At 46.1% G+C, this 66,135-nt stretch overlaps 1 protein-coding gene across 1 annotated transcript; it reads left to right on the forward strand.

Annotated features, from left to right (window-relative positions):
• The first annotated feature begins 19,870 nt into the window (after positions 1-19,870).
• On the forward strand, positions 19,871-58,720 carry LOC144145395 (uncharacterized). The gene is made up of 5 exons (XM_077676983.1): positions 19,871-20,029; positions 42,411-42,562; positions 45,942-46,009; positions 53,516-53,596; positions 58,399-58,720. The coding sequence occupies exons 1-5, from the start codon at positions 19,913-19,915 to the stop codon at positions 58,548-58,550; spliced, it is 570 nt and encodes a 189-aa protein (XP_077533109.1). The 5' UTR covers positions 19,871-19,912; the 3' UTR covers positions 58,551-58,720.
• The last annotated feature ends 7,415 nt before the right edge of the window (positions 58,721-66,135 follow it).

Genomic DNA, 66,135 nt, shown 5'->3' on the forward strand with positions numbered 1-66,135 from the left:
GGGTCGACGAACAGCCACGGAGTAGGTCATCGCCTGTGGCTCGCGGGGTGCCTCGGATGGCATAGAAGTGCCCAAAGTGCGTTGAACCTCTTCGCGGATGACATCAATCAGGGAAGCCACTTGAGGTTGCGGCGTCGTCGGAAAAAGCTTCCGAAGCTCCTCCCTGACCAATGCTCAGATGGTCTCACGCAGTGTGTCGGAGCTTGTAGCCCCGGCACCGATCGTCTCAGAAACCAGCACGTTGACCGGGCGATCGTACTGCCTCGTTCGAACTTACAGCGTCTTTTCCATCGCGGCCGCCTCAGACGCGAATTCGGCCACTGTCTTGGGAGGATTGCGGACAAGGCAAGCAAAAAGCTCCTGTTTTACCCCTGGCATGAGAAACCTTAGTTTCTTTTCTTCTGTCATCTCCGGATCCGCACGTCGAAACAACCTCTTCATCTCCTCAACAAAGATCACTACCCCTTCTTTGGGGTGCTGCGTTCGAGTTTCAAGTAAAAGCGCTGCGCGTTCTTTTCTGACCACGGTAGTGAAGGTCTTAGTGAACTCGCTTTTGAAAAGAGCCCCGTTTGTCAAGAAGCTCTCGTGGTTCTCGAACCAAGTGCGAGCCGAATCTTTCAAGTAAAAGAAAACGTGCCGGAACGTTTCTGCGTCGTCCCACCTGTTGAATTTCCGGACGCGCTCCAGTTTCTCCAACCATTCTTCTGGGTCTTCTGCGGGGGCTCCACGGAATGATGGCGGTTCCCGTGGCTGCTGCAGAACGACAGGAGGATTGGCTTGGTTGAGCATGGTGCTGGTTGCGACGTCTTTCTTCTTCGTCTTCTCCGGTAGTAGACCGAACTTGGGTGGTAAATCTTGCAGGCGGAGACTGGCTCTTGTTGGACTGGCTTGGCGGCTTCCAGAGGTTGTAGTGGGCATGAAGGGTGCGTACCCAGCACCTCTACCAGATGTCACGAAGACAAGGACGATGCAGTTGTCTTGAATCAGAAACACGTTTATTGGAGCGAACTTGTGCTCCCCTAACAACTCAAAAGAATACAGAGGCGGCGAAGCAGCGGTCAACAAAGTGACTTGCACAGGCGAGTATCGTCGAATCGAATGCTCCGGCGTCCGCACTGCAGGCTTTTTATCTTTCGGCGCGCGTGGTTCTCGAAACGTCGATTCACATGAGAACATAGTAGATCCAAGAAGATTATTCTGGGCTGTTCACGTTCCCTCCCTATCACCACCCTCTCTCCTCTATCAATTCCCTCCCTATCACCACAGATAACACATGTGGCACAGAAAGAAAGAATGGGACACGCGCTTCCCTTGGCGCAGAGATAACACAGACCGGCGCAGCCGGGCGGTAAAAGCAAAACACAAATAAACAAACCCAATGTATGGTTCGCGGCAATATTCATCATGCCCTGCATACCTATCTGGTTGTCCGCCATTAACAATATGTCGTCTGCATATGTTAATACTGGGATTCGCTGTTCCACCACGTGTCCGTTTTTATTGTATGATAAACCGAAACTCAGCCTCCTGCCCCTCTGGCTTCCATTCGAAACCCGTCATGCTTATCATGAACAGCAGTGCAGAGAGAGAGGACATTCTTGTTTGAAACAATTGTGGATGTATATAGGCCTATTGTGTGTTATCCCCTCCCACCCTATTAGCAGTGGTCTCCCCCAGTGTAGCTCCCTGAGTAAGATAATAAAATCTGCCCGCCCCCCTACCTCGTCCTCCATGATACTCCATAGAAGTTTCGTGACTACATAATCATACGCCGCTTCAATGACCAGAAAAGGTAGTCACAAAGGTCGGTTTCGCATCTAGTCTTCCCTACTTTTGTAACCCATTTTGAAGTTCCCCTAGCACTCTAGTCTTTTCTACCCACTGCTCTATTGCAAATGTCACTGCCTCCATTCCCAACCTGTATAGCACGGACGTGACGGTGACTGGCCTATACGAGCTCGGTTTATTCTAGCCTCCTTCGCCCTTATAGATTAAGCTCATCCTGTGAGTATATCCTGTGTCCGGTATTGCCTTCTTTTCTATCTTGTTGCTGATGGATTGTAGTAGCCTTCCCTTGCTCTTTGGTCCTAACTGGTAGATCAACTCTATCGGTGTCCCATCCGTGCCCACCGCGGTAATTTTGCAAACCTTTTCGTCTGCTTTTCCCTTCTTGAGCTTGTCCACACCAATCTCCAGACCTATCTCCAGACCTTTTGGCCAATGTCTTCTCTCCCTTCAGCCACTGCCCCGCTTCGTTTTCTAAAGTACTACCTTCTCTGTGCCCCCTGCATTTCCTAATACCCGCAGATGGTTTCAATACTTTTTCGGCGCCACTCTGCGCTTTCCTTGCATTTGCACCACCCTTCACTCGCTGTCTTCCTTTATCTTCGCCTGCTTGAACAGTTCAACTTGCACTTTTTATTGCTTATATGGCGCCTATTTTATGTCCACCCCTTCCTGCTGCCTCCCTGCCATCTTGGCCTGCGTGTATTCTCTAGACGCCTGTTTACGCCGCTCTATAGCCTCCTTGATTTATGCGTTCCAGCAGTTTCTGGGCGCTTTCGTTTCTTTCTATTGATTCGGCGTTTCTGGCTTGACTATTTTTCCGGCATTGTTTCAGGAGCTCGTCATAATCCAATATTTCTCCAGGATTTCTTTCTATGTATGTCGGCCTATATAGTTTTGGCTATAGCCGCAATTTTTTTACTGCTGAACTTTGCGTACTGCTCCGGTCCGTCCTGTTTTCCGCCCTCCGTTTCCCAACCTTCAGCTGTATACGCTTGTGGTCACTGACCAGGCTGCGGCCACCTTCCTCCTCTATGCTCATTCCATTCAACCATGCATAAATCCCCACTGCGAGGAGGCAGTCGTCGATGCTCGACTGTCTCCTGCCACAATCCCACGTGTTTTGGCTATCGCGTTTTTGTTCTCTAGTTGCTATGATCACTTTCTCTTCCGTACATATATCCAGAATTAGAATTCCGTTGTTGTCTCTCTACCCGTCTAGATATTTATTGTGGGCGTTCATGTCCTCTACCGAATGTCCCCCCCGGAGCATTTCAAATCTTCAATGTTAATTTTTTGGCACGCCACCAAGTTTTTACTTTCTTCCTTACTCTCTTTACCCGCCCACAGGTACGACACTACTAAAAAAACCGCCCTGCCCCTAACACCCCTTTCACCCACACATGCTCTTTACAGTCTTCTTTCACTCTTTTCCAATTTGCCCGTGACGTTTAGGCATACCTATTCGTCCGCCTTTTCTCGACCCAGCTGTTCTATTGCAACCTTCCCAAATATACTCTCCAATTACCGGAGGTTCTTCCAGGTTCCTTAGATGCGTCTCGGTCACTGCATATGCTCGGATGTCTCCCTTCTCTAGCTGTTTACGAATTCCCACCCATTTCTTTTGTTTCCTGCCACCCTGCACGTTTATGTACAGGATCTTCAGCTTTCGCCGTCTCTTATTTACACACCGGCGGCTCCCCTTTCTCTGTCCTGCACCATCCTGTACTGACCTAGATCTTTTTGCTGCCGTTAATTCCCTCTTCATAAATGCCTGGGCCCCCCGTAAAAAAGCCACTGCCCACGCCGCGTGTCGCCGCCCGATGGCTTCTCCCATCTGCCCGCTGAAGTGGACTTGGTCCCACTAGAACGCCCTCTTCCAGCCCACTCGTCGGATATCCGTGTTGATTTCGATGACTGCCAAAAACATCGCCTTAACTGGCACTCGTATCTCTCTGTTCATAGCCATCACCTCAACCTCCATATGCACCCCTCTCCGAATGATTTCGGGCATTACGCTCACGACAAGCTGCCCGTTTGGGCACAGGGTCCTATGCTCCCTAACTCCCTTCTCCAGCTGTTTTCTCACACCCGCCCCACTTCCCTGCAGAACGTCGTTAGTCCCTCCGGCTGTAGCTACGAGGTTCTGCCACTGCATGTTGTCCCAAGTTTTGTCCTTCGGATTTCACAGAACGAACCTGACCATCTTACGAGGGAACACGCCCACCTCCACTCTTTTGTCTCCCCTCACCTGTCCTCTAATCTTCCCCTCGGAGTAGCCAATGTTCGAACCGCCTGCCACGATCACCATGCGCCCCTTTCCTTTCTTTTGGATGCCCCCCGGTGCAGCCACTTGCTCCGGCTGCGTCTTAGTCAGCCTGACCTCCTTATCACTCGGGCCTTTTTCGGCCTCGTTTCCGGCTTCACTACCCCCTTTATTATGACCGCACTGGCACTACCTCGGTGACCACCGCTTCCCTGTCCGCCACCGTTTTCCTTGGGGTCAAGCACACTCGGCGCACCTGTATTGCTACGTACGCCATTCTTGTCCCTAAAGGCGTCTCTCGTCACTAGCTTGTCCACCATTTCCGTTAACTTCTGTTTGAGCGGTTCCCGCTGCCCCCGTTCACCTTTCAGCTCCTCTTCTAACTCTCCAACGTGCACCCACAGCGGTTGCTTTTATACCTCTAGCCGGTGGAGTGGCGACGCCAGCACACCTACTCTGCGCCTAAAATATTGCTCTTCCGCTTCCTCGACCGACTTGAACCGTGTATCTTCGAGCGGGTATTCGTGCCGGCACCCAGTGCACACCACACCGGGCTTCTTCTTTGGTGAGATGGAAGTTTACGTGCCCAGTAGTGCTGAACTTGAACCTATTCACTGCTGCGTTCTCCCGCGCAGAACGCGTTATTCATAAACCAAATCCACGTGTAACAACCCCTTGTCACATTTGGTTAGAGCGTTTCCCTACGCTACCCACTCCTGGAGCGATATCCTCGTGGATTGTCCGTCTTGTGTCCGTTTCAAAAGCATCCGTTTTGAGCAAGCCCTGATTGGCTAAAAGCGAACCGGATATGACGCAATGCAAGCACGGCGGAGCTATGAATGGAGCCTTCTAGGAGGAGACGAGGTTTTGTCTCCAGGCTGCTGGTTCGCTTGCGGAGCAACAAACATATAAAACATAGTTTAAACTAGTTTCGTAGTTTAGAATGTGTTTAAAAGAATTTGCGCAAAATATATTCAAAGTCAACCTACGACTAGAAGTACGTCCCAGTAAAACGGACGCAAAACGGACGTTTTGAAAACTGACAAACACGACAATACCGCCCCTGATCCCTTCCACAAACCCGTAACGACTAAACCTACATATATTTCTTCTAACGCTTTACCAACCTGAAAATAGAATAACAGAATTCAAATACCCACTTTCACCGTACGTGTCTCAGCTGTGCTCCGCACATCCGTACCGTGAGCCGTCGAGGCGGCGGTGTCATGATAATGATGGTGATGATAATTAGAGGCCCTCCCTTTGCATTGGGACGTCCGTCTTCACCAACCGATTTGCTTGTGTTATTCTACTTATCTCCCCTACACTCCATCAACTAATGGGCTAGCCCCCTTCTACTGCGGTTTTAAACTCCCATGGTTCCCCCTCTTCCTGCGTTTGCACACCCGTTACCTCCCCCCTTCAGTTCTAAATTATACTTCGTTATATTATTGTTCCTACGTCCCACTGTCTTCCCTACTTTTCTTCAACCACCACTCTACCCCCCCCTCGTCACCTCTTTGGATCTGAAGTTGAGGCCCCCCTCACACCAAATCCGAAATCCTTTATCAATGTCGCTTCTCCACCGTGCCGCCGCTGTCGTATAGGTCCGCAGTCTACAACGCCAAAGGAGGCATAGGGGTGTGGTTCTATTTTTTACTACGGTTAATGAAGCTAAGATTTCTTTAAATATAAGGATGAAAGAAAGAAAGAAAAACACGCGCCCAGAGTGGGGACCGAACCCACGCCTTTCTATTAGATCTCGAATGCCTTACGAATTCGGCTATCTGGGCGACTGTGTTCTCCTTCAGTTTCTGGGCTATTTATATTTATTAGAAGTGTATCTGATGCACGAGGGTGGTAGCCAGCGCCACTCTGACTACACGGGGAGAAGAGGACTTTCTTTCCAACCCCCGGGGCGTGACTCAAACGTCTACAGCCTGTCATGAGTGGGTAACTGGCGGGAAGCCCTCTTATGCTACCTAGGCATCAAGGCTGCCAGAACCGAGACCCTCGCTAGGCTTTCGCAGAATAATATAGTAAGGAAATGAGGGGCTCGTTGAGGAAATACAGAAACATAGGTCCGCAGTCTTAACTGAAATCTTAACTTCATTAACCGTAGTAAAAAATAGAGCCTAACCACACCCCTATGCCTCCTTTGGCGTTGTAGACTGCGGACCTATGTTTCTGAATATATATATATATATATATATATATATATATATATATATATATATATATATATATATATATATATATATATATATATATTTTCGTGGTGAACAGACGAATGAGAGGAACAGCGGATGCCTGCGAAACAATATATTTCAATGATGTCGGCCATCATAGCACACAGCAACGTCACGCACCATGCACACAGCGTAGTTGTCGTTGTCTTTTTTTAGTGACGATATATATTCAGCACGTGATAAAATTAGCATTAATGTATATTTTTTATCCTGTCCTACGATAGCTGTAGAAGGGCTGGAGAATTATTCAACAGAAGTAGATTGAAAGTGCGTTGCAACTGAATTGTGTCTTTGGAGTCATACGCGTTAACATAATGTTGATCAGAAAAAATATTTCAAGACTGGCATTGGCGATGGTGTATTGCACAACGTTCTCTTATTCGCCGTTACTGATTAGCTGGGGCGTTTTTTGAGAAAATGTTCTATGTGCAGTGCCGCAAACAAAAGGCATAAGCTTGCGTACTATTGCTTTTTTTTTGACTGGTTCTAGTTAGAGAACATCACATACGTCACAGGTACCATCCGTAAGTACATGTTGACATCAAAATGCCCTATGATTGCCTTTACATGTGAAATAATTATTCGCTTTTATTTCTTACAGGATGCTCAGTGACGTAACTCGGCAGTTTAAAACTTTTTCTGCTGCCCACGAGGATAAACCAGTGACGACAAATAATGCGTACAGATAATGGCACTTTCCACGTCAGTTTTACCAATTGCAGGAAGGATAATCTTTGTAGCCTATATGACTCCCTTGATGTCATTTGAGCCGGTATTCCGTATCTACACCAATCAACACTTCACTATTCTTGATAAAACCAAATTTCGCAATACAGAGCATTCTTGTGTTGAATATTATGTCTTTCCTATAGAGAAGAAAACCGCTAGACGTTACTCAAGCAGCTGCAAGATTTACCAAAGATAATCTGCGCCTACAAAGGGCCTATTTTTTTGTAGTAAACAATGTGAGCCTAAAAAACCTCTCTCTGAGTAACATATCCCAAGTACATAGATGCAAACAGGATCCTCAGCAATAATGCCTGTGCTACGATTCCTTCCAGCCTTCATCCTTCAGCAGGAAAAAAAATCTTGAGTGCATTTGAGAAAAGCACAATCAATGAGCTTTTCTTTTTCTTTTCACACAGGTTACATTATTCAAAAATCAGCTACATATAGGAGGCCTTAGAGGGTTCATGAAAACAAAGTTAAAGTTTGTTATAGTAGAAAAATTTTTTTTTTCAGTGCCCCGACCGCTTGTCAGGCAGCAAACTATGCTTTATTGAATGACAAATTAAACAATGAAAGGCAAAACTTTGAATATTCTGCTAAATAGTACGTTTCGTGGCGTCTGCAATGACGTATCCTTGAGCAGGTGTTGAATAAAGCGCTACTGCGGGACTTAGTCTGCAACAAACTGCGAAACGCGTTCTTTGCTGCCAGTCCGCCTAGACGGCGCCAACATACCGCGGTTCCCACTCGCTTTGTTTCTCACCGGATTTCCACCTGGGTTGCTTCTGTTACAGTTGGTAGCAATCATTTCGTAAAGCGTTGGGTATGTTCGATAAACACGGACACGTAACACAAGGTTGCTTACACCAATCTTCAAGTGGCGTGTGAGACAATCTCAAAGCGCCGTACTGCTGCAGATCTTTAAAAGCATAGGGCACGCAGTACCGACAACAGTACACACGGGTCCTTCTTTGTTTACACGTGCATTCGTCACTTCCATTTTTACCTCTCAGTGATTACTGCTGTAAAAAATATGGGTTAAATTTAGCCGCAAATGACCCGTTCTGAAAGCGCACAAGCCCTACCTATCTCAGGTTTGCTTTTGCCGGCCTCCGCCAATCGCACAGCTGCCTATAACACGTAATCGCTTCTTGTACAGGCAATGCGCTAAGAGGTTGCATGACCATGCTCTTTCTTTTATAGGTATATAGCCTTTTTGATTAGAATTTGCGTTAACAGTGGAGTCAGTGTTATTCTAACAAGGCAATCTTTCGAATCAACCAAAGTTGCATTTCGTCTGCATTGTCACTTTAGCAATCTTGCAGCCAGGAGAGCGTTCATGATGGAGTCCGACCTTTTGTGAGTACATACCTCTTTCTGGCTCTGTTGTTTCGATTGAATACCGACCCTGGTTTAATTGCTACAAAAACAAAACTAAATATTCGCATGTGGGGGAAAATTGTGCCGAAAATGATAATACTCAGAAAACAAGACCAGTCACTGCTACGCCCAGTAAATATTAGGGCACTGCGTAAGCGTAGCCGCGCAAAGCTGAAGCACCAAAAAAAATTCAGCCACCATCACTGTTGAGATGGGAAATCTGAAAAAAAAATTACACCATCTTCCCGTAGGTGAGCCCTGCGTAGGGCTCACCTACGCCCGTCTCGGTTTGTAGCGCAGTGGGAAGAGCGCCGCGTACCTCCCGTTGCGGCGAGATTGTCGTGGGGTCGAAACCGGGCGCCGCCTAACTATTTCTTCATATAATGGACTGCGCTGACCTCAGCCCAAACGCTGACGGCGCTGAAGAGACGCGCACACGCAGTAGAGTGCGGACGACGGACGACAAGAGAGGGAGGGACACAGCCCCGAGCATGAGATGCTCCGAATCCAAAAAACAGCGGAGCTGGTGGCCTTCAATAGCTTTACTTCAGTTTTTCCAAGGACCGCGGCAGACCTTGGAAAAACAAAACCGAGGTAAAGCTATTGACGGCGTGCTAAAGACGGCTTGCTCATGTACCCATACGGTGGGCAGACCATCTACCCACCTTATGGGTAGATGAGCACGCCGTCTCTCTTAACTAGGATACTACCTTCCCGTCAGAGATAACATCCTCACCAGGCGCTGTCATTCCCCGACCTCGCCTCCCGACACCACCATCCGCCCACTTCAAGCCATACAAACTCCAATTACAATGACCGCGCTACGAACCTTAACCACATGGTAAGCGCCCCGAATGCGATCATTGCGGGACAGGATAGACATCGTTTCATAACGCGAGGTAACCGCGATTCCTTTAGACCAACGGAATAGTTTTTTAAAGACGATAGTCGTTCTTGGGCTACTTGAACTTGAAACTTTTGGCGTGTCTGTATGCATGCATGCCTCTCTGTCTGTCTGTCTGTCTGTCTGTCTGTCTGTCTGTCTGCCTGTCTGTCTGTCTGTCACTCGATTCAGCCGACCGGCCAAAGTGAAACATTATTTGCCTAATAGTCTTATATACTCACAGCCAAATCTAAACGTCTAAGTCCGGTGTTTATCTTCATACTTGGCAACAAGACAATACGCAAATATTATTAGATAGGTTCCGCGTTCCGCGCGGAACGCTCGTGAAGTGGGGCAACGTGTTTCTGTAAACAATGTAATCGGTTGCCTCGATTCACACGCGTCTCTGCACTACGGCAGTGCTGGCATCGAGACACCCGACTGGGAGCAGTGGAACGCGGCAAATTTAAATTGACTGAGCAAACCTCTAGCGTGTTTTCTTGGAACGAACGAGACGGGAGAAGAACATCATGGGTGGTGAGTGGGAAAAAGAAGGGATGCACTTACTTGCCAGGGGCATGAGTCGACTATCGTCTTGGTCGACATTTGCAACGAAAGGAGCAGGTACGCGGCCAATTCTTTTTGAGAGGCCCGCACTCTCACCACTCCTAGTCGGCTGCTTTCCTTCTCGTCGTTTTCCCTCACACTTCTTGGCCCAGCCTTTGCCTCCCCGCTACTTTGCTGCAGCAAGTTTGTAGCGAAGACAGGCATAGATGGAAGTCAATCTCACACAAATGCAGCTGCTGAGCAACCATCCAGATGCTATCCCGGGAAACTAACCCACGGGGGTACCGACGTACGGCGCCGCAGGGCGTAGCACCCTTAAATGCTAGAAATATTGAACTTCTATGTAAATACAAAGCATACTTGGGTACGCTTTCCGACTTCAAAAGCTAGCAACTTACGTTTTCTGGCCTATTTCGGCAGTTCGAATGAACGCGGATGAGCTGTTGTTAACATAGGAAGCATAACGCTCATGCGGATATACACAATCACGCACACAAACGCACCCGTAACTACGCACAAAAAGTCTGCACTCGTTGTTCGTTCAATAACAAAGAAATCTGCCCTTTTGAAGGCGGTTAGATGGGTGCAGCAGTTATTTTTACTGACACTTTAATTCTCTGGTAAATATTTTGGCATGCGATTTTCGACGGGTGTTGGTTTGGACGAGATGGTGTTCGTCTTCCTGCGTAGAAGATGAATAAAGAGGAGCGAAGACACGACACAAGCGTGTGTAATGACCTCTGTCTTCACCTTTTGGACAAGTAATGATGATGATTGGATTTTTATGGCGCAAGGCCGACTGACGGCAAAGAGTGCCAACGGATGGTTAGTTCATTTGAGTGACATGAAAGTAAGCCATTTGGCTAAAAATAAACGAAGTAAAACACAAGGTAACGAAGATCACTGGTGTACAGGGCGAGGTTGTCATTATGCATGATAAGAAATCAGGTGTAAAAACTTGACAATGGAGAGAAACATAAAAACACACTTGCTGAAAAACTTGGGCTCGTCTCCTAAAAAATATGATGGGCGAACCGGGATTTCTTGTCTGTATAGTTGTGGGAAATGTTTGCGTCGTGTTTTGTCAAGTGCCTTGCATTGAAGTAGCACTTGGAAAACGGATAGGGCTTCTACTCTGCCCCCCCCTCTGCACATGGGTCGTGGAGATCCCGTGAGCAGGCGGGAGTGTGTGGCATGTGTGTGGCCTATCCGTAATCGAGCCAGGGTTACTTCATTGTGTCTGTTGTGTGTGTCAGTGGTGTACGCTCCCAACAGTGGCTTTATAGCATGTTGTTTGTTTGTCTGTCTGTTCATTCCACTGTGCTTGCCATGTTGTGGGAATGTTTTGTCTGATGTGTGACTTGAGGTCAGTTTAGGGTATTGTCAGCTGTATTTGTAAATGCAGCAGCGGCCGCCATTTAGTCTGCTGTCTCATTACCTGCCATCCCAGAGTGCCATGGCACCCATCACACGGTCACTTCAAGGTTTAACGCATATACAGACATCATAGTATTAATGAGAGCACTGACCACAAGGTTTTTAGACTTTTCTGATGGCAATGTACGCACAACACTTGAGTAATCCGTATAAATTTAGGGATTTGGGAATTTGATTTAGAGGAATATGATTAGCTACGAGAAGTATGCCGTATGCCTCTTCAGTAAAAGTGCTTGTATTTATATTCATAGTCTTACAGACATTAAAATGCCACCATGCGCAGCACAGGAAACAGTTGGGGCAATTTTTTGAAGCGTCAGTGTAAAATTCAGCGCACTTATTATTGTGTTGCAGAGAGAAGAAATGTTGCAGGATCGCGCTTCTGGGCACTCTGTTCTCGACACTTGTGAAAGATACATCACATGAGATCAGGCGATGCTGCCATGGTACTAGAATTTTATTAACGGAGGTTTTCATGGTGTCTGAAAACATGGCATCACGTTATGACGCTTCTTCTCTTACTCTGGAAGGGAAGATAAGCAGAGAATTATGGACGTTTAAAAAAGAGTTGAGATACGGACGTATCATAAAAAAAGGTGACGTAAAAGGATGGTGAGGCATGAGATTTTAAAAGCATAAAGCAGGTCCGTGTATGCTCGCTGACGTCCTAGGGTCCACTTGTTGAACTTCACATAGAGGCTATCAACTGGACTAGTCCGGAAGGCACCACACACCAAGAGGAGCGCTAGATGAATCACATGGTCCAGAATTCTGAGGGATGTTTCAGTGGCTAACCCATGAAAATGCTACCATACTCCAGTCGTGAACCTGTTAGGCTGGTAAAAACACGAAAATGAGTTGTTTGTCAGCACCAAAATAAATTTGCGAGAACACCTTCAAGATGGTCATTGTTTTTAAGCATTTATTTTAGTTGTTTTATGAATGGGATGAATATGAGCTTTTCGTCAAAGATAACACCTAAAAACTTGTGTTCATTTTTCATAGGAATTGAGACACCGCTGGATACCACGCCTCTTGGAAAACAAAACACAAGTGCACTTTCCTGGATTACACTTAAAATCATTGCTATCTGCCCAGGCGGCTAGCTTGTTAACACCAAGCTGGAATTGGCGCTCACAGATAGACAAGCTACAGGATTTAAAGGATAGTTGAACGTCGTCTTCATAGCTTGAACAGGAACTCGATGGTGGAAACGCCTTCCTAAGAAAATTAATTTTCTCAATTAAAAGCGTGCAGCTATAAACTCCACCTTGTGGCATGCCATCATCTTGCACATAACCCCTAGAGAGTGCAGGTCGAACTCGCACGCGAAACGTTCTTTCAGACAAGTCACTGGCAAGCGTGTTCTTCATGATACTCGACATGCCAAAGGACTTCGTATCGCTGAGGATACCATACCGCCAAGTAGTGTCATACGACTTTCCTAGATCAAAAAATACTGTCATACAGTACTGCCTGTGGAGGAAGCCGTCATTTATATACCACTCTAATGCAACGAGTTGACTGTTGGTAGATCTCCCTGCCCTGAAGCCTGCCTGGCAGCTCTCGAGAACACCATTGTACTCTAAGAAGTACACGAGTCTCCTGTTTATCATCTTCTCGAAGAGCTTACACAGGCAGTTTGTCAGTGCAATGGGAATATAATATGCGGGAGAGGAAGGGTCCTTCTCTTCCTCCAAAAAAGCCTTTATTATGGCCTCCCTCAAAGGCCCTGGAAGGCGCCCCGAAAAAAATATTTGATTGTAGAAGTGAAGCAGTGTTTTAAGTGTGTCTGCATGTAAGAGTTGTATTATACGGTACGTAATCTTGTCTGCGCCTGGAGCTGAAGGCTTACAAGTACTGAGTGCGACCTTCAGCTCAGGAGGTGAAAAGAGTGCGTTTTAAGAAGAGGTGAACTTATTTTTGCCTCGCAAGGACTTCTTACAGGATGTCTTGTGTTTCATAAAAGTGTTGGTGTAGTGTGCTAAACTGGCTACGTCTTTGTAGTGTGCTAGTGTGTTAGCCTGGCCTTCCAGTGTGTCCACTGTTGTACTAACCAGTGGCAGGCTGTGTGCCTGATTTCCTTTGAATTTATGCCTTCATGTCCAAACTTTGTGTGTATTCGTGTACGAGTTTATGGATATAATGAAAACGCGCTAACTCTCCCTCTTTGCCTCACGGTGAACGCGCCTCCCCGGCCTTCACTCGTTTGAAAAATATCAGGTTTTCTAAAGTGGGGTATCAGGGAAGGATACCCCCGCCTTGTTCTGGGACTCTCCAGCCTGCCTACAGTCCTAGTTCAGCCATGGCCACCATTGATTGCGCGGGGTACCACAGACCTGGGGAATAAACTTTTCGGCTGTGTCAACAATGTGCGCCGTGACCAGTTGGGTTGCCTCCTCTACGTGTAAATGTGTTATGAATGTATGATGTAGTTTAGATCTTTCTGTAAATAAGTTTCAATTAGCTCTGGCTTCATTGAACTTGTGCGAAGGGGAACTGTTTCAACTTATATATGATAGTCAGGTAGGGAAGTGGTCACTACCGTATGGGTTCGTGTCCACCTCCCATTTTAGAGATCGGAAGAGAAGTGCTGAGCCAATAGCTAAGTCTACGTGTAAGTGTTGTGTGCTATGTTATGGCAAGTACGCTGTTTCTTGTTACCTAGGCATGCTCCTGATGAAGTTAAGATACTTTCAATGAGGTGACCCCGCGCATCAGTGCGAGAAGAGCCCCAGAGTAAGTTGTGTGCGTTCAGGTGACCTCATAATATGTATGGTTCAGGTAACTGATCTATCAGTGCTTCAAAATAAAAACTTGTTAGCCGATAATCTGGAGGGAAGTATATGGAGCATATTGTTACTAGCCTGTTAAAGATCATCGTTCGGATTGCAACAGCCTCAAGGACAGTGCTGCGAGTGAATGGATGACAGGCTCAGGATTTTTGGGCAATATTGGCCACACCACCAGAAGAAGTTGTGCAGCCAACCCTGTCCCTTCTGAAAACCAGATAATTGTTGAGTAAGTTGTTATGTTTTCTATTTATATGTGTTTATTCCAAGCACATAACACTTAACAACGTGAGGGTTCGAGCTAGATGGTACTCCATAGTGAAAATATAAAGCGCAACAAATTTAGACAAAAGACGAATGACACAAGGACAAGCGCTTGCCTTGTCCTTGTGTCATTTGTCTTTTGTCTAATTTTGTTGCGCTTTAATTTTTCACATAACACTTGTTTGGCTGGAATGCTGTAACTCCTATACATCATAAATATTTTTAAGGAGGCTTCTGCAGTTCTATTGGATGACATTTTGTTTTCCCATTATAGCCATTTTGGAGGTACTGCATTGCGTGTGTGCGTACTCATGTTTTCTGTGTCGGGGCTTGTACTCTGAGAGGGGGCTTTTGGGCCTTTCTGTTGGCCACGTGTAGTCATGGCTTGGTGTAGTTGGCTTGGTGCGCAAAGAACCTCGGAGGCCCTTCCCTGCGCTGCGATGCAGGCAGGTACGGCCCGAAATCTATCTAATCTCCAGATGTCCTGTGGGTGCCCGACAGACTGAGCTCCCTCGACCTAGATGTAATACCCTTTTGGGCGCCCTTCGCTTCAGCCACCACTGCCAAGGGCGTCGCAGGCGCCATGGGCAAGACAGGTGGTGGGGCAAGGGTTGGATATGACGCGGTTCCCCCTGTGTCCGTTTCCTCAAGGCTCTCGGGTGTGCTCGAGGCCTGTGAGGCAGGAGCGAGAGTGACTACACTCCCACCCATGTGGGTGGCCACCTCAACCACTGCCGGTCAGGCAAGTGGCGTGGTGAGTGGTGCGGCTGCGAACGTCAGGCTCGTGGTGGGCGAAGGTGGGAGAAAGTCAGCTGAGGTGTATTGCATCTCCTCCAAAACCAGGCGCCGCTCCACCCACCTGCGAGCAGCGTCGGCGTACCTTCCAAAGCTGAAGAGTTCGAACATCTTCCGGGCTTCGGGAAAACTGAGGTTTTCATTGTTCTTCAAAGTGATATTTGTTTTTCCTAATTGAACTTTTCGCATGATCGCGAAAACACGTCGTGAGGTCCATGGCCACTGGGACAAGTGAAGCTGTTAGCATCGCAGTTGGCTCTATTATGGTCAATTTGCCCACACTTTGCACATGTTAATCTACTGCGGCAGGAGTTCCTGCCATGCCCATACCGCTGGCATTTGAAGTAGCGACGTGGGTTTGGCACATACGGGCACGTGAGACATCGCATGAAACCTTCCGTCACGGCTTCTGCTGTTGAGGTTCTATCAAAAGTGGGGAATATGTGCTTTTTTTTATTTCCTTATTGTCTCGCCCTATTGTGATGCGCCGGACTCCTGCGACCCCTTATTCACGCAGTCCTTCTAGGATATCGGTTTCTGTTTCATTGATGAGCTTGAGTTCGGAGATGACGCCTTGAAAAGAGTTTAGGGTTCTACGAGGAGTGACTGGTATTTCTAGATCATGGATTCTGGTTTATTGCAGAAGCTTATTTGCCTGCTCTTTTTGGCTAACTTTAATGAGCACATCTCCAGACATAAGTTTTTTTGCCTTGTAGTACTTTCATGCAACACTCACAATTAACCTTGCTACAAGGAAGACGGGTTTTTCATTTACGGGGGTTTCTTTGTCCACAGATTGCATCACGAGGAAGCAAGGCAAGTTGTCGTTGCTTCGGAGGTCAATGGTCGATTGCGGTTTGAGAGGTACATCGGGGCGGGCTATTTTCAGAACCTGATCGTTTGGATGGAGGGGAGGAGGAGGTTGAAAATACCATGTAGCGTAGTATACGTCTCGAGCGCTGCCTGTAGGGGCGGAACTGAAATCCCCCTAGCGGCGCGTTTCGAAAGCAAACGCGGAGTCGCCGGCCCGCTCACCACTGTCGCCATTGCTTTTGAGGCACGTTCGCGACCGATATTTTCCGTTTGTATGCGTTGGAAATACATATTTATGTGGAGCAATCACTCTGTTCACAAATGTGGTGTATTTACGAGAGTGTAAATGCTTCTGACGCGATCTTACCGTGGTACATTTTGTCCGCATAAGCGCCAGGTGTGTGTCACAGCCCGGCATCGCGAAACCAGCCTATGCATGGAGCTGATTGTAATTCCACTGCCCTAAAATTTACTAACAGTACCACCGTAAGCAGTGTTCGTTCAGATGCTCATGCTACGGCTATACTGGCTATACACAACGATGTAAATCGGTTTCGTGTGCTTTCATAATCTAGCGGAGCACTCATACCTGACGGCCCGACAGTTACGCTTCATATCTCGGGTATTGATCACTACCCCAAACAAGCCAATGTGGCATACATTTCACGGAAATTCTACGCAATAAGTACGATGGATAATGCAAAATTACATCCGGGAGTCAGCACAAATAATTTACGGCTGGGTAATCTTGTCGCGAGGTGAGCTTACCCAAACAGTCATCGGTTACATATATCCCCCGCTTATATCCGAGGCCGTGACTAAACGCTAGCTTCTTCGAAACAGGGAGCCTGCAGAATTTAGCACAAAAGTGAAATCAGAGGGCCTTGTCAGATACCACACTCTTCCAACGACACCTTTAATCACTTGTAAACTTCCCTACTGTGTACTTCAAAAAATGTGTCCGCCGAGTGATCAGCTGTTCATTAAAGTCGAAAAACCAAATAAAGGTGAACGCTCAGCTTGTGTGTGATTACTAAAGCGGTCATTCCTTGATTTCGCTCCGCATTTGTACACAACGACAGTTAAGCGCTCCCCTCCTCGCCCTCCCTGTTTTGGAAAATATCAGTGCATTTCGCATGTAGTTGGTCCAGTGAGTTTAACCTTGCTTAAGGTAAGACTAACGTCTGTAGGATTTCCGAAACTGTGCTGGTTTTTTTTTTCATTCCCGCACGAGCTATTACATTGCTCCCGGACTTGGCAGACCATTTATTTTTCCGTGGTTTGATTAACTCTCTTGGTCCATGCTATCAGGCGGGAGTGGGCCCATATTTAACGACCAACAGACTTGGAATATACTTAACATTATCGCGTGGCTTCTATTTCTAGAAGGGCACAAGCTATTGTCAGGTATTAGGTAATCACCTCCCCGAATGATATTTTTCTACGACGTATACATTCAAAACAAGGACGAATTCGTTGTCCGCGCTGCAAAACAACACCAACCTCTCACTGTGCCAATATTAGGACTAAACGAGGCCTCAATAGCATTCACTTGCGCCTGAGATATTCGAATGTGACAGTGGTGATATGCCGATGCCGTCGGTGACGGCCGTAAGAAGCGTGCAGTACCGCCTCCCCGGTTAGCTCTTGTTGGCGTTCGAGCACTCTAATCAGGACGCAGCTGCTTTTCTGAAGTGCCCTAAACGTACTATTTGCTTACAGACATCACCATAACAAGATGTTCAGTGCGAAGAAAGGCAAAAAGAAGCGAAAGAGAACCAAAACATTGCTTGAGCCGCTATCAGCTGCGCAGCGGACATCCCGTAAGCGCCGCGGAGAAGCGGCGGCAGGCGGCGCAGCGATCACGAAGCTTTAGGCGTATAGAAACAGGGGACGGGTGTACTTCCTTAGTCAGCCTTACTTTGATAGCTGAGGAGGTCCCCGAGCTCCCTGACCTGCGTGGTTTACAGAAAGGGTGCCCATCTGGCAGAGCTTGACCTGGGCTCCCACGGCCACCGTTTGTGATTTCTGCCCTTCACCTTACAACACATCGCCACGGTTGGTTCCAACTTATGTTTGGGGGCTCGGGGTCAGCGGTGTCGCCAATAACGTCACCAAGATTGCTCATCTGCCCCGATGGGGGTTTTCGGGCAAGTAAGCGTACTGCATGGTTTTAGTAGTATATGCAGTAAGCAAGATTAAAAAAGTCGTATAATGCATTAGTCTCCCACCAGTAGTGTTTTGTATTTTCATGTGTAAATTTTACCGCATAATGGTTTTAAGTACTGCAAGACAAAGGCTCTTTTTCAAATGAAATACGCATATCCAAAAATTATAAGGATGAAAATACTTTCAGAAGATTCAAGTAGTTTCCAGTTATATCTCTTCACTGGCCGCTGAAGGAAAAAAGGTACTTTGCAGAGATCTCCAGGAACTTTTAAGGTGTTCTGAAACATCATCGGGCACTAATGAAGGGGTTAAGATTATGGATACGACATACCTGCTTGTGACAGTTCGGAGTCACCGCATCTGTTTGCGCGCCCCGAACGGTAACGCCAGCAGCTGTCACGTGCTTCAAAAGACCATGAAACCTAAGATTTTTGAAATGTTTGCAATAGGCTGTATTTCTCGAATAATAAAAAGCGCGGTAAGATAACATGTTTCAGGAGGCCTGCGCATGTTCGTTTTGCTACTGTGCGCGTGAGCGCATGACTACGCGTGTGTCAGTTGATGTGCTTGTGTGGACATTTAGGCAGGAATAAGCCGTAGCTCTCTATTATTAAGAAGCGCGTCAAGATAACATCTTTGAGGAGGCCTCCGCATGCCCGTTTTGCTACTGTGCGGGTGAGCGCATGTCTACGCGTGTGTCAGTAGAGGTGCTTGTGTGGACATTTAGCGACGCAAGCAGTTGACTGTGTTAGCCCTTTACGCTAACATCAGCAGTTATGGCGTGTTCCAATACGCTTTTTATGGAAGGCCAGTGCAAATGCCAGGACATTAGCCCGCTAGTAAAAAATGCAGAATATTTCTGGTTTCAGACAAACTCCTATACCCACGGCAATCACCTCCATATTATGCAGCCCACCCCCTACTTCCCTACCTATACAGTGACTGACCAATTTTTCGGACCTGGAGGAGAACGAAAATACTACGAATAAGAGAACAGTCCGAAACATGTGTGAGCCGTTGCTCCTATGGGATCCCTGGGGGTTCCTAAGTAAAGTCCGTAATATCCCCGGAAGTCCAAATTTTCGGACTCCGAAAAAACTGTCGGCTACTGTAAGTTCTGCACCCAACCTAGGCATCTGTACCACAAGGTATACGAGTGTGAGAAACTCTCTTCCCTTACCGCCAATTCTACCCCAACCTAGTAGCCGTGAGCAGGCCAGCTCGCCAGGACCGTCCTCTCAATCTAGCGCAGCTTGGTAGAGAGGGACTGGGAAGCCAGCCCCGACCAGGGTTTCTGGGGATAGGGATGGCCTCACTCACTCACTCACTCACTCACTCACTCACTCACTCACTCACTCACTCACTCACTCACTCACTCACTCACTCACTCACTCACTCACTCAGTTCTGACCTCGAACGCACATTTAAGGTCGTGCGGTCAGGAATATTGCCGTGACAGCCTGGCTGACAGCCGTATACACAGTACTACATGGGGTCGGTGCATCAAAGCTAAAATGTACTTTGGCTGTCACAACTTGGCATGTCCTCGAGCGTGTTCAGCGACCTAAAAAGAAACAATCCGTAATTTCTGCGGCCATTCAGCTTTTCAGAATGTTGTTTTTTTCTTTTTTCTGTAGGCGAACTGGTAATTGTGTTGCAAACTAGTCAGCTGCTCGGGAAGGATGAAACTCAATTAGGTAGGATTGCAATACCATATATTGCGCGATGAACCTATCCTGAGTCAGTTGCGGCTGATACCAGAACGCCACAAACGTACGCCACTATGCACCTTTTTAAGAATCTGCCCGTGGCTGCGTTCCTTTTGTTCTGGGGTCCTTCTGCTTTGCGAGCTGGTAGCGGGCCTAACAAGCTCCAACGTGACGTTCCAGACGCTTTCAAGGTAAAACATTTGCAATTTGAAAGCACCCTCGCACTCCCTAGTTTAATAGGCAAACCAATCTACAAGAAGGCCAGATAAAAACTAAAGTAGATTCGGGCTATAGGCGCAAGCGTAGGCAGGCTTAATAATTCTTAAGTAAAAAAACCAGAATGTTGCGCAGCCCCTGTGTCTCAATAATGGTAAAGCCGAAACGCTGAAAAGTAGCGCAATATAAAAAATACGGTTGTAAACAGTGACAACCGTGTACGCTAGAAACTGCACAGATCCCTTTACAGGAATAAGGTCTAAAAATGGCGAGATTCTGATGTGGCTAGCTGCTATGTCCAAACCTGTTTAGCATTGCGACCGAAGCGCAACACGAGCCCGTGAACTGAAGCGCGCCCGTTGGTCACGGCCTTTAGGGTCTTAAAGAATGTAAATGGTGGTTGTGATCACATGCAATGGGTGACGACAATTAAAAAACTGGCACCGACCTAGAGTTTATATAAAATTAAAAAAAAAGACGTTTCGGCTTCCGTAGGGGTGCTTTGTTCACTTGTTCACAGATTCCGAAGAAGGCCCCCGTACGGAACCCGATTGTCTTTTTGAGACATTGTAAACATGCTTGGTCGGTGCAAGTTCTTAAATTGTTGTCTGCGTTTTCCCGACCAAATGAGCTTCCCTCCAACCATTGATTGCACATGCAATGGGCGATGTAGACACTGATTTCGGTAGTTATCTTCTATATGGTAAACCAAAGGTGCATAATGTAATTTGAATGCACACTGGGTTCTATTCGCAACAATCCATGCGAAAACTGCGGCTGCCGTTGAGTAAAAAACCCGCCTTGAGGATGTCTGCAGGAGTGAAGCGCACATAAAAAGGCCGACGACTTATGAAGAATTACGTCGACTAGTCGGGTTTGAACAAAGAAGAAAAATTTTGGATTGGGTAGTAATCAAGCGGACTCCGGACTGTAATCCGGACTGGGCAGTTCGAAGTAATGAAGCACGCACCTCGCGTATCACTACGCTGTATTTTTTCAAGTCGAAGCTTTTTATTCCGTAATTATGGCGCCGCTCTCGGTGCAAAACGCGCTGACGAAAAGCCAACTTCAAGAAACGGATCTTATAAAATCTCGATGACGATAAGACAAGACACATCAAGCGCCTCAAGGAAAAAAAAAACGCTTCCCGTGGCCTGAATCGAAACTGTGTGCGGACTATTATGAAGCCGATGTTTAAACTATTGCGCCAGTAGGACACGGACGAAGCAGTTTAGATATTGAACTTTGATTTTGACGCAGAATGCATGCAAGAAGCATAGCGTTTTAACCATCTGTGTTTCAAAAAAAGTGGCTTTGGTATTTTTTTTAAAGATGCTGGACTCCCTGAATATTGATTACCAAAGGTTCAAGTAGTGAATCTGTTCGGAAACGTTGAGAATCGTTACATTCTGCTCAGCGTCGACCTACAGAACGTCGACAACTCATTCGTGCAGCTCAATGTTAAAATGTACATATCTAGTTTAACGTACGTAGAAGCTTCACGTCCAGAGCGCTTTCACAGATGACGAGTGCGCATCCGCCGCCGCGGTCACCGTGGGTCTCCGTTGGTCTCACCCACTTACGTGCTATTTGAATTGTTACGTTGCTTCCGTACGTAGTGTTGACCAACATGGCGGCTCCCTGCCTTCCCGCTTCGAAGCGATACCTGATTCGTCCCTAATCCTTAGGTGCGATGTCGTGTTCAAAGCTCTAGTGGGCCTTCAATTTGCCCATTCTTATCCAAATGAAACGTTTCAATCGCAAGGCAGCTTTTGTTTTTTTGGAACGAAAGGCGATTTTGGAGCTGTTAAGACGGACGAATTAGCGGTAGTCATTGTCATAGCAACGGGCTAGCGAGATTATAAGTGGTTACAGCAGTGTCTGTGTCTGTTACTAGATTGAGCTATAAATAACGCGCAGATTAGGTGGCGCTTAGGTTGGGAAGCAGTAGTTTTTTAGAGCGCCCCGCGAAGCTAAGGAAGGTAAATCTAGCCAACAAACTGCAAGTGAGAGATGTATGCACACTCAATGCTGGGAGGCAGCCAGGCGATAACCGAAGAACCCATAGACGTAGCTGACAACGTAGACAGACGGGATTTAAGTGGAAATATTACAGCGAATAATGTTGTAACATACAGAAATAGACCCCACAAGCGGAAAGCGAAAGAGAAAAACAAATGCAATAAATATTTAATCATATACACAAATACGCAGGGAGGCAGAAATCAGGATAGGTGGGTAGAAATTCCACATCAACCAGAAAGGGAAGACATAGACGTGTACGCTTTAGCCGAGACTCAGCTCCGAGACCAAGATGGCCCAGCGGTCATAGAGAATTATGTCTGGGAAGGATCCAACTGGGCAACAGGACTCAAGAAAGGCGGAGGAGTTGGTCTGCTTTTAAACAAGGAACTGACTGGGAGAGAGTGCATGAAAGCTGAAAAGAGCATCAATGGATTAAAGGCACGATAGCGGGGGAACATTAGTGGTCAGGAGTTGTGTATTTGTGGACCGAAAGCGGAGCTAAAGAGGAAAATGAGAAAATTGTAAACAGTAGAGAAGAGATGTAAACTAGTTCAAAGATCAGAGTAAAATAAGCTGAGTTGGAAATATGAATGCCCACATATGTGACTTGAATGGGTGCACAGATTCCAAAGATTCTCTAGTGATATGTCTATGTCAGGAGAAGCGGCTTTTGTAAACATACAAACAAATGTGACAGACATACAGCGTGAGAAAGCGGTAACAGGCAGTTCAGTATAGAATATAGTCTAGTCTAAGAAACAGCATACGAAATGTTGGGTGAAATGAGGATAGATGAAAACGAAACAGCAAGCTTAGGAAGCGACCACAAGCGGCCTACCTTGCATTTTGAGGCGCACCACTTGCCAATATAAAAATCGGCACAACCAGAGAAACTAATTTGAACAATGAATAGTTAAAGATCATCGCTGATATATTGGAAGACGAAATCAATAAGTACCAGGAGAAAAATGTGGATTACGACGAAATATTCGCATTCATAAACCATAAGATGAATGAAGCCCAGCAACAAAACCCAAGGGAAGGGGAGCAAAATCCGAGAAGCTGGTGGAATAAGGAAATAAAAGAGGCTATTAACAAAGCCAATACAGGCGTCGAGAGAACACAGAGAGGCAAAAAGAACTGGTATGGAACCGTAGGTAGTTATGGAAAATGGTGTATCAACCGGAAAAGCAATCCAGAAGTGCAGAAAATGGTGCAAGCAAACATCAAGCAGAAAAAGCGAACAATGGATGGAAGAAATACGGATGAAAAACAAAAACGCATTCCAAGAACTTTTGGAACCACGTAAAATTACTAAGCTCAAAAACAATATCCTCAAAAAAATTCTCCATTGATGAGGAGGAGAATATTTAGAAGCAGAGCAGGCGTTGGCGCTTAATTATCGAGTTATCTGTGCGGAGTTTAGAGAAATAGAGGTTGGGAAGCCTACACCGACAACATTAGCCCCACAGATGACTGCGGAAAGATAATTAAGTTTAGCAACCTTGATTGGAAAAACATAAGAGCAAAAGGTGTCCCCGCAACAGCAGTGGGGCGGGACAAAATAGCAATTAAGGTTATCAACATGGTTGTTTTTAAAAGTAGGACATGGTTTATGAGGGCTATATGTAAGGTGATACAAGCCAAACAAATACCCGAGGATTGGTTAGAAAGAAGGATAGATTTAATATATAAAGGCAGCGGCAACAAAGCCAGTATTGATTCCTACAGACCAGTCACAGTAACGTCCATGGTGTATAGATTTGTATTGCAGGCGATAAAATTCGAAATGCAAGCATGAATGGAAGAATATGAAATCCTTGGGGAACTATAAAATAAGTTTAGACAACACAAGCGCTTCGATGATAATTTGTTCGTGATAACGCAATGCATTGAAATTGCGAAAACCTAGAATAGACCATTTTGGCTTACGTTCTTGGACATTAAAGGGAATATGACAACGTAAACAGAGAATTACTGTGCAGAATGCAGAACCTCCAGGGAATAAATGATGAGTTAATACATTTCCTTGTAGCAATTTATGAAGATAATAGAGTGCTCATGACATGGGAAGGGCAGAATTGTGCATAGCAGGTCAACACCAATCGGGGTCTGAAACAGGGATGCCATTCCATCCCAATGCTCTATATTCTTTACATAGCAGGGTTAGAAAAGAAGCTCGAAGATAGTCAATAAGGATTCAACCTAACTCATATGTTGGAGGCGAATTAGTACAAAAGCGTATTGCGGGAATGTTATACGCAGATGCGGGAATGTTATACGCAGACAAGATTGCTCTTATAGCAGATAACCAGACCGATATGCAACGACCTATAAATAATAGCGGTCAAGAAGCCACCGACCTCGGGTAAATTTTAGCGCTGAAAATTTGGAAACAATGGTTTTAAATGACACTAGCACTAACGCTGTGTCAAACCAGCATGGCGAACTTCCCAGGGTCAAGGAATATAAATATTTGGGAGTGTGGATAAACGATGGGGACAACTACTTATGAACTCACGAGGAGGAACTTAAGGGCACGGGTAAGTGAAATGCCGCTCTAATGTAGCATAGCGCTTTTTTTGGGGGGGGGGGGGGGAAACAGCAAATATGAAGTTTTTAAAGCAGGGTGGAAAGCACTAATGGTTCCGGGTCAGGCCACTCCAGCAGGCCTTGGAGTGAATAGGCCGTTTGGCTTTAGGAGAATTCTTAGAATTCTACGATAATTCTAAGGGCACGGTGCTTCGCTTTTTGAGGCTAAAGGCGGTTGCCTTTGAGCCTAAACCTTTGTGGGGAAGTACACGGAAAAGGACAGGGAATGCATGGTGTGGGAAAAAGAAGCAGAAACTATGCGGCACATGTTAAAATGCGAGTGTTTCCATCCAAATCTACATGAGGGAAATATTCGCCTTCCAGAAGCCTTAGGACTAAAGGATAGCACAGACGAAGTTAACTTCAAGGCTGTCGAGTGACGAAAACAAGATTAGAATGCTGAAAAAAGAATGAAATTAGAAAGGCAGAGGGTGGAATATTGGCTAGTAAAGCTACCACCTGTAACAGAAGAAATAAGTATTTTGTGTCTAACAAGATTTTTGTGCCTGCTCTAAGAACAGTGGTAGTATTAAACGAAGAGTAGAAAACATGTATACTAGATTTTAAGGGATGACACGCCATCATCCCTATACAAAGGGAATACCACTGGCAGTCATTATCATCATCATCAGCTATGGGCGGAGAGTGCCTTCATCCAGGTGCCATGTGCATTGGGTGTCTCGCGTACGTGTAACTATAAGGGTTTGAAAATACACGGGCATGGTCTACGTATACTTTGCACGTTTGCGTCCAGGAACTCTGTACATTCATGATGCAAGAACTGTATATTAGCGACGCAGGTTGTTCGCTAGCCATTAAGATAATAACTTCATTAGGCTGAATATAACCATTAGAAAGTTCAGTATACCATTTGCTGCCTTTTCGTATGCTAAATGGCAAATTATTACACGAAAGAGTTTTATGCCGGGGTCCACCATCTTAAGATCTAACTGACGCTATTTCCGTCACGGAAATGACATCGCCAGAAAACCTTCGTTTGTCGCGCCTGCGCTGGCATTCCAGCTACGAACTCTTTCGCCGCAACGGGAGGTACGAAACGCGCTCCCGACTGCGCTATTAAGAGACGCGTCAATTGGACGATAAACGCGGCTTATAGCGTTCTTTTCAGATGGTGCTGCCATCCAGGAGATGTGAAGCAAGTAGGGCGTAGTCACGCTAATGATCGCCGACAGTTGGCGCCTCGATTGATGCCAGCATGTACTTCTACAGGAACGCGAACTTAAGCCGCGGAGAAGCCGACTTGCGAATGTCGCGCTCGTAACATGACACGGGCGCTGCTCCTTCCGTTGCAGCGGACCATGTGGTCCCAAAATATTAGCTGGCAAACCGTTTGGTTTCGTTTGCACGGACGGTTTCCGAGCGCTGAGGTTTCCGTCCGATTTACGCAATGCTCCAACGCATGCAATCGAGTGTCGAACGTTGATGCGACTAATGGTGCCATACCGACGAAATCTAAATAGCGACGTGAAAGTTCATTTAGATGCAGAATAAACATTTACCTGTTCCTAAAAAGGCACATTTCACTTTCATGTTTTACTCGTTGCTATGGAAGAGCGACCAACCACATTTTTTTTGTGTCACGCAATGGCAATACCGCGAGGATAGTGCAATTACAGCCTCTAATCAATTTTGCGTAGTACCAGGTTAAGGCTTTTTACCGCCATCTCTTGAAGACACATTGAGAAAAAAATTCACAGCATATCCACGCGGTGAATGATGATGAGTGGGCGAAGCTCCTGAGGGGAAATCATCGGTAAAACCGTGACTCTTCAGTGAAAGTTCGCCCAATACATCTGTGTCCGAACGTAACGTCTAGAAAGTCTAGCTTAAACCGCGCGTCGGCACCTTGGGGCTGAGCTCGCTTGATGCGTTTTGCAGACGCCTCACGAGCTCTCACTGCATCGGGGTCTCCCTGCCGATACGCGCGCTTTCTTGCCGCTTCCCGTTCTCTGACGTTTTGGAGATCCTCTTCGCGCTGCAGCCGTACCGCTTCGCGTACGGCAGGGTCCTCGCGCCGTTCCCGTGACGCTTGGGCCTCTCGTTCTCGAACGCTGGGATCTTGGCGGCGTCGTCGCGCAGCCAGACGACACACTTCGGCCTCCCGCTCTCGTACGGCAGGATCTTGGCGGCGGCGTCGCGCAGCTTCACTGAGTGCTTCTGCCTCGCGGGCTCGCACATCTGCAGCCTTATCCATCGGGCGACTCCGAGCGCGCGCCAACAGCGAACGTATTTTATTACAACGCTCCCCGCCATCTAGTAAACAATCCAAGAACTAAACTAGAGGTAGCCATGCCATCTAGTAAACAATCCAAGCGCATCTGTTCATCATATACAAGTACCACCATCTAGTAAACAATCCAAGAACAAAACTAGAGGTATCCACGCCATCTAGTAAACAATCCAAGAACTAAACTAGAGGTGGCTACATACATACGTCGAGGATGGACAGACCCACGCCTTAAGGAGCTTCGCCCCTAAAAACTTGGTCATCGGCTGATTTCCCTGTGGTGTGCCGGAGTGCCAGGACTTTCCGACTACCCAAAACGGTGCCAACACACGCTTTCCCGTCAAAACTGAATGCAGCACGTTCATACCATGATCTATTTCCGCTTATCGGGCTTCCACATTTTATATCACAGTGATTCGCCATTCCGTCATACTTTCATTTACCCTACTTTGTACATTTCCACACGCGTCGACCATGATCATAAAATAGAACCTCGAATTTTTCGCACAAAAAACGCCAATACTCACGCCTTGTTTTGTCGATAACCGAGTGGAATTATCGGCCATCCAGCATTGCAACGCATACACAGCAATCATCTTTTCTGCCTGCATTGTTTGCGTTCCTTGAATGTGATCGACAATCTTAGCCATTGCCACTTTTTTTCCTATTTTATAACGTGATGCGCAACATTTTCAATGCGCTCGCTTTTGAAAACCTTGCTGTGTTCTTTCTTGCCTATTTTGGTGGAGCGACGGTGTATCCTGCGCATGTTTTCTTGTCTTCTTTTCTTCTTGTTAAAAAATAGCTGTTTCCTTGATTACTGTATGACACCCCTCATATGTAATGCCCCAGAGGCCCTTATTGTACATAAATAAAAAAAAATCTGCTCTCACCTGAGCACGCTCCATTAGTTAAGCGTTGAAGCCCCGTGGAACTTTTTGTGTAATCGCCCACACTGCCATAAACAAAAAGACCGGGTTTGATGCATACATTTTGTTCAAATTTAAAATAATCCATAGATGCGGTTGAACCTAACACAGCGTCACAATATGTGCAGCAAGTCTGCAGCATGATTAAAACGCGATCGGCTGCCTCCTGCCCGTCGTACATTCGGCGCCCTTCCGTAGCGGTTTGCGCGCTCGAACAGCACGGCACTTCACCCTGGAGCGCAAGGAGAGAAGGCTTTACAGCCACACACACTGTTCATATGCAACGCGAGGTTGAGTCGTACGTCGGTAGAAAAACATAATCCCCAGCATGGTAAGCACAGTCCTCCCGCAGAAGGTCAACGTCGTATTTTTACGCGAAGGGAACGAGTCCACAACACACACACACACACACAGCTTCGGTCTCCGACCCGGCGCAAAAGCTTTTTTAGGACAGTCAGGGATGTCACGGTGGTACAGCGCTGCGCGAAGGCGTGTATCAAACCACACGACGTATTTAAAAACACAGGATCAAATAAATAACTAGGTCTATCGGCTGAAAATTACTGTTCACAGAAGAGCAGAGCCGTGGAGGGTTATCGCAATGCTTGGCGCCATGTTATAAGGAAAGGGATACGCAAGCGGCCCCGCGTAAGTACGCTATTTTTCTGAAATAGCGTCTGCTCGTCTTCCGTTCGATAAACGCCAAATTCGCTAAGCGTAGGGCGCATGCGGAGCACGAACGACGCAAATGCGTTCGTAACTCCTTGCGTATGGCCGGGTAGGCTGCTCTGAAATTCCTTATTATACAATGCGTGGTCAGGCAGAGAGGGGCACTGACAATGAAAGCTGCATTTGGAAGCTAATGCCCCAGTTACCCACTACCATTTAGCTATGTTGTAAACATAAAGAAATCTTCACCCATACCCACTCGCTGGGATTGACCAATGACTATGACAGTCGCCGTAACACGTTAAGCGCTAGTTCATGAGGTCACATCGGCATTAAAGACAACAAAAGTACGAAAAGGAACAGATCGCGGCGCCCACGGTATCTCACAGCGTATGCAATAAATTGTCAACCTCAAGGATTACTATTAAGTTACAATCGTCTCTCTCTTTTGATGTTATTAAGGTACCAGTCCTATTTTAATGCCAGTTAGGTAGCAGATCCATTATCACAGAGTTTGGAGGGTTTTGCACGGCGTCTGTATGCGAAGAAGAAATTAGTCACGTTTACCCTGTAACAGTCTGTACGGGAAGAGACTTAGTTGCCATTTGTTTTCGGTATTTCACTAGGTAAGGTCGAGCACTACACTTGAAGGTGTAACGGCTTAAAAGGGTGTACCGCGGGTTTATGCGCAATAAATTTGACGTTGCTTGGCAAGCCGTTCAGTTAAGCAGATGCTCGTTAAATGAGCCATGAAGACAAAATACAAGTCAGTGTTATTCGAAAGATTTCGTGTTTTATAGTGCCCTCAGCACTTGTCCGAATGGAAACGATGCTTTATTCTCTGAGAAAGTATTTCATTTCAGCTAAAATTTTTATTTTCCCGCTAAATCGTGCACTTTCGTGGTCTGCAATGAAATCACCACTCGGCAGCCGATTGGGAAGCCTTGTTTGCCGTTACTGAACCTAGATGGCGCCACCATACCGTGGTAAGCCGTTTTCTGCCTTCGGTTTGTTTTTTACCGTTTTAAACCTGGCTTGTTTTTATTTTGGGAGAAAATAACCGTTTTTTACCCCAAAGCCCCGCAGTCCATTTCAGCTAAACCAAGCATAGTGCGCGCAGTACCAACAGCAGTACGCATCGATACTTCTATGTTTACGTGTACTTTCATAACTTCCTCTGTATGTCCCACCCTTCTTACAGCTTTAAAAAGAATGTGCCCTAACTTTAAGCGCAAATAGTTTGTTCGCTAGCTTCTGCTCTGCCTAGTTAGTGTTTGTTTTTGCCACCCTCCGCCAAATGGAGAGCCGCCGTGTATGACATCATAGGCCTCCTGTCATGCCCAGGGGGCGCTGCACAAGCGGCTTCCGGGCAGTACTTCCGGGTAGTACAAAGCTGCGCGAGTCCAATAGAATCCCATTTTGACCGAAGCAAAATGAGCTCGATGCTTTGATTGTTTTGCGACATGGTCACTAGCCCATCCCCGACGAGTCCAATCTCTTCCGACGACCAACTTGGCATTAGGAGAAAAACCTTTGCAGCGTTAAATACGTTTACAGCGCCGAAGAAAGTGCCGGGACGGTGACGGCGTTCTACCACTCGCAGGTTCACCGATCGATGGTCGTATGAAGTGAAATTGGAAGTGAAACATCTCGTGTGAACTTATACTCTAGGTGACAAGGACTTTTCAACAACAGCTAATCAAAAAAGTACAGTGACGCAATGGGCGATGATCTGGCTTTAAAAAGCCAGCGAGCCTGGCGGACCGCTGGCTCGCCTGGTGCGGTGCGCCGCTCTTTTACGTACCTGCGCACTATACGGGCACTTTCATTAGACAGTTCTCGTTTGCGTCGCCGTTACGAATACATGGTGCAGTGTAAGCTTGGCGTTATGTTGCGTGTCTCAGTGACAAATTGCAAGCGAGCGTCAGAAGCGTGAAATCTGTTTTGCGTTTCCGAAATATAAAACATAGCGGTCGGACGAACTGAGACGCCGCTCACTTTCGTTATTTGCTCTTACTTTACTTAATTACGGTATTGCATCATTTTTTTCGATTTCGCACTTATTCGGCTAAAAGGAGGGTCAGCAACGTTTTTAAGTGTAGGGCCGAGTTGTATGCAGCCGACACGGCGGAGGGTTGGACGGCAAATCGGGTGAGAGGGGAGCAAAAAAAAAGCGAATTGCCAATAATATTTGACGATAATCCGGCAAAGTGTGAAAATGGGGGAAAATTCAACTGGAAACGACCAATTCTCTGTTCTTGCCTCGCTGTCTAACTCCATTTGAAGACAAAACTGGCTGACAAAACTCACAAAACGTTCAGATTGTTACCGACGACCCCTGCACTACAATAAAACCAACAGAGTCAATGATGATCGTAAGTAAATATTCGGTTCCGCGAACCATGAAGCGGTTGTGTTATGTTATGCAATTATAGAACACATCTCTGCAGCCAGCGGGCGTGCGAATTGGGTGCTTGTTTTGCGTCTTTTAATAGCGCCTAATTTGTTTATTTGATGCTATTGCCTCACCTACGCGCTAGTATACATGTACTTGGCCGTTCGTAAATGGGGTGGCGTGAAACGTTACACAAGGATATTATAGTTTGCGAAAACACAAAACAAAATAAAATTTTCACTCTTTTTTAAGGCGGTGCCAGGCCAGCAGTGTCAGCTGAGTCGGCTGCGCAATTTCTGCGTTCGCTTGCATGGTCCCGCTGAAGCAACCTTTTGCAGTTACCTAGCGTTCCGTGTTTTTCTACCCATAAACTTTCCCTTGTAGACCGCACGCAAGAAAGAACGGTAATGGGCGTCAGGACGTTAGACCAGCCGACCTGGCGACACTGTCCCACGCCACGACGACCGCGACAGCTCGCTCAAAAGAAAGCCGATAAATCGGCTTGTTTGAGCGGATATTGTTTTGTTAGGCTCTGCAAGTACTTTAAGGGCTATTTGATACAGTAAGCAGCCATTTAAACCCGCCACAAAGCGATTAAACTGAGTACAACCAACTTTCACTCTGGCGTGTAATAGAAAACACATGGAGGGTGCAAATTCGTACTCACCAGAGACGTCGGCCACTAGGGGAGCTGCATGCCGCCGAAACTTTATCGCAGGAGCCCGATAGGTTCTGTTGCGGGAAATGACATAGTGCGTCGCATGGCGATTTCCTTTTTTCCTAATCGTACAGCTTATTTGAGCGACGTTTACGTTAAAAGTGGTGTCAGAACGACCCTAACGAGGCAATCTCTTGAATGAACCAAACTTTTGTTTTGTATTCATATCTCCCTTAAGTACGCGCCCGACACGTTACGCTCATGCCAGTCAATTATTCACATGCCAGATGACTTATATTGATACTCTTATATTAGTTAATTTTAATACGAAAGCTATAGTAATTTATGCCATTCGCTAGTCCGATTCCCCTGGAACAACAATCGGCCGGCTGCTGAAAAGTGAAAAAACAGGCGAATGAATGCTTGAAATGACCTGATAATTTCTATGGAAGCTTTAATAAACAGGGTAACTAATTGAGTTGAAAGAAAACTTGTATAAATGTGGCTCCGTGTGTACTTCGAGCTACAGCGTTTCGAAATTCAGGAATAGCACATGGACAGTCACAGCTTGGTGATTATGGCTGCAGAAGGGTATACATTGTTCAATGGGTTGTGGCCTTAGACTTAGAAACGTGCGTTATCGACATGTGCTCTGGCTTAGAGAATAATTTCGGGGTGCCAATTACCGGAGTAGCCAATATGCGATTATCCAAGCACATTTCCGTGAGCACTACTAGCAGGAATGATTGGTCAATCCTACCAGCCGTAGTAATCAAAAAAGACGCAGAGGGGAGAATGATGGTAACATACAGAGAACACAGCTGCACCACCGAACAGGTGCTGTCCAGGGAAGTCCTGTTAGCGGCATTGCTGTACCACCTAATGACAGTACATAAACTGAGCCTGCCATTTTATTGTGACACTTTTTTGTCGACTTTGATCAGTCTAGTGCATACAGGAATGGATCCACACCCGTCTAAATAAATGGCCGCTTTCAAATGTGGTAACTCATGGCAATGCGCCGCAAGAGGGGCGGGAGAGAAGACGAGAACATTTAGCCAAAGTAGCGCTTAAACGGGCCACGAAGACTAAATAAAACTGGGCTCTGTATGTAAAAACGTAAGTTTGGATGCTCATGTAACTCCGTTATAGACTGAAATGGCGTTTTTCAACCAAAAAAAAACGCGAAAAATTTCAACTTTAGCATTTAGTGCGGAATAGAAACGTATTATGGGCCGGCACTAAAACATTTTTATCAGTGTGTTTACAGCGCGTTGGCCTTTAGAGTGTACGGCCATGCGGAACTAGAGGTCTCACTACCATCTTCTAGTCCTATTTTTTGGCGGTGGATTACGTAGGCTGCCGCCCGTCGCGCAAACGTGGTTGAGCGACGTCAAAGAGAACTTACTTGCAAGTGGTGGCCGAAATGCAAATACTTTATGTTTATCTGTATTGTTTGTTTGAAGTCTGAGGTTTAGCTGTTTACCTGACAAAAAAGAATATTTATTGAACTAAACTTACATTTCTTCTACGTGGCCATTTTAAAACCAGCATGAAAAGCTCTCGCTAACCCACCAGAAAGAACAAGAGCGGAGGAGCGAAGAATGCGGGAAGGGATAACCCTAAAAAAAAAATATTTTTGGGCTATCGCTCCTTTTTATTTATTTTTTATTGGCTGCTAACCTGCCATAGCTTAGCTGGAGCGGGTTTCGTTCCCCGAATTTTGTTTTTTTTTATTATGGGGAACACGGAATTAATAAAGGAATAAAGGGATTCTGCCGAAATAACAGCAGTCGTACGGCGCTGCCCAAGATGAAGCACGCAAGGAGTGCCGTGAACAAAACGAATGAAACTTCCCGACTCTTCATGTCCAATACCAAAAGGGGGCGAACACAATACAAAATATTGTTTCGACCATTCACCTGTAATGCTTTTGCATTTGCTGTAATATAATTAGCACTTACTTGTCATAGAACATCGGTTTCGAAACAGTCTCAATGCTCAGCCGGTACTGGGTTCTATGAACCCCGTGAAAAGAGCGAACGCAGAAGATGATTGAATGAAACCTAGACGTTCTTATACAATCTTTGGCCATTTTTGGTTATATCGTGAACAGTCTTTAGGACAGCACTAATATGTCGAAGGTCACCCTTTCTTCCGTACTTTTGTTAGGAGAGGCATCAATCTTTACACCGGTAACCTTAGACAACAACGCGCACAATTGCGGCGGTGCGGGGCATCAGCCAGGCTAAGCACAGGCGCAGTGCCTTCTCACAATGGTGAGCCTTTAGAATAAAGAAACACTGAAGGCAACTAGCAATTGGTTTGAAACAAAAGTATGACCTTTCCATAGCCATTGTAGCGTTCATTCAGTGCAGAAAATGGCCTAAATTGCGGCGAAATCGCTAATAAAACAACGCAATTCGATTTTCCTGTTCCTTTACAGCGATTTGATGACCAAAACAGCAGATGCTGCAGCGGCCGTTTGCATAACGATAACCTAGAAGCCAGTGAGGTGTTGGTAATATATAGCGGGATAGATGCAACCTGGCACAACACTACCACGTACCTAGCGTTTTGGAGGGTTCCGGTCAAGTCAATCATGCTTTTCATTCTAAACAACAGTTGCTGCTGTAAGGAACTACGGAACAGTTTCTTCTTGGGACCTCTGATCCCTACTGACGCTTTCTTGAAGAACAGCGTATTGCCCGAGTTAAGCCCCCTTAGTTGTTACGTCGAACGAACCGATTGTGCGCGGCCAGCGCAAGACGCCTCGCATAGAAGCACGGCCGCCAGAGTGGAGGAATTGCGCTATCCAGCGGCCTCTAGGGAAGTCATTGCGTGCGCCAGACGTTGCGCATAGTTGAAATTACCGAACTTAAACAAAGTAACCGTTCCCGTATTTTTTACCGCAGCGCTTGCACGCGGAGGGTCATAATGAAAGTGGCCATGCACTCAGTACTGTACAAGGGTCAAAGCAATGCCTGGCTGAGTATGGCACCACTTATTCCACCGTACCTTGTTGTCGTTCGGTATTTGCCGCAATTTCTTGAATGGGCTCCTATCACAATGTTTTCTAACATTCCTTGTTTTCTTCGCTGTTCAAACATGACACCCCAAAACCTGCAGTTACGTATTTATGAACTTGTAGAGGCCTGTTGGGAAAGATGGCAGGGAAATTGGGGTAGAAAAACTGGCAAATCTGTGTATGCAATTCCTAATGACCGCACGTTTACCGGAATCTTGGAATAACGCGAACATGAACGCGAACATGATAACAAAGGTGACCTGAATGAATGCAGAAATTACAGGCCGATCAGTTTACTGTAAGTCATCTGTAAGGTACTTACCAAGGTTCGGTAACAGAATTTCGGCCGCCTTAGATTTTACTCAAACTACAAGCAGGGTTTTAAAAGGGCTATTCAAAAATGGACAATATTCCCATGATCAATCAAGTGATAGAGAAATGCGGGGGGTATACTCAACTCCTTTATATATTGCCTTTCTAGATCATGAGAAAGCATTTGACTCGGTCGAAACCTCAGCTGTCATTCAGGCATTGCGGAATCAGTGTGTAGACGAGCATTACGTAAGATTACTGGAGGATATCTACAACGGGTTCACAGCTAAAATAGTCGTCCACAAGGAGAGCAGTAAAATACCTCCAAGGAAGGGCGTCAAACAACACATTCTATAAATTGTTATTCAAAGCATGTTTACAAGAGGTTTTCAGAAAATTGGATTTCGAACAGGTGGGCGTTAGGGTTAATAGAGAATACCTCAGTAACCTCCCATTTGCTGATAACGTTGCTTAGCTAAGTAACTCGGAGGTCGAATTGCAAAGCATGATTACCGCACTTGACAAGGAGACTAGAATCATCGGACTGAAAATTACTATGCTTAAAACTGAAAAATGAAAGATGGGGTGGAGTGCATTCGGCAGGCATTCTGTGATAATGAATGGTAGCCTACCAGTGTCCCTGAAGAAGAAAGTGTATGTCAGCTGCATCTTACCGGTACTCACCTACGTGGCAGACAATCGGCGGCTCATTAAAAGGGTTCTTAAATTGGGGACGACTCAGCGAGCAATGGAACAGAAGATGATTGGTGTAACATTAGGGGCAAGAACACAGCGGAGTGGGTCAGGGAATCAACGTGTCTTAAGGACATATAACTAGAAATTAAGAAGAAGAAATCGGTTGGAGCAGGGCACGCAATGCGAAGGCTAGATAACCGTTGGTCATTGAGGGTAAAAGTGGATCCCTATAGAAGGCAAGGGGGACCGGGGGCAGCAGAAAATTTGGTAGGCAGATGGGATAAAGAAGTGGGTGGCGATAAATAGCAGTTAGCACCGGACCGGGGTAATTCAAGATCTATGAGAGAGGGCTTTGCCCTGCAGTGGTCGTGGACAGACTGCTGCTACTGAGTCTGCTGCTGCTGCTGATGATGATGATTGTAAAAAATGTTTAGTCAATTTTAACCCCTTTCGGTGTAAGTTGCAAGGTATGGCCAGTGGCGACGACACCTGCCTTCACGATTTCGCCATTTTATCTTAAGGTATAACAGCTACGCCTAGGAGAGGTACATTGAAGTTTAACCTGCCGCGGCGGCTCAGTGGCTAAGGCGTTGTGCTGCTGAGCATGAGGACGCGGGTTCGATTCCCGGCCGCGGTGGCCACATTTATATTTTGGGCGAGAAGCGAAAACGCCCATGTGTTCGAAATTTCGGCACACGTTCAAGATCCCCGGGAGGTCAAGAATAATTCGGTGCCTTCCACTACGGCGGACCTCATCGCCCGCATTGCATCGATGCTTTACACCCTAGAAACAATTAATCACATTCTATACGAATAAATTGTGTTTTGCCCTACGTGTTCATTTATTGGCGCCAAATATGTTTGGAATGTTGTATAAGCAGGGTTGCAGCTTTGCCGCCCGCCAATCTAAACGCTGTTCGAAAGAAACGGCCCCGCCTGAGGAGAGAACACCATCACGGCGGTAATCGCGACGTGGTAAGGAACAAAGACCTTCTGCGGTGGTACAGTATCCCTGGAAGTGTTCCAGTACTTTTTCACAAGTGAAGAAGTGGCGCTGGACACGTAAAATAACTGTCCTAGTTGTCATGTTTGCCGTTAAAAGTGCTTGGCCACCAGGGAGGTGCGGCGTGCTCAATGCGTCGCCCACAGGATATTCTGTACGCCTCAGTAAGGCAAACATTTGCCCGCAAAACAGCACCAACATCTAGACGTCGTTCCCAACGCTGATCCCGCATGTATCATCCCAAGTGCGTGGTCGTAGAGAATAATATTGAAGACATTTGGGGTTGAAAGAAGCCCCGGAACATACTTATGAATCTTATTTAGAATACGCTTCTACAAGTCAATTTCAGGGATAATATTTTAAAGGGTATCGTTTGTGGCTGCGTGCTACCAGGAGAAAACCGTCGCAATTTCGTCTTTTACAATGTATTGTGAACTTCGCTATCATTACCTTATCTTCATAATTCGGATGAGGAACGACTCCTAACAATTTGAAAGGCGTGTAATGGTCTCGGATGCAACCAAAAAAGACGGCAACCATTAAATCGCCTGCTGGGTAACGTAGAAAAAAAACTAGTTGTGGAAACGCAGTTAGTTATTTTATGACTGGTCTTTAAACGTGAAGAGGAGAAAGATGTCCTATCATACCACGCAATATTGATGTGGTATGCTGAGAAACGAGAAGGATACATTTTTACCACATTTCCTAACATTATACTCCCATAGGGGAAATACCTCGTTATATTTGAGAATACTACCCATTTCTTCGGTAGGATAATTTGAGAAAGCGATTCAAGAGACAGCTGTAGAACAATGTTGCGATATCCCTTTTGTCGAGTAGCGAAAAGTTAATACGAATTCAACCTAATAACACTGTAAACCACGGAATATTGAGAACGTTATTTGGTCCACCAGAAAAATAACGTTCCCCAGTATAGGTATTCAGAAGAGATGTCAAGAGGAGTGTCTATGCAACATAGGTATCGAACTATTTTGGTTGTCTTGCAAAGCTCGAAAATGCATAAACATTTGAAGGTCCTGCCGATTGTCGCCGAGCAGAGCGAAGCCGCGGTGTTTTCTGCACGGGCTGCTCACGAAAAAGGGGCTACTTGTGATGATGATGACAGAGGCCACTTGCACTGTACGAAGAAGTGGCTGCTACGCATTCGTTCGTTGGAGGTTTAAAACATTGCAGAAAACTGTGGAAGACAAATTGGGGGCTCTTTTGAAATGCCTTCGAATATCATCGCTATCCCTGGCGGACTTGAGAGGGGCGCGATGCGCACGGCTGGATCAGGTTTTAGAAGTCAAACACGCGACTATTCTCGCACGAATCTCTGACACCACATCCACTGTGTTTCGCGTTCCAGCCATCTGAGCTGTCATGATTGATTACTCGGGGAGCGCCATAGCATGCCTGTCACTCCTTTTTTGTCCGCAGTACCGGCGTTCCACCGCTGTCATTGAAATTTCTTCCTCTCATCATCACCATTATCTTCAGCCTACTCAGGTCCACATCAGGATGGATACCTCTCCCCGTGACCTTCAACTGCTCCGGTCCTGCGCTGCTCGGGTCCAGAGTTTACCCCCTCTTTACGTCTAATGCCACATTTACATCTAATGCCGCCGAATGGTCTCGGCTCTCAGCGCACGCTCTGTTTTCAAACGTGTACATGCCGTAATGCGTATTGGAAGTTTCGACACGCTAAGCGACGGGCACGCCTGCCGCTGCGTCGACTTGGCGAAACCACCTACAGAGCGTGAGCGCGGCCTGTAGGAAGCCCAGTTGAAGCGGCCTGACGGTTAGTTTCGAAAGCTCCCTCAGGTCGCTCCGGGCAGCTTCCCTGTGCTGCCGCTGCTTTTGCAGCATGTTCACTGCTTAGTTACACTGGGAACGGCTATTATACAAAATAATCACTGTGGTGTACATTAACGTATGTTTACGAGGGTGTGAGTGTTTCTGACGCACGAGGGTGTAAATGTTTCTGACGTGACCTTAATGTGGTAAATTCAATCAGTATAGGCGTCAGAGAGAGAGAGATAGAGAGAGAGAAAACAAACATCTTTATTGAGCTCTATGTGACTTCAGGGGCGGTTGTGGACGCTGGCTTGTACCGGGCGGCGACAAATGCAGCTCTGGTGACCACGGGAGATTGGACCTCTAGGTCTGAGCTCCCCAGTGCCTCCTCCCAGTGCTCATCACAGGAAACTAGTTGAAAAGATCTTTAGGGCACCCCAAGAAGATGTGGGGAAGGGCGGCGAGAGAGCCACATGCAAGGCATTTGGGGAAGGGTATAATGAAGAGTGGATCCGGTGGGGCATTGCGGGATTAGGGAACGTGCTCGTATGAAGGAGACGCCACGCATGTTTTTTGGAATTGGTAAGGTTGCCATGAGCAGGGGTTACCTACGGCGGTAGAGGCGGCGATGAACGGTTATTTCTTTGTACGTAAGTAGTCTATCTCTGGCGGATGTGGCTCCGTGATAGGGTTCGAGTCTTGCCCCGGCTCGGATTGTGAGCCCTCGAGCCGTATTGTGGGTAGCCACTTTACCTGCGAGGCCAGCGTGGGCCGGTGTCCAGAGAATTTCTACCGGGGAATCGTGGGGGTGGCGTCGGAGAATTTGGATGCCTGTGGCAAAATATGGCCTTTGGGAAAATTTTGAATGGCCGCTTCGGTATCGGAGATTATTACCGAGGGTGTCGGCCTCTGGAAGATTGCTAAAGTTACTGCCGCCTCTTCCGCCGTGGCGGGAAGGGGAAAACGTAAGGTTAGAGAGTGAAGAGGGAGGTTATCCGTGTCGTTTATAACTTCAATGGCGAATGCGGTGCGGTGTCTGTATTCTGCAGCATCCACATAGACCACGTCGGATCGAGCGGGGAGTCGTTTTTGGAGAGCACGTTCTCACCGTTCCCTGCGGCTCGCGTGGTATATGGGATGAATGTTTCGGGGTATTGGTTTAAATATAAGCTTTGCATGGGTTTTCGAAGGGAGGAGAATTTTCGCCTCACGGCACTCAATATGACCTATACCTAGACACCTGAGAATATGGGTTCCACTGAGAGTTTTAGACAATTTCAAACTGATTAGAAAGAAGGGCTTCAATTAGCTACTCAGCCGTATTGTGCACACCAAGACCTTCAAACTGGGTAGTTGGTGTGTTAATGGGAAGGGGGAGGGCAGTTTTTTGTGTCCTTCGGATGAGCCGATTGACCTTATCTAATTCGATAGCAGTCGGGTTCTGGTAGGGCAGGCAGTACGTGGTTTTGCTGATAATAAAAGCTTGGATAAGCCGGATCATCTCCTCTTCCTTGAGACGCCTGAGGCGGTTGGAGATTCGTCTGATGAGTCCTATAGTTTGAATAACATGTTGTTCGAATTTTCGGAGGAATCGTTAGTCCAATTATTTTACATAAGCATCCCCAAGATTTTAAGGGTAGCGACTTCTGGGATCGGGTTGTTTTCTATTTGAACTCTAATGTCGGGTGATACTTTGGATCTCCTTTTTGGTCGTAGCCGAAGGAGTTCCGACTTATTCAGGCCAGCATTGCGAAGCCTGCATATGCATGACGCTGATTGTAGTCATACTGCCCTGAATATAGTAACAGTATCTCCGTATGCAGAGTTTTTTTGAATGGCAATGGTAATCCTACACACTGCGATGCAAATCAGAATGAATCTCGCAATAACCTAATCTAGCGGCGCACTCATACCTGACAGCACACAATTTACTCTTCCAATATGATAGTCGGATATTGATAGCTTCCATTGACAAGCAATATGGCAATGAGTTTCCGAACATTCTAAATAAGAAGTACCGTGAATAAAGAAAAACTATATTCGGGGATCAGCACATGACGTAGGTAATATTGCTAGGTCGGCTTGCCCATACGTGGGTGGCTGCAAACTCTCGTCGTCTGCTGCACAACCTCAGCGAGCAGAGTGCCGACGGGCGTATTAAGAAAGTAGCTACCATGAATATTTTTGGAAATATCACCACACGAAACTAAGAGCCCGCATAAACAAGCACACTAAAATCAGGTGACCTTCGTTTAACCACATCTGTTGTCGTTCGTGGGCTGCCTACGTTGACAAACAAAATGCGTCCGCCGAATGATCACCTGTTCGTTTAAGTCAAAGCACAAAAGGAAAGCAAATGCGCAGCCTGTGCTTGTCTCTGTTGAAATTGCAATTTCTTGATTTTCTTTCTTGTTCGCAATCAACGACAGTTTACGTTCCCGTATGTCCTGCGAAGTATTTTGCATTTAGTTTGGTCTAGTGAATCCCACCGGGCGTTTTTGAGACTAGCTTTATTAGCATTTAGAAAGTTTAACTAGGTTGCTTATACCCGTACCAGCTATTCTGTTGCTTTCGTAGTCGCAGACAATTTAGTATTTTGTGCTTCTATTGACTTTCCCTACTTTTTCCATTAAGGCGTCAGCGGGTACATATTAAATACAGAGAGCCTTTCACTTCTCTTAACATTCTTGTGGTGCTAGTGTTACCGTAAAAACGAAAATTTGTTGCGGCGTATTGAGGAATCCCATCACAGAAACGTAGATTGCTACGGCGCATGCGCATGTATGAAAAACGAAGCCCCATATGTTGTACACACTGCAAACAAAATTAACTTTCTCTGTAACTTTATCATGTCTAAATGAGGCGAGAATAGGATTCCCTTTTGCCTAAAGTGTTTCGAGGTGAAAGTGCTGATATTCTGGTGTTTTTGCTGCCGCCCGTAATTTCAGTCCGTGATCGTGAAGAACGGGGCCCCCATTTACTTTTGTTAGCGTTAGAGCACACTGCCAATCCGCAGCTGCTTTATTAAAGATCCCTAAACATAATCTGTTCGTCCATAAGTCACCATAGAACGTTGAATAATGCCCATATACGCCAAGCAGGGCTCACACCGTAAGCGCAGCCGAACAGCGGCGGCAGGCGGCGCAGCAGTCGAGAAGCACGGGGCCTGTAGGCGAGATCTGCGGGGATGCAACCACAGTGCTATCGCAGCCAATAGTCGGCGGACTTTGCCCCAACACGCACTCTATTCTCCGTTTTTCGAGGCCATCTTCCTTAGATTGGTGGCGCAAAATATGGCTGAAGTGCCCCATGTGTTGCTCAGGCAATCTAGGAAAGTATCTTGTCTACTTGAAGCACCTTTTAAATTTAGAGGAATATCCAATAACTCAGGGCGCCATTGTGAATATACTAAATGTGATGTTACGGAGGATTGAATGAAATATTTAACACCAGAAGAAACACGTTTGAATCCCAAGCTTCGGAGCAATAGCTGTGTGAAGGCAGCTGTACGGCACTGCCAGGAACCTCGATGAAAAACCAGAGAAGGCAGACGAACGGCGCTGTTCATTTCTTTCTGAATATAGGAGAATCAAAAACCAAGATTTGATTAAATTCTTACTCTTTGTTGGGAAACTCGAACATGTTTGTAGTTTTTTCACTGCTGAGTATCACAGCGCAGTCTCTTTGAAGCTGCAAATTGAGCCCCAATGGTGAACAGCCAGCGCCATTTTCATCCTTCTTCTTGTGTGCCAATTTAAATATTGTACTAATATCGTTTATAAAGAAATGCAGTAATGTTAGAGAAAACCCGCAGTTCGCCACTTCCTCTTTTCAACGTGCCGGTATCTTCTTACCTTCCACAAATGTTGCCCGCTAGAAGGTGCACGCTCTCTCACTTACGCTGGTATTTTTTCTCCACATGAAGTTTCTGCAATGTAGAGCTGACTAGGTGCTCATTTCATTGTAATATGTTCTGGCTTTTCTAACCTTTCTATTTTTTTCAGGCTTTCGGAGCTTTTCCGTACGCCATTGGCATAACTGACAGCAACAACGACACCATTTTTGAATGCCTCACGGCGATTCGTACTGAATATGACTATGAGGCCAAAACAGTCACATATGTCTGGTCACTCAACGATGGTCCTGAACACACAAGGTAAGTCAGCGTCCGAGATGCTCAGTGCAGATATGGTACTTGACGATGACCGAGAACGACCTAATGTCACATTTTAAATGCCAAAAACTTCGCCATCGGTTTCTGCTTGACCTTTAAAAGAGCTGCTTTACGTATACCTGCAAAAATAACGGGTAGACCAGCAAAAAAACTCTCCTGTAATTTATTCGCATTTGCAAGCCTTCGCGTATTCGTACTAAATATAGGTGCTTGGAAAGCAAAGTGAGATGGTTGATATAGGTGCCTGTGTTGAAGACTTCTTAGCGCTGTTATACAAGACTTGCGCGCTTAAAGAGAGAGATAATAGTTTTTACTACTAGCATAAGTTGGCATCTGTTCATCGTTCCAGGAATAAAAGAAATACTGCAGCTTCAATGGTCCTTTAAAATAGCCGAAGCTGGGAGCGTGCACCGGACATGGGCAGTTGCTTCTCGAAGTGTTCAGGGAAGGGTGCAGGATTTTACAGTCTTCATGTTTGCTGAACACTGCCGTGCCTAGTAGTATGATGTGTTGGATGTATCACAGAATCTATACGGAGGACTGCGTAGGACAAAGAAAGCAGGATCTGATGGTCTGAGGAAAGTAATTTTTGGAGGAGACAGAAACAGTCCTCCTGGTTCTTAGCTGGATTTTTTGGGAAGAGGACTCTTTGGGTGTTCGTTTTACCTAAATAATGTTATCGTTCTGTTATCAAGCAAAGGCTGTGGTGGAATATATATTGCCTTGAGGAATATACCTCGGGTCATTTTGCGGCGGTAATGTTTCTGTAAAAGGTAGAGAACAAATTTTGAATATATCGTCCGGAATGTTTTGCTGTAGTAGGTTAGGGTAAGAAAGGAAACCCAAAATGAAGTTGCGGGTCTTTGCGCTATTTACTGCAACGCAAAAACTTTCGCAACTCTCTGTCACCCCTAGAGCAATTAGGAACGGAACACTTATAAGATAAGATATTCCTGGGAATTAAACGGGAAACATCATCAGGAAAAACGCACAGGAAGAGCTGCTGCGTTGAAAAACAGTATGGAGGACAAGACGATGTCGTCTATACAGACGCGCCGCAATGCGCGAGGTACGGAGTAAGACCTGCGGCCGATACCTCCGGAACCGTCCCTATGTCAAGTCTGACGCTCCGGTCGTCTAACACCCAGTAGGCTGGTGAGACCGCTATCGCCCTTGCCCTCTCCCAGACAAAGGCCAAAGTAATATTACGGACAGTCCTGCCGCCTGCCGAGCATACCAAGCAGGTAGGATGTGAAGACAAGCGCTTCGGGTGCTGCTTCAACGAACCCACAGACGCAGGTCAGAATCGTATGGACCCCGGCGCACTCTGCTCTTCGCGCAACCAGACTGGACACGTCCTGACCAGAGAACTCGCCCACCGGGCACCACAAGAAATGTCGCAGCGCACCTGCAACCGCTCCTCACATACGCCAACATCACCCAACATTACCGACTACCGAGGCAACTGTATCTACCAGGCACCGATCAGGCCGCGAAAGAACAGGAACGTATTCTCAGACAACTGCAGACTAATACGCATCCACACCCAACACGACTGCATGCCATCCATCCTACTCTTTTTGATCCTTTGTGTACACATTGCCAAGCCACAGGCGCATCAAATTGTCTGAGAATGGCAACCCAGATCTTGGCCCACCCCAACCCCTCACGCGAACAATAGGAAAAAACGCTGGCCAGCTCCCACCCTGAAACGCAGCTTTTACTAGCGGAAAGGGCGGAGACAGCCAGCCATACCAAGGGTGTCTCGACTGAAGACCCCGGCCACACATATACTCACTTCAACTGTTAAACAAGTTTCTCTCTCTTATAACTGAATAGCCGTTCTAACACAGCGAAGACTAGAGAAAAGACAACGAGAACATAGGCCAGATGTTAAGGTAGTTGATGCCTTCCTAAGCTGTGTTTCGAATCTTACAGATGTCATTTCGCCAACCTTCGTGAGAATATGCTGCTCAGCACACATAAGCTCTGTCAATGCGATGCAGCAAAAACACACTAACTTCGCGTTTAGAAGACCTGTGCATGCGGAAGTCCTGTTCTTGACTGTTATTGGAGCTACACAACCCGCAGACACGTAGACGCCTAGATCACAGCTATTTAAACGAACAAAACAAACGTTTGAGTAGTATTGTGTTCCTGAATCGAAACGTACTTATTAAAACTACTCTATTTACATAGGCTATGGGTAAATAGGAGTATTGTTAATCGTAGTTTTAGCAATGTTTTCCGTTTCCAGTTTTTATAACGCACTACTAGATGTCGGTGGTAGGTGGTTTATTGAAACAAAAGTGGAAAAGAAGTGTATGGGGATATTTTAACCCATTTGGTTGTTCGCCAGCATACAATCCAGTCCAGGAAAAGGGGAGGGGGGTATGAAAGGGGATACGTGAGAACGAATGGGTACAGAGAAAGAGGGAGAGAAAGAATGAGATAAGGGGTGCGTAAGGTTGGCCAGCAGGCATTGGCCTATAGTCGTTTGATGAGGTCGGTCTTTTCGATGAAGGCTTCCCGCCGGATGGAGTTGGGGCCCGTCGGGAAAAGCAGGTGCATCAGGATGTAGCTAGGGCGCCCGAGACGCTGGAGTGCGGCCCGAAGCTCTGCTCTCGGGCATCATACTGGCGGCAGGAGCGGAGAATGTGCTCCTGGGTCTTGGGCTTTGGGCAGTCAGAACCTGTGGGCGACGACCAGGCGACATCTTTTAGTTCCCCCATGCTTTGATATAAAACTCATTTCCCCTGTGCACAAAATATAAAAATTGAAATTCGGGAGTGAGGTCATTTAACTTCTGATCTTTTAAAGCTCGGTCATTTCTATCCTGCCCTTAAAAATACATCACCGACGATATTTGTTGACCCCGACGTGCGTTTATGCATGGCCGCAAGAATCTCATCTTCGGAAGCAAAGCTCGTCAAGTTCCACTGGTCCTTGCCTGCCCTTTCTGGAGCGATCTTTGAACGCCGATTGGGTTAATGAAAGCAGAAGAGCTGCGTGCTTAAAGTGTCGTCAGAAAATAACTTTGTTTAGGGAAAGGCACATATCTGCATTGACAGCTCCGAATATTTAATATTGACTTAAACTAAATTACTCAATTGCGCAGCTGATAGCCAAAACCTGGCTAGAAGGCCTAAATTTCGCATTTGTCTTTTGAAATAACAGTTGAAATAACTACACACCGTTTTTTAGATATATATGCACCGATAGATAAGTTACGCGAACAGATCACGCGAACCGCTAACGCTACATGTTGCTAGTGAGCCACAAAATCAATTACCAGAAAATGTGCAGCTCTTACAGTAACAACCTGCTATACACTTTACTGTGATGGTTTTTTTTTTTGCAGAAAACACTACGCGTTCCACTACACGGCAGGGGCAACGCCAGATACGGCCAACTTCAGCGTCGGGAAAGGTATTTATCGAAGCTGTTTTAGCCCTTTTATTGCTTCAATGGAATACTATAAAAGCCTTGTAGGTTGTAATATATTTTACAAAGCTTGAAGAAGTTTTGGAAGGAAAGAAAGCCTGCAAATTCGTCAGGAATTACATGTGTGTAGATCGTAATATTGTTTCAAAAACCAGAGAACTTCATTCGAGCTAGTGAAGGGAACGGGAACGACCTTGAATGAGTGGGTTTCATTCAATGCATAGCATCATCTTAGGCATTGCTTTAAGTGTGCATGAAAGTATCCCAACGAATTTTAAGTTTTCTGTGCCAAGCATTGCAATTTTGTTTTCAAAATACCCTATGTTATAGATTACGAAGTGAAATGCGCGCACTAAGTGCGCACTTTACATTTTATTTCTTGCCATCAAGCGGGAATCATGTCAAGTGTATTGCGAATTCTACATTAAACTTTCTCGAAATCAGGATAATTTTCTTCGAAACACTTGGCTAACCAATAACAAAAAAGTGGAACAGAGAAAGAACCAATTATTTTAAGGATGTATTTTCCGTGGATTCCAACGAAAGCAGGTGTCTTCTTTATTCCTTACGATGAACGTAATGCCGCATTGGACATCTGGCAGGCTGCCTTTCTAATAGCTCTAAAAATCTGACTTAAAGCGACTCTACACGCCAAATCAAACATCAGGAAAACGTTTGTTCGATTAAGTAAAGAAGACAGATAATACAAAGCGAAAGAATAAAGTTGCAACTTGCCGATATGCAGCGTCGTTGCATAGGCGCTACGCAATGGGTTTTATCAAATCGCCATGCAAATGGTGTAAACTCATCCCGGCCGTAACTTCTCACCTTCTCTGTACTGTTTCTCAAACGTGGCTTAATAGGTAATTTATAGCGCACTTCTAAAAGATGCGGTCGTTCAAGTGAGGCTACTCAATATTTTGTGCCTCCTTTAGGCTATCACAGTTACGCAATTACGACTATACGCTTATTCAAAACGAGTGAGCAGTCAGTAACTTGGTTTCGGCCCCAACAGAAGAACACAACCGAGCGTAGGAGATGACAACATGTAAACTTGGCGTGTGATATTCAAACAAGTGAGAATTACATTCCTCGTAACAATACAGAAAGACATATACGTTTTTATGCGTTCGTCTTTGTGTAGGAAAGCGCCTACAGACAAAGGAACGAAGACGGAAGACACAGGACAGGCGCTGACTGCGTAGTCGTAATTTGTTTGAGGAAATAGAAATGTATAATATGCATGTGCAGTCGGGTGGTGTGGAAATAAGTATTCGAACGCCAAAGAGAACCAGATAAAACGGACCTGAACAGTGGGTCTGTTTCGGACGAATTAAGAAATGCATTTTTTAGTAATTTTAAGCCAAGAATCTGTGACGTAGAATGATGGATTTCTAATGCTAGCAAGCAATGCCATTAGTTCTAGTCCTTTTTTGTACTTGAATTTTTGTTTATAAGAAGTCGCCCGGATGTGTAACCAGCACCGTTTTTCTACTCTAATTTCAAACCACGTTATTCATGTCAAGCCAGTTTTTCGACTGCCACCTACGGCAGACCCTGACGCATGGCGATGACTCAGAATGCTTAAATATTAACATTTCGAAGCGTGAATCCTAACTAATGAGCTTTTTACACACGCCACACACACGCGAAGATCTGGAGCGTACAAGCTCAGGCCCAAAAGAAATATCAAACTGTCGTCTCGTTTACATCCTCAGGAGCGTTGTAAGATACATTCCGCTGTACTGTATATCAGTCACCCTCTGAGTGTCCCTTTCAGGAAGGATAGGCTTTCTTGGGCTACTTCCACGCGAACGTTTGTGCTGCATCTTTGTATGTTTCTTTTTCTTACTGTGTGTCTGTCCCTCGATTCAGATTTACGGCCACAAATTAACGAGATTGTTGAACGTGAAGGTTGAAGGGCCAATGCTTTTCGAAAGCCCTAAGTTTGAAAATGCGTCATACTTGTCATGAATATTCCGCAGAGAAAACATTAGATTTATTTGAGGAGAACATCAATGCACAAATGCTACTCGCACTGTTCGTTTATTTCAAAATGAATGCGCCCTTTATACTTGCGAGAACTAATGAAAATACGTTGTTTGAGAACAAAAATTTGACCAAAAAATTCAAAAAGGGCTCCGCGAGTGAGGACCCCGTGGTGGTGCTGTAATTTCGACGATAAGAAAAGCTTCTAGTAGATGGCACGAGCACTGTAACTTTGCGAAATCGTGTAGGTTTTAACAAACCTCTTCTTGGTTTATCGCGAAAGAATCCAAATGGGGGGGGGGGAAGGCGGGGGCATGATAGGTTGGCATAGGAGAGAAGAGGGGCATTTACGTGGCAGAAGCGGCAGCAGACGATTGTCTTTCGACGACATTTGCAGCGAAGTCACCAGCTACGCGGCCATTATTATTTCATTTGTTTCTCACACTACAGCCCACTTTTTCACTGAACTTGGCGGTGAATAAAGTTCACGCAGGGGGTCTGTGATGGTTCTTTGCGGTAGCCGTTTACCGCCATGATGTCGTGCGTACACCGTGGCCACTCACACATAACATCTTGTGCAAGTTTTCAGTAAATATTTATTTTCTCGTAATTCGCATCTCGAAAAAATTAGTGCCTTTCCACTCTGTGAAGAAGGATGACCTGCAAAGCTGGACGCAGTCCACGGAGTGTACGAAACAAAACATGTTTATCGTAATTTGCGATGGAGCCAATTTCCAAGCCAATTAGACGAATGAACCTATTACGTATCCAAGCTTTGTTGTTGCAGATAAACATGGAACTGCCTGTGTCCCTCCCTCGTCGTAAGCATCTTATTGTTTGTGTAAGGCCTGGTTCAGACTGTTGCCGCAACTGTTGTAGTAACTTTAAAGAATTACGTCACCTCACGTCTCACCCAACCAAACTGTGTGACATGACATTTTTTTACGTCATTGATGGCAAAACGGGTCTTGCGTCGGTAATCTGAGCATAGGCTAACACACAAACCCAATCCGCTCTACCACTAAGGATTCCAGACAGGTCCCATTGGGCCGTTTAACGTCCGCGTTTAAATCTCGCACCACCACAAGGGACATGCCATCCTACAGAACGGGCATGAAACATCTGGCTACCTGGGCACGCCTCTCTCCTCCCTCCAAATATTTTTCACTACAAACCTGCGCACGCAAAAACCGGCCACCGGTCATGTGCGCGTGCTTAGAAGTGACAGACGCCGTCGAAAAGATCCTCTGAAAGTCCTGTGAGAAAGTGATAATGGCGCACGCCGGCGTTGCAAGCGGGCAATTTGCTGTTAACCGTGTAGGGATTCGCCGCTACTCAACGAGCTAAACTTGAGGCGGTAACGGCGGTGTCAGCAGCTTTCCGTTGTTTTAAATGCAGAGCATTTCAGTAACTCACGATGTCACCCGCGTTGTCCCGTCGTAGTCCGCACCGTCGCTGTCCGCACCCCTCCCCCTACACTATATAAAAGAAAATACTATCCGGCACTAGGTTTCGATCCCTCGACCCTGCGGGCGGAACGCAATGTACACGGTATTCTACCCACTGCGCCACAGAGCATACACAGAATGGGGCGCTACGGACGCGCCTTATATCGTTGACTCATTCAAATTACTGCTGACGAGCGCTCTCTCGTCAGCAGTTGCCACAAGTGCAACAACATTAACGTAACGCAAACTACTTAACGTCGTGCGCCCCCGGAAATGCTCTGGATTTGATCGTGCCCCTCGCGAGGGGGATGTTTATACAGGAACTCCTACTTCTAGCGGACTCCTGGCGCCCTCTTTCTGCCATTGTAGAGACTATGAGGCGGTCTTCGAAGGGCACCAAATTTGAATTGTACAAAATTTTTCTTCCTCCATGTTGGCCAGCGGTCCGCCATTTTAAAATTAATCCCGGCATGATTCGCTAGCCGGACGCGAAAACGCCACCGTAGCACGTTGCCAGATTACAACCCATCACTTTCCGTTGGTTTTGCACACATTCGCGCTTGTGTTCGGGCCAACGCTTCCATTCTTGCTCTTCTTCCTCCAACCGAATGGCATGCATCCGTCCCATAACGATTAAAAAACCTGGAAACCCTTGAGCTCTATTCTCGCGTACAAACATGTGGCTGTCCGTTTTCTTTCCCCCTAGAATGCATCTCAGTGTTTGCGTAAGATGTCGGTGTAACACATCAACCCACACCCGAACCGTTCGATGGAGTACGACAGGCGACTAATCGCCTACACCCATCTTTTTCAATATCTTAATGCCAGCACAACCGGAATCCCATCGGTAGCAGTATGACGCCTAGCTGTGCGTGCAGGCCCTTCTTTTTGTACCCGCAAACCGTGCACCCATGAACCGGTAACCGGGGATGGTGCATACATAGGCGCGAAAGACACCGGCGAAAATGTCGATCGGAACGCCTTCCAAGCTGAAAAAGAAATATGGCCTCACGCCGGCTTTCCAACTGGGGAAGTTTCTCTTCTACTGGGATGAATTCGCACGTACTTGTCTAAGCGAATTTCAGTGGAAACGGTGACGGCGGATACCGGTAGTTTTCGGGGGCAGACTTTGGCAGCCGTTACCTGGGCTTCGTGGGAATGACATCTGTTTATGTCCGCATAACCGAGTGAGCGAACGCAGCAGCGACGAAAGCAAGAAAACGGAGAGGAGCGTCTAGCGAAGGGTGAAGTGGAGTACGACACGTGCGGCTACGACGTCATCTCTCTCACTGCCTTTCCCTCACACGTTTCATGTGTCGCCACCAAGTAGCGCCCTCACCTGGCACTTTCCCCAGACGCAGTTCCATTCTCCGCTCATTCAAACCACACGACGTTTACGCGGGAGGTTCAAACAAGATACCCAGCAACATGCTCACTGCTCTCTTGAGCGGGGCTAATTCGAACCACGTGAATTTGCGCGGGAGGTTCAAACACGATTTGCAATATGCTCGCCGGCGGCGGTGGCGCACTGCGAGTTGGCAGAAGAATAACGCACGCCGCCCTACGTTCGCTGATCACGCCAACACTTCCTGGGACGCAGCAGACATGCCCCGTGACCGAGAAGACTGCAGCTCGCGCTGCGCAGAAATTTCATTTCAGGGAGTGTAGTAATCGTCAGTGCATTTTTTTTACGCCCATCCGTACTTCTGTTCATTTTTCGCAATCATCTGATAACCGCATACCGCCGTTAGCTGCCGACTGCGCAACTTGCCAAAGGGTCATCGGTGGAGGCGAGCGGGAAAATAGCTGTGAAAGAGGTGTCAGCGGTGGTGAGGAGGAGCCTTGGAATTGCACCGAGTAAATCGATGACACCGGAATGAAAACGGGGGGGGGGGGGGGGGGCGGAAGGGGGGTTAGCCATATACTGCTTTGCACTAAAACAAGATTGTTGGATTTTTAGCTCATTTAAGCCTAAAATATATCATAATTATATATGTTATTTTAAAGCCCCGCTACTTTACTAACACTTGGTGTGAGTTGCCGTGTTTAGGGTTATCGTGGTAAATTTAAAATTAAAGTGGTGGTCAATAAAGTTGGATCACCGACTTTGTCGATAACGAAAATGCGTTTCCGGAGATAAGCCCAGTGCATATTGCGTAAATCTTTAAGAAGTGGCGCGACAGTTCAGGGCCCACTTCTGTAAAGATGTTTGGTGTTTTCACTGTTTTCGGACAGAGGTATGCGCCTCGAGCTTCGCGATCGCTGCGCCACCTGCTGCCGCTTCTCTGCGGTTCTTACGGGATGGCCGCTGCGCAGCTGGAAGCGGCTCATGCAGTATTTTCGTTCTCTTTCGCTTCCTTTTGCCTTTCGGCGCACTAAACAGCTTGTTATGGTGATGACTGTAAGCAAAAAGTACGTTTAGGGCACTTGAAGAAGAAGATGCGTCCTGATAGAGCATTCGAACGGCAACAAGAGCTATCCGTGGACTCGGTAGTGCGCGCTTCTTTGCCGGTCTTACAGGCTTCGGCGACGGCAGCAGTATATCACCACTGTCACCGCCTAATACGACAGCGCATAGAGTTAATCGACAGACGGAAGGGAATTCTTTTTTCGCCTCGTTTAGGGCTGGTCCTGAAGCAGCGAGAGGTTGGTTTTATTTTGCAGCGCAAACAACGAAGGCGGCTTTGTTTTGAATATATACGTCGTAGAAAAATATGATTCGGGGATGTTTTGAGCTAATACCTAACAAAAGCTAGTGCTTCTCATGGGAATAGAGGCCACGCGAAATTTTTAGGTATATTACAAGGATGTGCGTCGTGAAATATGTGCCCAATTACGCCTGATAGCACGAACCAAGGTGGGTTCTCCAGGAGAAACGAAATTGCTCGTACGAGAATTTAAAAAAAACAGGGTAGCTTCGGAAATGTTTAAGAAGTTCGTCTAAACTTAAGACAGGTAGAAATTACCAGACCACTAGATGCGAAATGCACTGCTATTTCACAAAACGGGGGGGGGGGGGTACGGCAGGGGGACGCTTAATGATCGTTGTGTTCAAACGCGGAGCGAAATCAAGAAATGGCGGTATTTGAAAGCTGCGCGTTCACATATATTGAGGTTTTTGACTTCAACAAACAGCCCATCACTCGGCAGCCGCATTTTTGTAGTATACAGTAAGTACATACGTAGTCACAAGCGATAAAAGGTGTTGTTGGAAGAGTGTGGTATACGATGAGGCCTTCTGATTTCACTTTTATGCTATATTCGGCACGTTGCTTACGTCATATGAAGATGTTTTGAGGAAGCGTTTAGTCGCGGACGCGGATATATAAGCGAAGTATATATGTACAAGATGGTGAATGTTTGCGAGTGCTGACCTTGCGACAAGACGACCCAGCAGTAAATTGAGCGTCGCGTGATGATTGCCGCATACAATTTTACATTATCCATAGTACTTACTTCGTAGAATGCCCGTGTAAATTATGCACATTAGCTTGTTCAGTGTAGAGATCAATTTCTGAGATATGAAGCGTAACTGGCGAGGTATGCTTTACGCTAGATTATGTAAGCACATGAAACCGATTTACAACGTAATGTATAGCCGTAGTATGCGTATCTGAACGAATGCTGCTTTTGGAGGTATTGTTAGTAGATTTCCTGGCTGTGTAATTACAATCAGCTCCATACATATGCCGGCTTTGTGAAGCTGGCCTGTGACACACACCAGGCGCTTGTGCGGACCGAATGTACCACACTAACTTTGCGTTAGAAGCATTTCCAATCTGGTAAATACACAACATTTGCGAAAAAAGTGACTGCTCCCAATAAATATGCATCTCAAACGCAAAAAATGAAAATTATCAGTCCCGAATGTGCCGCAAAAGCAGCGGCGACAGTAGTGCGCGGGCCGGAAACTCCCACGACTGCTTTCGGAACGGGACGCTTGGGGGATTTCGGATGCGCCCCGACAGGCTGCGTTCGAGGCGTATGGTGTTTGGTCATCACTTGCCATTGCCTTGCTAAGCAATAAAACTACTGTTTCTTAACACTTGCGCAGACGAAGTGCCTGAGGTGAAGTATGTTCGTTACACCGACTACAAAGACTGCGTTATAACCGAAGCATCGCACTTTGCCGAAGGTGAGTAATCAGAACCAACCTATAACCCTTGATGTTTGGTTCCATCAAATTTTATATGTCGCCCAATAAGGCATAATTGACCAGAAGAAAAACATTTCATATAAAGGGAGAGAGGGAGAACAATTTTTAATGAAACATATCAGATAAACGTTTCGCTACGAAGAGTTAGAAAATTATTACGTTCCAAAGGAACAGTATAGCGGCAGCTGGCTTGAAAGCGCCCCTCGCCCTGAATAACCTGCTCCGTCCACTCTCCCGAATATAATCTAAATTCTCGATGTGACTAAACCCGCGGTTATTCCCATTTTCCTCCTACAGCGCCAGGAATTACTCGGGTCCTGTTTTCAGAGGGTTAATCTATTAAAGGAGTAGAAATGTTGGTTCTAAGTCGTGAAAAAATGCGATGACCTTGCAAGAGCTGCATTACCCACTCGGTATATTAACGTGCATAGCGATACGCGAGATTGGCATAATTCCCGATATTTTGGTGCCATTTGGCGCAGTTCCTTGTTCATAAGATAGAGACACCTCTTGCTGGAAAATGCCAGTGATGAGACATATTTTTTGATATTGTCTTTTATATTTGAGTTTCTGCGCCCGAAAGAACGTACTTTCATTTTTTTATAAGTGTGGTTTTATGCCGAGGGCCACATTCAACAGTTTTTGCGTGTCTTAAGAGCGCACCTTCTGGTGCACTAGAACTAGTGCACTCTAGTGCACCTTCTAGTGCACCTTATGAGTGCTTTTGAAAGACATACAAGGCCCGTCATCCCTTATTTAGGTTCCACTTTCTTTTAAACGTATTTTAAAAGAAAGCATTATTCAGAAAAATCTACCCGCCAAAATTTTTCTACTATGCGAATAAATATGAGTAGACGTGCACTAAAAATGCACGTTAATAAACCGGATAATGAAAGCGGTAGTGGCTAAGCACCAACACTACTGTTTAATCATAGTTCGTGTGTCTCAAACAGTTTATAATTACCTTCCCGCCACTGGTCACGTTCTTTACGTCATTGAGGTTGCAGCACCCTCGCGGTCGTCCTTCTCCCTCATGACAATGTGAGCATGGAGAAATTGGCCGGTTAGCTAGGTGTAGAAAACAGTCACTACGGCGGCAAAATATTTCAAATTTCACACGTACGGGCACGTCTTTGCTCGCTCGCTGCGTAACAAGAAATTAACTATGACACCAAAGAAGGAGCATCGGAGTCTTAGGTGTAGGTGGTAGACTTCTCATTACAGGCAATTTTAAATATAAAAGAACGGCCTTCATGCAATCTGGAACGCGCAGATTAGCGTATTTCGTATCACGATTCCCGGGTGCCCATTGTTTAGCTCTAGTATACTCTTCCTAACGGCCACAAAAAAAAACTGTTGTGAAGGTTTGCGTAAACAAGCATTGGGGATTCACATTACCTTCAGCTTTCTCTTAGGTGCACATTCTGTCGGCGCTGCAATTTGACACAGCACCGCCGAAAACAGTCTCAAAAACGCCAAAAAATCACCGATATTTACTGATTTGTAATCATTGTTAGGCGAATAAACAAAATGTATTTACAGTATCTGGAAGTTCAAGAGAAGGGAACGCTACAGAACAGCGGTGGCTGAACCGGTTGTTTTGTTGATTCAACCTTCCAGGCGCCACTGCTACCTCGTCATGTGTATTTACTTCTCCAAATGTCAGCTTATCGCAACATTCAAACGGCGCCATCATAATCTCTAAGTTGCTCTGTAAAAGTATTTTAAACAGTGGTCTTGGTCCACCACAAGTGTGGCCATCTGCTTAGTTCTTCATTAACAGTCCATCGAGAATACGTACATTACCATCAGTGTATTATAATACTTAAAATGTGTCATCCCATTGCGCCCAATCAGGGTCCCGTAGACTGGGAAACTCCTATTTTGCCTTAATCAGTCCGCTCATTTCCTCAGCATCTTAATCCTCTGTGGAGGTTTATTGCATTTCTTTCTCCTCTAGTCCACCCACAACCATAACGCTACTCGAGGACCCCCTGTGGCGCGCTCACGTGCCTTACCTTAATTGTCCTTCATTTTCTTTATTCACGGAAGAATGTCTTCTGGACGATTCATTTTTGTGGTCCTTGGAGCTCCTACTGCATCTTTAGAGTCGCAATTGTGTCTTCCCTCCCATGAAACTTTCAGCTGGCTAACAGAGGCTTAGCAGTTCATATTACTAACCAGACTTTCCAAACAAAAAGTGCTATGAAAGGGCGGATTCTTTGCAAGTGTAAGTTTTCAATAACAAACGCATACTATATTGGTTATCAGGGCTTTCTGATTTCACCTTTCCCGGTCTAAGAACGCGTCAAATCGCTTGTGCCTAGTTATGGTTACATTGTTCCTTTCCTCTCTTCCCGTATTCCTTTACTAGTGCGAAAGGCTGGGAACCTGTTTACCTTGCTATGTCACTTCTGTAAATTCTTTGATATTTTAGGCCAGAAACTATCTTTTAAAAGAAGAATAAGCGCTGAAAAACAAGAAAAGGGTAAATTAGGCATATTTCAGAAAAACACGTTGCACACACCATGTTACTCCCAAAATACGGACTATTACAATGCACAGAAGTTGAGGTAAATGAGGTCACCACTTTTTTCATTCTCACAAAGAGATAATGCTAAAACAATTCAACAGGTAAGTTACAGAATATGCTGTATGTAAGGTATTTCTTGCATTAAAGTGTTCGAAATGTCTGTCATACCACTCATCCGCGAAGGGTGTGCGCAGGGCATACGTTATCTCTCTGTTAGCGCACAGCGCTTTGGTGCCCGGTACATGGATTTCGCCGCTGCGGCGGAACCCGTGTAACCGAGCGAGTGATGAGCCAGCCAAGCAGACGGGAAGTGGCACACCAGCGACCTGCCAAAGTGTGAGCGAGGGTGCCACACGAAACTAAGGCGTCAGCTCCCAGAGCGTCACCACGGTTCAGAAGGTTTTAGTGGCTCACGCCCACACTTTCGCCATGGGTAGCCACCTCCTCTGTTTGTGGATCATCCGAACCACGGCAGATTTGTGCGAGAGGTTCAAACACAATTTTCAACAGCATGCTCCACGGCAGTCAAGGGCTGCGAGATGCACGCAGGCCGTGCGGTAGCTGCTCACGCAATCCCCACCTGAGACGCACCAGGTATGCGCCCTGACCGCGAAGACTGCAGTTCGCGCTGAGCACAGATTCTGCCTCATAGAGTATAGCAATCGTCGTGGATTTTCTTTCTCTTTGTTTAGTCTACACGATATAAACCTGCTTGGGATGGCAGGTTGATGAACGAATGCTTTTGAAGTTATTTCTCATGTGCCTTTTATTTGAACGAAGGAATCGTCCAGCACTAAAAGCACCCATTGCAGAAAAAGCGCTGTTACTAAGCAGTAAAAATTCCAAGCTGACCACGAGAAAAATACGAAGGACGGTGAAGAAGAAACCTGATACAATGCCATGAGGCATTGTGCCTGTGAGTGCTCAAAAAATGAAGAACAGTCAAGTTTTCCATTCTTTTGTTTGATCTGAAGTATCTAATTGCAATAAATCACCCTGTTTAAACCCAAACAGCCAAAATAAAAGCCGCGAACACTGTGTGAGTGAGTCCTCAATCTGTCCAGTTTGTTTTCCCTGGGGAGAATTTTTCATTTCCTCCTTAATTTTTTCCAATGAAAGAAGGGTGTACTTTTGCCGCCTTTCCAGCATTTTTCTTATCTCCCCTGTTTTACCCACCGAATGTAATAGTATTTCCTCTAAGCTTAAGGCTCATGTATAAACAGACACTGATGAGTCACCACAAAGGCAAACTACTTTTTGTTCAGAAGCTTTTCTAGAAAATCTGCTTCCAGGGAACCTTAGTTCGAATGTTCCCTTGGGATTTTAGGTTGGCTGCTTGTTTTCAGGCAATCAAGTACCACTGTACTTCAAAAGCTATTTGTGTCAGTACTTTAGCTGAAGTGAACGAGTATGAATGCGCCCTTAGGAAGAAGTTTGCATACTTGTCTCCTCGCTAATTAAAAATAAAAAAAACGCAAGGAGGTGCGAGCGACACACATTTACAAAGACCCATAAAATATTTAAAAAACAAAGGCAGTTTCTTGACCAACGTTTAGCGCCGCTCTACTGTTCAAAGTCGAGAAAACGCTACTCAAATGTAGGTTATAACGTATCGCACTTGTGTGCTTCTTGACCACTTTGTTACAGGTGTCGTTTTTGGTAGTTCATTTGCCGCGACCTCTTGCTGCACCAGCTTTTCAATGTAGTGACTTCAAAAATGCCGCTGTAAGGCTTCACAATGGGAAACGACAATGTTATAGATTGCCGTATATTTGTTTTTTGCTGCACTTTGGTGGCAGCAGGTGAAAGGTTCTCACAGCGGGTATATTTATACAAAAGAGGTGGAATTTCTTGTTGTGTACCTGCTGTAGAGCGTGGGTAACCATGCACCCATCAATACCGGCGCGTTTCCTTGTGTCCAAATATAATGGGAATTTACCCTCATTTCATAGGCTTATCAATGTGGCCAGTATCAAACATTTTGCGCACTTGCGGGAAAAAATTGTTGATTGGAACCATTCAGTTATCGGTAACTAGCTCGGGTGGTAAATGTTAAAAAGGGGCTGACGTAAAAACTATTCTAGTCATTCCCCAAGAGGCAGCACATGGTTTTCTTCTGCATAAGAAAAAGAGGCCGAGTAGTGGGTTAATTTGCAACCACGCGAGCGCGTAATATAGCGCGTGATCACAGTGATAGCTATGCCTGCTTGTGATGAAAATTTTTTAACGTTAATTATGGTATACGCAGAGTGCACGCTGTGGGTGTCGAAAGAGGTCGAAGACTTGGTGCCGGTACACTGCCTTGAGCAGTTCGGAGACATCTGCGGGTTCGCTGTGCCACTGCATGACGCCGACCTCTGCGAAGACGACTTCACGGACATCGAAGATGCGGATCGCTAAACTCTTTCCCATAACATAAATTGCCGGCTTCCGAATTGACTATGGCATTGGTGACTAATTGCGTGCCGTATTCATGTGCTTTTTATTTGAATTCAGCATCATTGGGAAATTGGAAGACAACTGTGTTACAGTAGGATGTACTAATAAAGCAGTAATTGAGACAGCATGTTTTTTTGCGAGTCTGGATACTTGCCAATAACCCAGAGAAATCATTTATTCGGAGTTCCCTACTCATGCAAATTGCATGGTGCTCCTTGTATTTTTTTGTATATACTCTCGCCATCTTCTTTTCATTCACGGAAAGGACACGCACTTGCTAATGAAATAAAAGTACAGATATTGGCAGCAGTCAATTGTTTCCGCGCTTTGGTAACTTTGCAGAGAGTGCACTTTACCACTGATGTTTTGTATTACTACCTGCAATTGACAGCTTCTCGCCGTAATGCTAACAGAAGGGGGCGGCGCCCCTGATACCGAGCCACCAAACTAATCTGTCGCCCTCCCTGTGAAGGGAAGTTGAGGTGAATGGCAGAACCTTTCAGTGTCCCCAGACACCGTGGCGTTGCTGTTGCTGATGGGATTCCAACAATTTCACAACACACGGAGTTCGTAATTTTTGTAATTGAGGTTTAAAGTTCAGTGACAGCTAAAAATGCAGCCTGTGTGTGGCGACACCGCTAACACCTAGTCTTCATACTTACGGAGTGTCCTGGTGATAAGAAGTTTTAAACTGAGGGGCACAAACCTCGCACTGGAGCTGTCAACAGTTTGGTCAAGCTGCGGCTGATGGGGTTCCCGACATTTGAAAACCAGAAATATCCGGCCTTTTCTAAATCTGGGGCTAGAGTGAGGTTACATTCAGAAACGCCTTCCAGGAGCAGCAATACCGCTGACATCGAGGAGCCATACTTGGGGTGGGACTTGCCCACAGGAAAACCTTTTACCTGAATGAGATAAACCTCAAAATTGTGCTACCTACACGTTTCCTATGCATAGGCTGTTGGGTTATCTGTATTTTGACTAAGCACAAAGCTAAAGGGTATTGCTATGTGGAGATCCGCTGTTCAAAACGCATTTAGTAGTGGCAGAATTTTGGAGACTGAGCCCCATGCTTATTCCTTTGATGGACGTCGGGACGCATACCTCCGACTTGCTATTTAAAGTTCTCGTCACTGTTGCTCCCTGACAAATCTCGCACCATTACGTACGTACCACTTGCTTCAAGTAGCGACTATGGCAGAACATTCCACATGTACTTTTGTAACGATGCTGATCAGAATCCTTTGGTTTTTCGTGACTGTGTCTTTATTTTATGCGTTCTCGTGAGATACTTTCCAGCAGGAAGAAAACTTCTGGTAAGAAAATATTGTCTTTCTTGCGCTAGAGTAAATACCCACAAACAATCAAGCTATATTTTCTGATCTCTGAGCGGGTACAGATATACGAATCGATTTTTACGAAAAGCTGTGCAATTCGCTTCGCGGCAGAGCGGGGGCTGTTCATGCCACACCGATGTTATTTTTTTGTGTAAAAGTAAGAAGGAATATATACCAACTTGAGAAGCAAGTTCACTGAAAGTACTTCGCTGGCATACATCGAGAGTTATCACCCCTGGCCCCGTAAATAACAGTTTCACCCCGGGGTGGTGCCGCTAGTGCTGGACAGCAAAAAAGAAGTTCACACTAACTAGACATAGAAGGTGTGCAACGACGTCCTGTGTCGGAGTTTTTTAACACCATTTCTCCAGAAGAAATATTTGCTCCGACTTGGAAGCGGTACATATCGATTCCAGTTGAGCAAAGTAACCTAACTGGACAGTGGAACATACGAGTACCAATTTATTCTGGGCAATCAATTGCGTCTTACTTTTTGGATTTGTTTTGGTTTAATGAGAAAGTGATATATATCTAACGAAGAATGTTTTCAGCACGATTACTTAGTTCCCTTGTGTCCACCAAAGGGTTAAGCAGGGTCCTATTTCGTGGAGCGCTAACATCGGTTTTCTGTATTTTTCGTACCCACACACTCTGGGACATTCTTAGCACTAAGGCACGTATAAATATCGCATTAAAATTGTTTATATCCCGTCCTTCCTAAATACTTTTCCCCTGTTTTTCGCTACAAAAGCGAGCCTTTGAGAAAACAATAGAATATAAATGCTTTTCATAAGTTTTCATAATTCCTGGTAGTTGATTCAGCACAAAAAAAAACAGCGGCTACCACCGGGTTAGTCTTCATATTTGGAATATATAAATAGGGCAAAGCAAAAAAGGTACAAAGCTTTTTGTGCTGGTAACGTCAGAAAATTGATGCAAAAAACGGGTGTATTCCTTAATAAAGGAGCTATCTTGTCGACCTCAAGGTCATCGTAGCATCTTTGGTACAATGAATGTCTGTCAAAAAGTAAAACGTGGGCAACTGATCATGTCGGAACTAAAAGTGGGCGTGTTGGTAGGGCTGCGACTCCCTTGTTTCCAGTAAAAGTAGTCCCTGAATTCTACTCAGGGCGTTCGTTTCTCAATGAAATTCTAGAGAAAAGACCGAAGGTGACTTCTGGGAAGACGTGCTTGGCTGGTAGGTAGTCCGCTGAAGGGCAATAACCAAAACGAATAAGTTTTAAAGAATTACCGACGAGGCACTGAAAAATGAAGGTTTACTTTGAAGACTCATTAACCTGTTCTTTTTCTTGCTTTGAGCAGCCAACCCTTTTGCCTGCAATCTGTATACATCTATGCGGGTACCATTCATCGCACATGTCGATGGGCCAAGGACGTGGAATTTCTGAGCCCTATTGGCAACTAACACATTAAAATCGGAACTGCCATTTCCTTACAAGAAACTCTGGTAGGTCATGAAGCATGCAGCTTTGTCCCGGCGCAAATCCTCGACAGGGGGGGGGCTATACCAGAAGGCCCAGTTCCAGCGAAACTCAGGCAAGGCGGAGCTGTGGTGATAAAAATGAGCTCATGATAATATTTTCAGGGGGGGGGGGTTCAAATGCTTTAAAAATGCGATTCATGCTTTTTGCTAATTAATGAGGTGACCCAAATATTCCAGGGCAGCGCTCTTCAAGGAAGCGAGACTAGGGCGTGGCGCATCTTTAAATATGTCCTCTCACTCCACTGTAGCACAAGTGCCTTCTTGGGGCAAGCACATCCAACTGTAATATTTTATTGCCCTTTTACTTCATTAGTGTGTGTTTCTAGCAGGTTCGTTTATTTTTCTTGCTAGTCAATCATATAACTCTTTTAGAAATTTGTCGTCCTCAGAAGCTGTTTTGCCGTCGGTGTCAAACAATGCAACCACGTGACTACTTCCCACTGGAAAAGAAATAATGCGGGGGATGTAAGCGCGCCACATTCACAAGAGGTGCTGCTCGTATTACGTTATAAAAACCCCTCGCGTTTAAATTTAAAATTCTTTTGGGGAACTCAAGTATATTTACGTGCTTTTAAGGGAACTCTTAGCGATACGTATTAATTACTTATTTTCTGATACACTGTTCTTCCGCCTTTTCCTTGCTTTCGTTTCTTCGTATTCTGGTACGGATTACTTTTACCAGCGTCTATTATGCTATAACGTGTTTCTAACCGTTTTTTGTCTTTCATTGTTCCTCTTAGTGTGTGAATTAGGTCAGAAAGCAAACCAGAACACGCCGGAGCCTTCCAAGAATCGTGGTTCGGCGAGGGTGCTGTGCACGTCCCATACTCCCGCGACATCACGTTCAGTCCTCAAGCGGCACACACGATTCTACAAATTTCACTTTTCAAATCTACAGTTTTATGAATTTTTGGAAACGGGCAAATTGGCTCTTCAAACCCCCAATGCGGGGAAATACCGCAAGTGGCCTTGCGCTCATGAAGGAAGGAATAGCAACAAGGACAACGTTTCAGAGATTTTTGCTTTATTTACTTTTGGTCTTTGCTCTTCACCACTGTTGTTCGACAAAGCTCTCCAAAGCCGTCGGTTATCACAGAGTTCAATCCCCTCAGTCATTTTTTTCCATTTTAATTTCATTGATTTACACTGCAGCCCAAGATGCAGGTCTATAGAGGCCATGGCGCCTCTCTTCCTTCGCACTCTTCACACTCTCAGTTACTTACTCCAGGTGGTGCCTCAAGGTTACTTAAATTGTCAATTCTTCCCTTTGCTTGCTTTTCATGCTCTGCTTTGTGCCATACGACGGTGTTGCTGAACAAAACCTGTTGAAATTTGTAGAGATGACCTATGATAATAGACACGAGCTGTTAATTGTATACGTGTATACGTGTAAGCTATCCTGTCAGTAACGTTTTGAAGAAATGCGCGTCACGCAACGCCTCAAGAGAAACAGCCTGCCACGCTGACGTTAGACGAAAGGCACGGTCATGCAACGCCCCGAATAAAACTTTTGGGAAAAGGCGACAACTGGAACGCACGCTGCGGCTGCCACGTATAGACGCGTGGTCGAACCAGCGTAAGCCATGTCGGCCAAACCACCTAAACGACAGACGAGGTCAATGAAACACGTACTCAGTGATAATATTGCGAACACACCGGCTTATTGTCAGCTGGTGGCGGCCTATTGTCACCAATGCTGCCCTGGAGGCTGCTCGTCGCTTAAAACCGCAGAACACAAAACACTTGCTCCTCGGCCGTTATAAAGCGAAAGTCGCCTGTAAGTCGTCGGAAAGGGGGATTGGTCACCAGATGCGTGCACAGCCATTGCACAGAACTTTTGGAGAGATAAAAACGGGCTGAAAATTTTTCATTTTTAAAAATACCTGTCCTGGTAGAATTATGCCTGCTACGGTGACCTTAACAATAAACCGCGCCGATGAAGCGGCATTTACGGGCGTCCGGAGTTCAACTCACCTTGCAAAACCATGCCCTAGTTTCCTCGAAGTTATAATGTTAATAAAACACACACAGCACATCCTTGAGTGCGTCGTAGCCAGTGCAGAAACCACCCCCGCCCATGGCGCATGCTTTGTGTGGGCGTAGCGTCATAGCCACGAATTAGTTGGTTGATGGCAACTAGCAGCGCCAAGAACTTAGCACCAAACAAAAAATAAGTGCCTAAGTGTCAGAAGTGTCAGCTAATGGGGCCACAGTTGCGGGGGCTTCGGTCAGAGTTCACTGTTGGCCGAGGTAATAGGAGCGGCCAAGACGACAAAATTGTCACCCGGGAGCCTTTTCATACACCGTAAAAACAAAGTCGATGAGAAATGACACAACTTATACGTCTCAAACGCACTCGTCAATGCTAAAACACGCTCTTGGCCCGCGAAATTGGGATGATTACTCATGAACGCTTGCCCTGCACCCTCAACCAAGCCGTAAACAAGACCCAAATGTTACTTTCGGGAGCAGGGAGCGTTGTGTTCGCTACAGAATTATTCTCTTCCGTACGCGGTTCATGCTTCCGCAGGGCTACACTGGCGTTACCGTGAAGCCACAAGCAAGCATAACTCTGTGAAAGAACAGAACACCGAGACAAACGGATTGCCCCACCCCGGGCATGCCAACAACCTGGCAGTGGATATTAAAGTAGTAGTGGGGTTCTCCAGTTTGTGCTACGGAGTGAGTATTGCACCTCGATTTGAGATGGCGCGGCATGCGGGTGGTAGTACACGCCATACTTGCTCAGCGGGAGCGGCCCCAGTACGGCGCGCTGAATATGGCAGGCGTGCTGCGCGTGATCGCGCTGATTTTGCTCGATGCGTATAGGATGCTCCACTAAAACTGTTTTCATAAACCAAGCAGCTGAAAACTCGTGAGTAGTCGGAACTCGGCTCTTCTGAAATAGCGCCCTCTGCAAAAAATTTTCCTTGCATTTTCCGGACCACACGTGGAATTAAAAAGCCCTGCTACAAAGATTACTGTCGACCACCACGTCAGGCACACAACATCCGCAGTTATCTTTGGCGTTCCAACCCCACCGATATTCTGGTATTATTTAGTCAGGTCACAGTTATCGGAGACCGTACCTGAAGCCAAAAATCGACATCTCGAGGTCCTACTTTGATTATGATATTTCTTGCACAGGAAGAAAGAGGATTTAGGGTGTTGTGTTTGTTTTGTTTTGAGGCGGCTAGAAAACCCAGCTGCGCGCGCACCCATTTTGTTTGACCCGCACGCCTCCCCACTTTCCCCCTCTCCCACACCTTTGTGACCCTCTCGGGATGCCGAGAGTTCGATACGTGCTAGCCGCAATAGACGTTGTTCTTCACCCGACCCCCGTCTATGCTGCTGCTCTGTGCGCGCTCGAGTACCTACAGTGGCGACGAGTCCGAAAACTGCTCATGCTGTGAAAACTGAAGAAGAAGGCCTGCCGCAACAAGAAGCGCCTATGACAGCCATGACCAGGCTCCAGCTCCAGGTTTTCGACGACACACAAGATAAGTTGAAAGCGTACTACATCATTCAGGCTGAAGCGTATCTCGAAGCCAACGCTATTACGAAGTCAAAAAGGCAGCGAGCTCTACTTGTGGCAGCACTCCCCCTGCAGACTGTACAAGTGTTAGCACGGCTAGTCGTACCTCGGACGCCGAATTCCCTCACCTATGACGAAGCGGTCGCCGCCTTAAACAACTGCTACTTTCCGGAGCGTCACGAGATAGCAGATTTCTTCACCCGTTGCCAGCATGAAGAGGTGTCGGTGGACGTATTCCTCTTCGAAATACGGCGCATAGCAGAAACTTGAAATTTTGGCGAGACATGTGACCGAATGTTGAGGAATTGGATTGTTTGCGGCGTACGCTCAACAAACCTCCGCAAGCAATTATTGGCGAAGAAAAATTTAACGCTACAGGAGGCTGACGCAATGGACAAAGCAGCCGAGGCAAATGACAGCGATGCGAGAGATATGACTGCAGAACCACCGACGCTGCTCAAAATAGAACCGCAGCATCGCTGACCATCTGGAGATAACAGTACACGAGGCGCGTCGCAAGAGTCCGGACGATGTGGATGCCCGAAGCACGACGATAACGCCTGCCGCTGTACTAACGCACGGTGCTATCCCTGTGGCCGACGCGGTCATTTGGTGAAGAAATGTTGCCGTGACTCAGCTGATGTGAATGTTGGAAGGTGGACAGCGAACGTAGAGACACTGACAGTTGAAACCACGATTATCAGCGGCGACATTGATGGCGCGCACGTTTGGACGCTGATTTCTGGAAGGAAAAGCCGCTTGCAACCACCTATACGTCGTACACTTCGGTGGGCGGACGTTGATTTGTCTATGGAAGTGGACACGGCATCGCCAGTGTGTGTCGTGTAGGGGCAAGTGTACGATCGACACACGCACTGTGGCCGCGACTGGAACCACCATGAGTGAAGTTGTCATGTTACGCGGGACAGCTGCCGGTGTTGGGCGAACTGCACCTCCCACTGAGGTATCAATATGTATCGGTAGCTTGTCCACTCATTGTTGTTGACTGTACAGGACCACGCCTCTGCGACCGCGACCTTATTGCTCTGCTTGGCAAGGCGGGCAATCCGATTGCAGACCAGACTGCACAGGACCCGACATCAGGAACCAAGCCAGGCGAACATATGTGAACCGGCTGTTTGACGATTATGACGGCGTTTTCTCAACAGA

Source organism: Haemaphysalis longicornis, unplaced genomic scaffold (assembly GCF_048455015.1).
Source record: "Haemaphysalis longicornis isolate Haplotype H1 unplaced genomic scaffold, Haemaphysalis longicornis Haplotype H1 scaffold_7, whole genome shotgun sequence".
In the NCBI taxonomy this organism is placed as follows: Eukaryota; Metazoa; Arthropoda; class Arachnida; order Ixodida; family Ixodidae; genus Haemaphysalis; species Haemaphysalis longicornis.

Coding starts and splice junctions, on each gene's coding strand:
- LOC144145395 (XM_077676983.1), top strand. CDS start 19,913: ATGCACCTTTTTAAGAATCTGCCCGTGGCTGCGTTCCTTTTGTTCTGG. Junction 46,010..53,515: donor CAACTTCAGCGTCGGGAAAG/GTATTTATCGAA, acceptor ACACTTGCGCAG/ACGAAGTGCCTGAGGTGAAG. Junction 53,597..58,398: donor AGCATCGCACTTTGCCGAAG/GTGAGTAATCAG, acceptor TGGTATACGCAG/AGTGCACGCTGTGGGTGTCG.